This window comes from Eleginops maclovinus, chromosome 10, assembly GCF_036324505.1.
Source record: "Eleginops maclovinus isolate JMC-PN-2008 ecotype Puerto Natales chromosome 10, JC_Emac_rtc_rv5, whole genome shotgun sequence".
NCBI classification, from domain to species: domain Eukaryota; kingdom Metazoa; phylum Chordata; class Actinopteri; order Perciformes; family Eleginopidae; genus Eleginops; species Eleginops maclovinus.
Window position 1 is genome coordinate 723,596 of NC_086358.1, and position 69,866 is coordinate 793,461.

At 43.3% G+C, this 69,866-nt stretch overlaps 7 protein-coding genes across 12 annotated transcripts; 4 read left to right on the forward strand and 3 right to left on the reverse strand.

Annotated features, from left to right (window-relative positions):
- Positions 1-9,073: 9,073 nt before the first annotated feature.
- LOC134871048 (transmembrane protein 100-like) lies at positions 9,074-12,064 on the forward strand. Its single transcript, XM_063893634.1, has 2 exons — positions 9,074-9,113; positions 10,378-12,064. The coding sequence occupies exon 2, from the start codon at positions 10,421-10,423 to the stop codon at positions 10,874-10,876; it is 456 nt and encodes a 151-aa protein (XP_063749704.1). The 5' UTR covers positions 9,074-9,113; positions 10,378-10,420; the 3' UTR covers positions 10,877-12,064.
- Positions 12,065-13,021: 957 nt separating this feature from the next.
- On the forward strand, positions 13,022-13,986 carry LOC134871081 (MAP7 domain-containing protein 1-like). The gene is made up of 3 exons (XM_063893674.1): positions 13,022-13,076; positions 13,172-13,656; positions 13,765-13,986. The coding sequence occupies exons 1-3, from the start codon at positions 13,022-13,024 to the stop codon at positions 13,984-13,986; spliced, it is 762 nt and encodes a 253-aa protein (XP_063749744.1).
- A 3,638-nt stretch (positions 13,987-17,624) lies between these two features.
- On the forward strand, positions 17,625-22,500 carry si:ch73-256g18.2 (small integral membrane protein 36). 2 transcript variants are annotated; one of them, XM_063893959.1, is made up of 2 exons: positions 17,625-18,207; positions 21,626-22,500. In XM_063893959.1, the coding sequence occupies exon 1, from the start codon at positions 17,766-17,768 to the stop codon at positions 18,090-18,092; it is 327 nt and encodes a 108-aa protein (XP_063750029.1). In that variant the 5' UTR covers positions 17,625-17,765; the 3' UTR covers positions 18,093-18,207; positions 21,626-22,500. The 2 variants fall into 2 exon arrangements, with proteins under 2 accessions (XP_063750029.1, XP_063750028.1); XM_063893958.1 differs by having other exon boundaries at positions 17,625-18,169.
- Positions 22,501-25,114: 2,614 nt separating this feature from the next.
- Positions 25,115-35,359, reverse strand: hlfb (HLF transcription factor, PAR bZIP family member b). The gene is made up of 3 exons (XM_063893675.1): positions 34,997-35,359; positions 31,247-31,564; positions 25,115-25,206 (listed from the first exon to the last, which is right to left on the reverse strand). The coding sequence occupies exons 1-3, from the start codon at positions 35,118-35,120 to the stop codon at positions 25,115-25,117; spliced, it is 534 nt and encodes a 177-aa protein (XP_063749745.1). The 5' UTR covers positions 35,121-35,359.
- Positions 35,360-41,522: 6,163 nt separating this feature from the next.
- stxbp4 (syntaxin binding protein 4) lies at positions 41,523-59,064 on the reverse strand. 4 transcript variants are annotated; one of them, XM_063892623.1, is made up of 21 exons: positions 58,842-59,064; positions 56,833-56,906; positions 56,326-56,421; positions 56,184-56,253; positions 55,457-55,531; positions 52,945-53,030; positions 51,960-52,110; positions 51,760-51,892; positions 51,492-51,598; positions 51,186-51,402; positions 50,992-51,058; positions 49,121-49,185; positions 48,399-48,495; positions 47,721-47,821; positions 47,167-47,256; positions 46,998-47,063; positions 44,581-44,763; positions 44,075-44,191; positions 43,901-43,950; positions 42,761-42,897; positions 41,523-42,652 (listed from the first exon to the last, which is right to left on the reverse strand). In XM_063892623.1, the coding sequence occupies exons 1-21, from the start codon at positions 58,856-58,858 to the stop codon at positions 42,639-42,641; spliced, it is 2,013 nt and encodes a 670-aa protein (XP_063748693.1). In that variant the 5' UTR covers positions 58,859-59,064; the 3' UTR covers positions 41,523-42,638. The 4 variants fall into 4 exon arrangements, with proteins under 4 accessions (XP_063748693.1, XP_063748692.1, XP_063748691.1 ...); XM_063892622.1 differs by lacking the exon at positions 43,901-43,950 and adding an exon at positions 57,077-57,227 and having other exon boundaries at positions 58,842-59,021; XM_063892621.1 differs by lacking the exon at positions 43,901-43,950.
- Positions 59,065-60,584: 1,520 nt separating this feature from the next.
- Positions 60,585-63,228, forward strand: hcar1-3 (hydroxycarboxylic acid receptor 1-3). Its single transcript, XM_063894135.1, has 4 exons — positions 60,585-60,644; positions 61,228-61,814; positions 62,057-62,371; positions 62,452-63,228. Exons 2-4 carry the CDS (start codon positions 61,413-61,415, stop codon positions 62,821-62,823), a joined length of 1,089 nt encoding a protein of 362 aa, XP_063750205.1. The 5' UTR covers positions 60,585-60,644; positions 61,228-61,412; the 3' UTR covers positions 62,824-63,228.
- A 2,002-nt stretch (positions 63,229-65,230) lies between these two features.
- Positions 65,231-68,884, reverse strand: LOC134871039 (nascent polypeptide-associated complex subunit alpha, muscle-specific form-like). 2 transcript variants are annotated; one of them, XR_010166629.1, is made up of 11 exons: positions 68,756-68,884; positions 68,318-68,379; positions 67,613-67,747; positions 66,991-67,434; positions 66,809-66,898; positions 66,627-66,722; positions 66,421-66,528; positions 66,270-66,350; positions 66,097-66,198; positions 65,473-66,018; positions 65,231-65,283 (listed from the first exon to the last, which is right to left on the reverse strand). XR_010166629.1 is itself a non-coding variant. In XM_063893625.1 (10 exons), exons 1-10 carry the CDS (start codon positions 68,845-68,847, stop codon positions 65,537-65,539), a joined length of 1,692 nt encoding a protein of 563 aa, XP_063749695.1. In that variant the 5' UTR covers positions 68,848-68,884; the 3' UTR covers positions 65,290-65,536. The 2 variants fall into 2 exon arrangements, 1 of the variants encoding a protein (XP_063749695.1); XM_063893625.1 differs by lacking the exon at positions 65,231-65,283 and having other exon boundaries at positions 65,290-66,018.
- Between the last annotated feature and the right edge of the window lie 982 nt (positions 68,885-69,866).

The window sequence follows — 69,866 nt, forward strand, 5'->3', positions numbered from 1 at the left end:
GTTCACTTCTGCAGCACTAGAGGTCAGGATGTGTTTCTTAAACCCTGCAGAAAAACTGAGTTATTACTGACCGAGAAGGACAGCAGACTGTAGAAACTAAAGGCTCCACATAAACAGCAGCTCCTCCAAATATAACCCTTAAATCAGACTGTAGTTCACCTGCAGTACATCCAGCAGCTACCCTGCAGTATACAAAGCATTCAAACTAGCTGCACCTTTACCAGCTCTGAGAACACTTTAATGATCAATCATTATAAAACACATCAGAGATATTATTCTGAAATGGACCAATCAGACAATGACTACTTTTACTGTCGCTACTTTAAGTACATTTAGAGGAGAGTACTTTCTACTTTCACTGGAGGAACATTTAGAATACTTTTACTGTGACAGAGTATTCCTACACTCTGGTACTTCTACTTTACTCAAGTACAAGATCTGAGTACTTCTACTTTACTCAAGTACAAGACCTGAGTACTTCTACTTTACTCAAGTACAAGATCTGAGTACTTCTACTTTACTCAAGTACAAGACCTGAGTACTTCTACTTTACTCAAGTGCAAGACCTGAGTACTTCTACTTTACTCAAGAACAAGACCTGAGTACTTCTACTTTACTCAAGTACAAGACCTGAGTACTTCTACTTTACTCAAGTACAAGATCTGAGTACTTCTACTTTACTCAAGTACAAGACCTGAGTACTTCTACTTTACTCAAGTACAAGACCTGAGTACTTCTACTTTACTCAAGTACAAGATCTGAGTACTTCTACTTTACTCAAGTACAAGACCTGAGTACTTCTACTTTACTCAAGTACAAGACCTGAGTACTTCTACTTTACTCAAGAACAAGACCTGAGTACTTCTACTTTACTCAAGTACAAGATCTGAGTACTTCTACTTTACTCAAGTACAAGACCTGAGTACTTCTACTTTACTCAAGTACAAGACCTGAGTACTTCTACTTTACTCAAGTACAAGACCTGAGTACTTCTACTTTACTCAAGTACAAGACCTGAGTACTTCTACTTTACTCAAGTACAAGACCTGAGTACTTCTACTTTACTCAAGTACAAGACCTGAGTACTTCTACTTTACTCAAGTACAAGATCTGAGTACTTCTACTTTACTCAAGTACAAGACCTGAGTACTTCTACTTTACTCAAGTACAAGACCTGAGTACTTCTACTTTACTCAAGTACAAGATCTGAGTACTTCTACTTTACTCAAGTACAAGACCTGAGTACTTCTACTTTACTCAAGTACAAGACCTGAGTACTTCTACTTTACTCAAGTACAAGACCTGAGTACTTCTACTTTACTCAAGTACAAGACCTGAGTACTTCTACTTTACTCAAGTACAAGACCTGAGTACTTCTACTTTACTCAAGTACAAGACCTGAGTACTTCTACTTTACTCAAGTACAAGACCTGAGTACTTCTACTTTACTCAAGTACAAGATCTGAGTACTTCTACTTTACTCAAGTACAAGACCTGAGTACTTCTACTTTACTCAAGTACAAGACCTGAGTACTTCTACTTTACTCAAGTACAAGATCTGAGTACTTCTACTTTACTCAAGTACAAGATCTGAGTACTTCTACTTTACTCAAGTACAAGATCTGAGTACTTCTACTTTACTCAAGTACAAGATCTGAGTACTTCTACTTTACTCAAGTACAAGATCTGAGTACTTCTACTTTACTCAAGTACAAGACCTGAGTACTTCTACTTTACTCAAGTACAAGACCTGAGTACTTCTACTTTACTCAAGTACAAGATCTGAGTACTTCTACTTTACTCAAGTACAAGATCTGAGTACTTCTACTTTACTCAAGTACAAGACCTGAGTACTTCTACTTTACTCAAGTACAAGATCTGAGTACTTCTACTTTACTCAAGTACAAGATCTGAGTACTTCTACTTTACTCAAGTACAAGACCTGAGTACTTCTACTTTACTCAAGTACAAGACCTGAGTACTTCTACTTTACTCAAGTACAAGACCTGAGTACTTCTACTTTACTCAAGTACAAGACCTGAGTACTTCTACTTTACTCAAGTACAAGACCTGAGTACTTCTACTTTACTCAAGTACAAGACCTGAGTACTTCTACTTTACTCAAGTACAAGACCTGAGTACTTCTACTTTACTCAAGTACAAGATCTGAGTACTTCTACTTTACTCAAGTACAAGACCTGAGTACTTCTACTTTACTCAAGTACAAGATCTGAGTACTTCTACTTTACTCAAGTACAAGACCTGAGTACTTCTACTTTACTCAAGTACAAGACCTGAGTACTTCTACTTTAACTCAAGTACAAGACCTGAGTACTTCTACTTTACTCAAGTACAAGACCTGAGTACTTCTACTTTACTCTAGTACAAGATCTGAGTACTTCTACTTTACTAAAGTACAAGACCTGAGTACTTCTACTTTACTCAAGTACAAGATCTGAGTACTTCTACTTTACTCAAGTACAAGACCTGAGTACTTCTACTTTACTCAAGTACAAGACCTGAGTACTTCTACTTTACTCTAGTACAAGATCTGAGTACTTCTACTTTACTCAAGTACAAGACCTGAGTACTTCTACTTTACTCAAGTACAAGACCTGAGTACTTCTACTTTACTCAAGTACAAGACCTGAGTACTTCTACATTACTCAAGTACAAGACCTGAGTACTTCTACTTTACTCAAGTACAAGACCTGAGTACTTCTACTTTACTCAAGTACAAGATCTGAGTACTTCTACTTTACTCAAGTACAAGATCTGAGTACTTCTACTTTACTCAAGTACAAGATCTGAGTACTTCTACTTTACTCAAGTACAAGATCTGAGTACTTCTACTTTACTCAAGTACAAGATCTGAGTACTTCTACTTTACTCAAGTACAAGTACAAGATCTGAGTACTTCTACTTTACTCAAGTACAAGATCTGAGTACTTCTACTTTACTCAAGTACAAGATCTGAGTACTTCTACTTTACTCAAGTACAAGACCTGAGTACTTCTACTTTACTCAAGTACAAGACCTGAGTACTTCTACTTTACTCAAGTACAAGACCTGAGTACTTCTACTTTACTCAAGTACAAGATCTGAGTACTTCTACTTTACTCAAGTACAAGATCTGAGTACTTCTACTTTACTCAAGTACAAGATCTGAGTACTTCTACTTTACTCAAGTACAAGACCTGAGTACTTCTACTTTACTCAAGTACAAGACCTGAGTACTTCTACTTTACTCAAGTACAAGATCTGAGTACTTCTACTTTACTCAAGTACAAGATCTGAGTACTTGTACTTTACTCAAGTACAAGACCTGAGTACTTCTACTTTACTCAAGTACAAGACCTGAGTACTTCTACTTTACTCAAGTACAAGACCTGAGTACTTCTACTTTACTCAAGTACAAGATCTGAGTACTTGTACTTTACTCAAGTACAAGATCTGAGTACTTCTACTTTACTCAAGTACAAGACCTGAGTACTTCTACTTTTACTGGAGGAACATTTAGAATGCAGGACCCCCCCACCCAGTGTGACCCGTGCTCTCTCCCTCCTCTCTCTCTTTCTCTCTCGCCCTCCTCTCCCTCCTCTCTCTCTCTTTCTCTCTCCCCTTCTCTCTCTCTTTCGTTCTCCCTCTCTCGCCCTCCTCTCCCTCCTCTCTCTCCCTTCTCTCTCTCTTTCTTTCTCCCTCTCTCTTTCTCTCTCTCCCTCTCTCTCCCTTCTCTCTCTCTTTCTTTCTCTCTCTCCCTCCTCTCTCTCTCCCTCTCTCTCCCTCCTCTCTCCCTTCTCTCTCTCCTCTCCCTCTCTCTCTCTCCCTCCTCTCTCTCTCCCTTCTCTCTCTCTTTCTTTCTCCCTCTCTCTTTCTCTCTCTCCCTCTCTCTTTCTTTCTCCCTCTCTCTTTCTCTCTCTCCCTCTCTCTCCCTTCTCTCTCTCCTCTCCCTCTCTCTTTCTCTCTCTCCCTCTCTCTCTTTCTCTCTCCCCCTCTCTCTCTCTCCCTCTCTCTCCCTTCTCCCTCTCTCTTTCTCTCTCTCTCTCCCTCTCTCTCCCTCCTCTCTCCCTTCTCTCTCTCCTCTCTCTCTCTCCCTCTCTCCCTTCTCTCTCTCCTCTCCCTCTCTCTTTCTCTCTCTCCCTCTCTCTCTTTCTCTCTCTCCCTCTCTCTCCCTCTCTCTCTTTCTCTCTCCCCTCTCTCTCCTTTCTCTCTCTCCTCTCCCCTCTCTCTTTCTCTCTCCCCCTCTCTCTCCTTTTCTCTCTTCCTGTGTTTCCTCTGATCTATAAATGAAAGGTGATGCTGACAGAAGCACTTCCCGTATTCCTCCTCACTTCCTCCTCTCTGCAGACGTTCACCTGCTTTCAAACTTCTTCACTTTTCCTCTCGTCCATCTTCAGATCTGACCTGATTGTTTGGAAGGTGAAATCTGACTTCATGAATACTAAAGATAACTGCATTATTTTATGCATCATTTGTGCCATAGAAGAACTTTTATGTCCGCTTTAGTTCAGCTCTTCAGAATTCTTGGATCTAAATGCATCTTATTATATTCCCTGACATTTTCCACATCTTTTTCCCCTGAAATTACAGATTTTTCAAGAACAATTTTCAGGCATTCTTTCATATTTTAACGACACTTTTAAAACATTTTTCTGATATTTTAATAATTATTTTGTTTATTATCTTTCCATATATTTCATAAAGCTTCAGTAAGAATATTCTCCAATAGTGTATATCTATGTTCACCCAGTGAGAGATTCATTTCTGGCAAAACCATTTTCAAAAATATTTCAAAAATAATTATTATAATATTAGTTTTGAAATATTTAATGAAATATAAATCTTTGTTCAGTCAGTTTATTTTAATTTAGGCATTTCCCTTCATCTGTGACTCCGTTCCTCCCGTAGTTTGCGCACCGTGCAAAGCTGCAGAAACCTCCGAGTCATGTTTTCCACCGAGCAACGAGTCGGACAAACACCACGTAACATCAGAGATACACCTGCACCGACAGGAAGCTGCAGGGACATCTGCTGCAGACAGGAAGCCCACACATCCAGAGCAAATACCTCTCAGCATCCCGACCCAGAGAACCGTCCGGAAGGAAGAGATTACCTCTCCGTCCCTGGACGGTGGGGTGGAAAATCTCTCTGCATGCTTTCACTGACCCAGATCCTCGATCCCGTTTGAGCCGATGCAGAGTTAAGAGTCTTTGTCTCTGCAGCGTGATGCCCTCCGGTTCCAGAGGTGTCTGTGTGTTACCTGAGGCGCCGTGCAGAACATATCCTGCTTAGATCCATCTCAACATCTTAAACATGATGGAGCATGCATGCTTTCCACTGCAGAGGGTTAGGGATATCCTTCATCACATTGAACGTTTGCTAAGACTTCTTTAACTTACGTTGCATAAAGTAAAACCAAGTTGACAACACATGAAAGCTCCCCGTTGTGGATCCTGAAGTGATTTGCAGGACTCTGAGAAGGATCTTAAATAACAACTAGAAAACTATTTATCGCTATGCAGCGGACAGCTTAGACTTCCTTCTTACAAACCTTTGTTTTACACGTGCAATGAAGTCCTTACGTCTCACAAAGTGAGATGAATACGTGGTGACAGAGCACTATTACTGCCCCATGATGTCTGCAGGGGATTGTTTTTGCATGATCTGGATTCAAACCTTCTCAAAAGTATAAAAGCAGGATAGAAAATTCAAAGCTAAGGTTTCTCTACCTCTTGTCACCATGCGTTGTGCTTTCTAAAGGTTGCATTATGTGAGGTGGTGAGGATGCACGCGCAGGAGCCTATAACGGCCGCAGGATCCTGTAACGGCCGCAGGAACCTGTAACGGCCGCAGGATCCTGTAACGGCTGCAGGATCCTGGAACGGCTGCAGGAACCTGGAACGGCCGCAGGAACCTGTAACGGCTGCAGGAAACCTGTAACGGCCGCAGGAGCCTGGAACGGCCGCAGGAACCTGTAACGGCCGCAGGAGCCTGGAACGGCCGCAGGATCCTGGAACGGCCGCAGGAACCTGTAACGGCCGCAGGAACCTGTAACGGCTGCAGGAAACCTGTAACGGCCGCAGGAGCCTGGAACGGCCGCAGGAACCTGTAACGGCCGCAGGAGCCTGGAACGGCCGCAGGATCCTGGAACGGCCGCAGGAACCTGTAACGGCTGCAGGAACCTGTAACGGCCGCAGGAACCTGTAACGGCCGCAGGAGCCTGGAACGGCCGCAGGATCCTGGAACGGCCGCAGGAACCTGTAACGGCCGCAGGATCCTGGAACGGCCGCAGGAACCTGTAACGGCCGCAGGAGCCTGGAACGGCCGCATGATCCTGGAACGGCCGCAGGAACCTGTAACGGCTGCAGGAACCTGGAACGGCCGCAGGAGCCTGTAACGGCCGCAGGAACCTGTAACAGCTGCAGGATCCTGTAACAGCTGCAGGATCCTGGAACGGCCGCAGGAGCCTGTAACGGCCGCAGGAACCTGGAACGGCCGCAGGAGCCTGTAACGGCCGCAGGAACCTGTAACGGCCGCAGGAACCTGTAACAGCCGCAGGAACCTGTAACAGCTGCAGGATCCTGGAACGGCCGCAGGAGCCTGTAACGGCCGCAGGAACCTGTAACGGCCGCAGGATCCTGGAACGGCCGCAGGAGCCTGTAACGGCCGCAGGAACCAGTGACGGCCGCAGGAACATGTAACGGCTGCAGGAGATGGTTGCTGCAGGATCCTGGCTCATGCATTCCTTTGCAGCAGAAAGCTCCGGCTGATACTTCATTATGTTTAATGATTGCAAAGACTCCTTCACTTTTCCTCTCCACACATCAGTGGTTTCTGGTCTCTCTCTCACCACGTTTCGGGCACTGGCTCCTCTCCCAGGCCCTTCAGGGTGACCCCCTCTCCGGGTAAAAGGGATCCAACAGGGCCCGCTGACCCTCGCTGACCCTCAGAGGATCATCTGCAAAAACAAGAGTCAGAAAACACAGCCAGATGTGCAGCTGGAGGAGACATCTAAATCACATTAAAGTAAATCTGAACTTGAATCCTCTTAAAGTCTGTGGAGCGTTCCTCAAAGCAAGAACTTCATTTAATGTCATATTTCTTCTGTAGTTCAGGATATATTTTCAAACAGTTGCATCAAACATCTGAAACTATAAGGAAAAAGCCCAGACTTTCATGGGGATATATCGTGTATCCTTCAAAACAAAAGGCTTATAAAGTCTGAAAATCAAGAGATAAAAAGATGGATCTGCACAAAATAATCAAGACCTTTAAAGTACGCCTTAAACAGAGCTTAGCGTGAGATGTAATTAGAAGGTGAAATAAAAGCAAGTAATTCAGGAAAAGACGACGTTTCTGAAGAATGAGCACAGACAGAGGAGCACTCGTACACTTTGTGGAGGTTTAGGGTTAATGCACGTTAAAGAACGAATGGATCTCAAGAGATTCCTCCAACTAATAACACGATGCACAACGACCTGAGGTATTTAAAAGGACTTCCTAAAGACAAAGGTTTGGATGAATTCAAAGAACTCCAAAGGGTAAACCTACTGTTAACGTACATGTGGAAGGACGCGCCATGCAGCCGGCCACAGACGAGTGTGGAAGTTGTTGTTCAAACTTTGGCCTGAAATAAACCTGCACCTGCACCGAGTCTGCAGAGACAGGAAGCTCATCCAGGACAGATCACATGATCTGCACATTCAGAGCTCCAACACTCAGGACTCTGACCTTTTTAAAGTCATGCAAATATCTGGGGAGTGATGCACGACTTTGCATCAAGCATTAAGTGGTTTTCTGAAGAGCAAAATATTTAGTCGAAAAGTTCCTTTTTATTTGGTCTTTTCTTTCGGTTGTGCAAAAATGGTTGTAAATGAATTGTGTGATTTGTAGTTGATACATTTATTCTCCAGAGGGACAGTTTGTCTGAATTAAGGACAGGGTTTGATTGCATGACAAGAACCACTGTGAACTCTACATTACATAAGCCTACATCTGTCCCAGAGACTTGTCCCCTGCACTAAGCCTTGAGGACCACCGGGTCTCTCTGCAGGCTTTACAGGACCGCGGGGATCGGGAGGATGAATGAAAGCTCCGCTGTCTCTCAGCTGATTCCTCCCAGATGTTGGAGTCTGCAGGTCGGATCTCTCTGCGGGGAAACCAGAGCCTGCAGAGAAGCAGAGTTCAAGTTTTACGGCTTCCAACGGGGGCTCGCAGCTGCAGAGAGAACTCACTTCCCCCTGAAGAGAGCAGAGGAAGAGCTAAGTCCTCTTTGTACTTCAATAAAGCTGGATGGTGACACATGTAAATACTGGAGAGACAGACTGTGGGTCTTTGCAGAATCATTGGCCTAAAATCTCAACAACTTTTGGGGCGTTTCACATCTCAGGAGATTTCTGCAGAAACTAGATTCTTCTCCAAGGCCATGACTTCATTTCCTCCACCAAGGAGCTTGTGGTTTTGGTTCAGATTGTCCGTTTGTCTTCCTTCATTTCACAAAAACACTTTCAGAGCTGATCCAAACCAAGGAGCAGGAATATAACTTTATGTGTGAGCACGGTCTGAGGATCCTTCCAGTATTCTCCCATTCATTTAGATCGTAAGTAAGGTCATTATTATCCCGATGGCTTGTTTATTCCAATGGCAAATTAGTCTTAAAATGTCCAAATATGTTCAGACTTTCAGGAACATTTCCTTGAATCTATTTGGAAACATTTCTCCGACGCCTGATCTTATTTTCCTGGTTACATTTCTGCATTTTACTCTTTGTCTTTCTCAAATGTGGGATGCAAACCATGAAGGATCAGTTTGTACTAAAGAAAACTCACTGTCTTCCCCACGGAATAAAACCCAGCGCCTTAAATCCACAAATCATTCATTTATGAACCCTTAAACCCCGTCCTGCAGGTTGGCTTTAAGGGTTACAGTGAGGTTATTTTAAAGACATGAGGGTGTTGGTACCGGCTGAAGGGAGGAAAGAGTTAAACCTTTTCTTGTTAGTCAGGAGGAGGAGGTTCAGGGGGGGGGGGGGGAGTCCAGGTTTTTTCTATTGATAGCCTTATTTCCCCATTCATCCTGCAGAGAGACGACCTGGAGCTCAGAGAATGGAGACAGTGAGTTACTCTTTATCTCCAGAGAGAAATCACTGCGGCTGATAGAGAAGCCCGAAATATAATTTCGGGCTGCTCTAATTTATAGCTCTGTTTGAGGAGGGGGGGGGGGGGGGCAGCATGAATTTTCTAGATTCATACTGGCCATGAATCTAGAAAATGTTCAATTGAATTGAATACATCGGATTTAGAGAGTGAGTGGTGTGTGTGTGTGTGTGTGTGTGTGTGTGTGTGTGTGTGTGTGTGTGTGTGTGTGTGTGTGTGTGTGTGTGTGTGAGTGTGTGTGTGTGTGTGAGTGTGTGTGAGTGTGTGTGTGTGCGTGCGTGCAGTGGTTGTGTGTTAGAGGAGAGCTTTTAAAGTGTTAAAGTTTTGCACAGATTTGAGATGTCCTGCAGAAACCAGTTTCCAGATCAACGGTCAGAAAGACGTTTTTCATTTCATCGCCTGAAGCTGTTTTTACCCTCTGTGTGTGTGAGAGCGTTCGGGGTCATCGTCTGTCCTCTTAATGTAAATATCAACTTACTGTGAATCCTCTGGACCTATTTTCTGGAAAAAGTACAGATACTTGTGATGCATTTTAAAATATCTCCAGAGTTTTAAACCTTTTCACTTTGCTTTAATACCAGACACACATTTCCACATGTTCTGTTCATTTAAGTTATTTTTAGAGGTGTGGAGTCATTAATTTGGAGTCATTTATTTGGAGTCATTTATTTGGAGTCATTAATTTGGAGTCATTTATTTGGAGTCATTAATTTGGAGTCATTAATTTGGAGTCATTAATTTGGAGTCATTAATTTGGAGTCATTAATTTGGAGTCATTAATTTGGAGTCATTAATTTGGAGTCATTAATTTGGAGTCATTTATTTTGAGTCATTAATTTGGAGTCATTAATTTGGAGTCATTTATTTGGAGTCATTTATTTTGAGTCATTAATTTGGAGTCATTAATTTGGAGTCATTTATTTTGAGTCATTAATTTGGAGTCATTAATTTGGAGTCATTAATTTGGAGTCATTAATTTGGAGTCATTAATTTGGAGTCATTTATTTGGAGTCATTAATTTGGAGTCATTAATTTGGAGTCATTAATTTGGAGTCATTAATTTGGAGTCATTTGTATTTCTTGTGCTGGAAATCAGGGGGTGAAATATTTTCCTTAATTGTGCTTCTGTAAAATAATAATTCAAGGTTTCAAGGTGATTAATGATCCTTTGCATGTCATTTCAACAGCTGATTTAAAATGCTGTTGTTGTTTCTGTCTACAGCTAGCTGTTCTGTGATTGGCTGATCTCTGAAGCCAGTATAAAGATGGCCCACCTCTTCCTCGCCAGTAAGATCGCCATGCCGGACGACGTCAACAGCAAAGGCAGCGCCAAGATCCCCGGGATCGCCGTGAGGTCGCCGGCTCCTCCAGAGAAGCTGAACCGGGACCAGTCCAGGGTCGTGCTGCTGACCCGCGTCCCGCACGTCAACGAGGTCCAGCTGACGGCGGCCACCGGCGGCGCCGAGATGTCCTGCTACCGCTGCACCGTGCCCTTCGGTGTGGTCGTGCTGATCGCCGGCATCGTGGTCACAGCCGTGGCGTACACCTTCAACTCCCACGGGTCCAACATCTCGGTGCTGGGTTTGGTGCTGCTGTCCACCGGGCTGTTCCTGCTCGGGTCCAGCGCCCTCTGCTGGAGGCTGAGAGGTGGGAAGAAGACGGAAAAGCGCCGGGAGAGCCAGACCGCCCTGATGGCGAGTCAGGGGTACTGCGTGGCCTGAGCCGAGTCACGCTGAGGGTTCTGGAACGGGTCAACTTTGCATTTCCTAAAGAGACGATGAGACTGTGCTCGCTGCAGGCGGCGAAAACCCCACAGCGTGCAGGCGGAGGTCCTTTGTTCCCATGGCCCAACAACCAGATCATATTGACCGAAACAGAAGCACTTGTCTCCAATTATTCCGTCAGACATTTGGAACAAGGTCTGTTTATTTTTGGATAAGTTGCTTTGACTTTTGGTCCATTTTTTTCCTGATGAAGACTTCAGACTTCATGCTGGCTAATGTTGTGATGGCCATCCGTTTGTCCAACAGTTAGTGAGCCTGAATGCCAAATACTGTACAGAAAAAACATCAAACAGAGGCACCTTAAACTACACCATCAAACCTTTGGAACAATGTCTGTTTATTTTTGGGATAACGGGCTGTTGGAGAATGCTGCCTTTGGTCCAGTGTTTTGCGTTTCACACAAAAAGCAAAGCACAATATTTTGCCACAGGAATGAATGTAGACTCTACACTTGTCCAACAGTTAGGTAACACACATCGTCCAGAAAACACCGGAAGCAAACAGAAGCACAAATGGTAATTATGAACGCTAATGATGTCACCGGACGTTTGGAACAATGGAAAGAAATAGCTTTTTATAGAGGAATGGATTCAGGAGCAGAACATAAAGACATTTGTTGGCTTGGAAGAACTGGACGATGGACAGGAGACGGATTTCTTAAAGCCGAGACGATGAAGTGATAACAGATTCTTCAGATCTTTCATTGAATCGACGAACCTATTCATTATTATGGGAAAGAGACATTCATTGAGAGCATCAGACTGCGCTCAATGCTATGCTGCTAGTCAGCGTTTAACACGGTACTCCATTGGTTCTGTTTCTTCACGCTCCGGTGTAGATAAGACGTTTAAATATCCTTCTCTGACTCTGCCAACATGTTATGGTTGTCATGTGATATGCTTGTATGTTTTAACTGATGCACTAAGATCCAAAGTGATGAAGAAGGGTTTCATCCTCCGATTCTATTCTATCTAACAACCAAACGTTCTGTCCGTCTCTAAGAGCTCTCATGAAGCCCTTTGTATTTATTCGTCGTATTAAACTGAATCTTTAAAAACCAACGAGGGTCTCTGATTCTCCTCAGAGGGGTTTGTTCTCAGTCTGCAGTCAGTGTGTTTATATTTAGTTGTGTTTATGTTGCCTAGCATCTCTCACACACACACACACACACACACACACACACACACATACACACACACACCGATGAAGTCACTGGGAGGCTGTGTTGACGGGGGACCGTTACACGTGTCGTCACTTCTGAGCGCTAACTTTATCTCTCCTGAAGTGAAGCATCCTGGGAATGTGAGGGGGGGGGCTGGGGGTTCAGGGTGACATCACCTGCATGCATCTTCAGGCTGCTGCACACAGTAAAGATCGGGGGGGTAGGGTACAAAGAAAAACTGAATGGTAAAGGACAGGACGAAACGCTTGAAAAAAAACCGACTTTTCGGCCCTGAAAATCCTGAGGGATCTTATTTTATAAATAATGAATCATTAATATTATTAACCAAAAAAGGTGAAAATTCTCTGGGATTAAATGATTATATTTACAACAAAAAAGAAACAAATTTACATTTATTTCCAAAAGTAATATTTGAAATTACAGATGTACATTTACAAGAAGTTTCTGTGAAAAAAACACAATTCTGTGTGATTTCTGACCTGTTTCTGAGCTCCTTGCAGCCCTGATAGTGACCGTACATCGCTCAGGCCTGAAGAACTGCTGTTTCTCTTTCTTTGTTGCATCTAAAATAGTATCTCATAATGTGTATAGTTCATTATCTAATAAAGGTGAATGACTCATTAATAAACCTGAACACTATTTCAAAGTTGCATCTTTTTATAAAAGATCATGCAGAAAACTAATTCTTCAAAACCTGCAGTAATTGGACATCAACATCCAGCGGGGAAGCACCGAGCCTCCCTTCCTGTAATGGGGGGGGGGGGGGCCCACAGTGGCAGTGAATCCCCCTTCCTCCCCCCTTCACCTCGCCCAGCCTGGCACGCAACGAGGCGGCATGATGAGACGGATCAGCTGAGAGCAGGAAGCCGTTCTCTGTTCCTGCAAACCAAACGGAGGTAATGATCCCCCCCCAGCGTGAGAGTGCTCTGCACAAACGCCCCCCCCAGGTCAGAGGTCAGAGAGAGAGAGACAGACCCTCAGAGGGAACTGATCTGCTGCAGCTCGTTAGAAACAGACTGGGATTCTGCAGCAGGTGGGTTACCTGTCAGCAGACGAGCTGAGGAGGCGGAGCAACGAGCTGAAGAGGCGGAGCAACAAGCTGAGGAGGCGGAGCAACGAGCTGAAGAGGCGTAGCAACAAGCTGAGGAGGCAGAGCAACGAGCTGATGAGGCGGAGTAACGAACTGAGGAGGCGGAGCAACGAACTGAGGAGGCGGAGCAACGAGCTGAGGAGGCGGAGCAACAAGCTGAGGAGGCGGAGCAACGAGCTGAGGAGGCGTAGCAACGAGCTGATGAGGCTGAGCAAAGAGGCTGAGGAGGCGGAGCAACAAGCTGAGGCTGAGGAGGCGGAGCAACGAGCTGAGGAGGCAGAGCAACGAGCTGATGAGGCGGAGCAACGAGCAGAGGAGGCGGAGCAACAAGCTGAGGAGGCAGAGCAACGAGCTGAGGAGGCAGAGCAACGAGCTGATGAGGCGGAACAACAGAGCAACAAACTGAGGAGGCAGAGCAACGAGCTGATGAGGCGGAACAACAGAGCAACAAACTGAGGAGGCAGAGCAACGAGCTGAGGAGGCAGAGCAACGAGCTGAGGAGGCAGAGCAACGAGCTGATGAGGCGGAACAACAGAGCAACAAACTGAGGAGGCAGAGCAACGAGCAGAGGAGGCGGAGCAACAAGCTGAGGAGGCAGAGCAACGAGCTGATGAGGCTGAGCAACGAGCTGATGAGGCGGAACAACAGAGCAACAAACTGAGGAGGCAGAGCAACGAGCTGATGAGGCTGAGCAACGAGCTGAGGAGGCGGAGTAGCGAGCTGATGAAGCGGAGCAACGAGCTGAGGAGGCGGAGTAGCGAGCTGATGAAGTAGAGCAACGAGCTGATGAGGCGGAGCAACGAGCTGAGGAGGCGGAGCAACAAGACTCCTGTTGATCCAAGGCAAAAGGGTTTGGTCGAAGTTCGTTTGCACCTGTCGGCCACCGTAGCTTCAGAATCCGGTTTCCTAAACAATATCCTCTGGTGGAGCTATAAATGCTTTAGATTATTTAATAGTTACACATTTATCTTCTGCTGCTGGGAAAGATGTAGCCTGGTAATACCAGCCTGTCTGACTTCGCTTCTCTCCGGCATACAGTCTGGATCAGCGCCATTGGTCTTGGATTACTGTAATGGGCGGAGACTTGTCTGAAGTTTAACATCATTGGAGTTCCCTTCACCAATCACTAACGTTTGGTAAGGACGTATGTTCTGAGGCTCTGACCTGACGCTTCCTACTTCCGCTTTCACAGTAGTAAACAAATCGCTACCTGCGAGCGTGGCTGTCAAAATGGCTGTCAACGACAAGTGTCGATGTTGTCAATGTGACCCAAGGATTCAGGGGACAGTTCGTAACCGGAAACAGTTATTTGAAAAAAAGGAAGAATTCCTTCAGGAGTTGAAACAACCGAGCGGATAGCTAGTGGCGTCTCTTCCTCCGTCGCCATTGTAGAACTACAGACTAAACTTCAATTCAAACTCGGCAACAACTTCGACGTAATCGCTCCCAACCCCGCCCCCTGTTCGCTGATTGGACCGATAGAATTCTGAGTTCCGGTAATCGTACGTAATGAGTTCTTGCCCAGTCTCACTTACAGGAGCAAAATGGAATTGGGCGGGAGTACGTAGGCTGGTATAGCCAGGCTAGGAAAGATGGAGTGATAGAATGGTTTCAGCCTCAGCAACAATGAATCCTGTGGCCCCTGAAGGCATCATTAATCCAGGAGTGGCACTTCCTGTTCTCTGTGAAAAACACTTTTTCCCCTCCAACTTTCTCTGCTCCCTTTCCTTTCATTGCGCCGCAGCTGATGGATTGAGAGCCGTATTGAAATGAAAGGGAGTGACAGGAAGTCCACATTGTGTTTCAGAAGAAAGGCAGAAGCTGTGATAGTGAGAGAGAGTGAGAGAGAGAGAGGGAGAGAGAGAGAGAGAGCTAGAAACACTGAAGGCTTCACTTCCTGCAGGGCGGCATGGATACTGAGACCCCTCTCAGATTCACCCCGTGGATCCTGGAGGGGTTGCAGGTTGGGAATCCGAGGTTTTAGCGTGCTTAATGCTTTAATGCTTTTTCTGCAAGTAGACTCAACGCACGTCTCCTCCGAAAGAAACACGAAGAAGTTGAGATCAAGACGCCAGGATCCGTGTTTGTTTTTGCAGGTTGCTTCATCTTTTTTCCAAAGTATTGTTTCTAGGCAAACACCCGATGAGTAACCGTAGCTGAAGTCAAACCCTGAACTGGTACGGCAAATAATGAGTTTTAATCACAGTAACACGTTCTGGTCCCAGAGCTCCACAGACCTCTCAGCTCCTCTGAACCATTGAAGGAGAAGAAGGAGTCGGCTGTTTCCATCCACAGCTTTTTAAACTCAAGGCATCAGCAGGAAGCAGAACCCTTCACACATGGAGAACTATTACAGAATATGCCTGAAACTCTGTCCGATCGGGACCTTAGGGAGTCCTTTTAGAGTGTCAGGGTCTGAGGGTGGAGAGACAGTCCTCTGACAGACGGGTCAGCCACCTTTCTGTTTCACAATCAAAACTGTGCCTTTTTTACAAGATCAGAGAGACACTGCTGCAGAGAGGCGTGTTTAAAGCCACCTGACTCTGCACGTCCACCTTCAGTGAATCCTCGCTTCTCCTCCTGCTGTCAGACCGTCTCACAGTGCAGGAGGTCAGGAGGTCAGGAGGTCCTGAGGTCAGGAAGTCCTGAGGTCAGGAGGTCAGGAGGTAAGGAGGTCTGGAGGTCTGGAGGTCAGGAGGTCCTGAGGTCAGGAGGTCAGGAGGTCTGGAGGTCAGGAGGTCAGGAGGTAAGGAGGTCTGGAAGTCTCATTTCCTCTAATTTCTCCGGCTGTTATTTTTACCCCTCCTCGTCTTCCCCTCTGAGCTCATCATCATCATCATCATCATCATCATCATCATCATCATCATCATCATCATCATCATCAGAAGTGAGGATTCCTCTAAAAATATTTCCTGATTCTGTTATTCTACAAGATCCCTGAAAAGGCTGGATCTCCTCTTTCCAGTTTCTCTCTTCTATTTCTGGTTATGCCCCCCGATGAACGCTTCCTACATTTTAGTCAAATTGAGAAAAAAAGTCAGAATTATGTTTTTCTCGAGGACTGAAGACACATGATATAATGTAGTATTTTCAGAATAAAGGCGCAATACTTTCAGAATAAAGTTGCAGTATTTTCAGAATAAGGGCGTAATACTTTCAGAATAAAAATTCTAGTATTTTCAGAATAAAGGCGTAATACTTTCAGAATAAAACTGCAGTATTTTCAGAATAAGGGCGTAATACTTTCAGAATAAAAATTCTAGTATTTTCAGAATAAAGGCGTAATACTTTCAGAATAAAGTTGCAGTATTTTCAGAATAAAGGCGTAATACTTTCAGAATAAAGTTGCAGTATTTTCAGAATAAAGGCGCACATTTATCTGTTTTTGTGAATCAAACAATGCTGTTTATAGGTTCTGCATCAGTGATATTTAACCCTCTAACAGGAGGCTGCAGTTACATGAGTTTGCACAAACAGGAGAAGAAATTGATGAGAATAAACAGAGAAACTATCAAACAGCAGCAGTCTTAACAAGCTAAACCACTCATCAGTGTGTGATAGCCCTCCTCACCCCTCCTCGCCCCACCTCATCCTGAAACCCCCGGCTGAACCTCCATACAGCGGAGCATATGGTGCTGCAGATTACAGAGTTCCTCCTTCACTCTTTCTAATGAGATCCACTCTCTCTGAGCAGAAGAGGATTGTGTTTCCTCCCAGGAGAAAACGCTGGATAATCCGGACCTGAAGTCAGACTGCTTTACAGCTGGCTGATGTCAGGGGTCAGAGGTCAAGCATTGATGTCTGTTTGTCTGGAGCAGCGAGGGACGTCTTTTATTAAAGGCTTCCTCTGCACGGCTCAGCTGTGAAACTCTGAGGCTGCAGGTTACTCAGATGTGTTCGAGAAACGGATCAGGAAATATGTCAATCATTTTTAAATATTTGGAGAAAAAGTTGCAGTATTTTCAGAATAAAGTTGCAGTATTTAATTTAAGTTGCAGTATTTTCAGAATAAAGTTGCAGTATTTTCAGAATAAAGTTGCAGTATTTTCAGAATGAACATCAGGGTTAAGGCTGGTTCTTTTGCTTCTGTCTCTGTTTAGTCTTGTGTTGCTCTGTCTCTCTCTGAGTCACAGTGTGTCGCTGAGGATCCATTAATGATTAGTGCTGCACCAATAACTGTTCTGATTATATTCATCTTTAAACCACTGTTCTGTGACCTTAACAAATAATCTCTCAGAGTTGTTTAACTGTTACTACATGAATCCCCAAAGAGACCCTTCCTCCATTTTACTGAGAGTCATGTTTGGATAGTTGGTCAAATCAAAATGGTAGCTTAAGTTATTAAAACTGAGCAGCTCTAGTCATTGGCTGCTGGACCCCTGGTTGGAGGAGCAGCGGGATTAGAGCTGAAAGCCGGCGCTGCCTCGGCTCATCCTCATTTCATCTTTTGCTCTTTCCCTCTGCAGCAGCTGCCTCTGTGCTGCTCCTCTGAACTCCTCTTCGGATATTTATATTCCTTCCTGCTGATCTAGGGCAAGATATGAAGCGGCGCCATGGGTTTTATGGAATTCTACCTGGAGATTGACCCGGTGACCCTGAACCTCATCATCCTGGTGGCCAGCTATGTCATCCTGCTGCTCGTCTTCCTCATCTCCTGCATCCTGTACGACTGCCGGGGGAAGGACCCCACCAAGGAGTACGCTCCGGACAACACGCCGCCGCCGCCCAGTCAGTCGCCCATCCGCCTGGTCGTCATGCAGAACTCGCCGGCCTCGTCGCGCTACGAGCCCAACAACACCGTGGCGAGTCACAGCGAGCTGCAGACGCCCGACCTGAGCCGGGAGCGGGCCGAGCGCGAGAAGAGGAGCACTCTGGTCTGAAGGAGGCCGCTCTCTGGACTCTCAACTCTCACTTTTACTTTTCCGATCAAGAGCTGCTGAGCGAGGGTATGCAGGAGGTAAGAGACCAGCAGGAGGAACTGAAACACACTGTGAGGTAGAGCATGACCCCAACCCTAAAAACACAAGAGAATAAGCCTCAACATTCCCTCTCCAATTCAGTCATTTCTATCTCAAAATACATTTTTGCCACAATGGAGTTTTCCAGATTTGAGGGTCCGTATCTTGAACCCAGTGAGGATAACGCTGGGTTCTGCACTGAAATCAAACAGGGCAAAACTTAGTTGGAAAAAATATGTGAAGCAAATTTTGTGGCAGCGTTCAGCCAGAAAACAATCGAGCCAAACGACTGAATGAAGGACTTTTGTAATGATTGTGGTTAACGGTTTGTCTGTCAGCCTTGTTGGTGTTTAAACTCTTTAATAGAACTACGGCGTTGATCTACACGTAGATGGAAATGTAGATATCTTTAGTTCAGGAACGTGAAGAGTCATCCGTAGTTTGCAGAAACACACATTTGGTTCTTGATTACTTATGTCCTTTAAATAATATCAACTGTGATTTCAATGAGCAAAAACCTGATCAAATGTATTAAAGATGGGACCTCCAGAACATTGTGTGTGTAGTCCGGAGGCTTCAAAACAAGAACCAAACTACGAAGATGAACACCAAATAAAAGATATAGAAATCTGAATTCAGACATAAAGGGATTAGCATTTCTCCGCTAGCTCGTCCTGATGTGAACATCTGTGTGTGTCCTGATGTTACAGCTCCTTTTCTGTGTCAAGGGCATCCGTTGATCCCGTCGTACATGCAGGACATGTCGGGCCGAGCCCCCCCGCTGTAATCCATTAAGCAAATGCATGGAAATCAATGATTACTGATATGTGTCTGAAAGCACGCAGCGAGGCCGTGCAACGTCTGAGCAGCTCGTTCTGTCGTTATCAGATTAACCAAAGCTCCGTCGACAGCAAAGGGAAACCAGAATCATTCTTAAATTAACGCGTTCTGCCTGAGCTTTGTTCTCTTGAGGCACAAACTGTTGCTGTGTTTTGCAGAACTGTCAATAAATCCTGAAGTGTCTGTAAATACTGAACTCAAACTGATACGGAGATAACTTGCTTTCACTCAATCTTCCAAAAATCATGCGTTCCCAGCCCAGTGGTTTAGTCAGTGAGGCTTGGACTGGGAATCGTAGGGTCCCCAAACAGACCTAAGATAAGAAGTGTGTGGACTGGTACGTGGAGAGGTCCCAGTTCACCTCCTGGGTTTCCGATTCCTCCGTTTATAATTCTCTAAAATGGTTCCCATACAAGGAAGGAAAGGTCGATTATGTCTTGAGGGATATCCTCCTGGATTACGTCTCAAACACATCTGTCTGCGTAGGGAGGAAGAAGAAAAAGACACCAGACTTCCACCCAAAAGACGGTTTGTGTGTGATACCAGACCTAAAATCACAAACAAACCTTAAGTTACGGCAAGAAAAATCACCTTCTTGCCAAAACATGGTTCCAGTGAAAAGTGTTTCCTTCCCATCAGGCTGTTTTTCTCTTGAAAATGTTGGTTAATATAAAGTTTGCTTTATATTTAAAGGTGAGTGACATTAGAGAAAGGATGTAAACATTTTAAATCTGACTCTAACCACCCTGCTTAATGCCCTGCTCCATTTAATGGAAATATAATTGACGTAGCGTCTGAATGCAAAAGGAAATCAGACGTTATGGATCCAGACAGAATCACCATGACCATGTAAATGTGGTTTGTAGGAGACATGAGTGATCCAGAGGTTTGGAGATTAGCTGTTGATGCTAAATAATGCTAATTAGAATCATAGCGTCAAAGAAGATCTGAAGGAAGCGTCGGGTTAGTTGCTCTGGTAGATTTCTCACTGGATGGTTTTAATCTTTGACCTGTTGGTGTTACTAGATTAAAATCAGAGGACCAACAAAGTCAGAAGGATTTATCTTCGGCAGATTATTATTATCTGAACTAAATGTAGGTTTTAATCTGTACGTTAGTCATTCAGTCGGGATGCTAGCCGTCACTGACAGCTCGGGCACGGAGGAAAAAACATCACTTTAGCAACTTCATCCTTCCAATCAGGCAGCATCCAATCAGATCGCAGGACGGAACAACAGATAGCCAATGTGAGACCGTTAGAGAAAAATATGAACCAAAGTGCGTACAAAACTACAGCCAGTCAACAAAAGCAAATTGCAGGATGAGCTGTCCATCTTTGCCTGAGATTAAAGTTAGTCTAATGAATATCTATAAATGCACAAATCATCATCAGTTGTCACCCCTCCCCCCAGACTATGGACCCCAGATTTAAAGCCCTCCTCCAGCTGCATGATGGTCTGAAACCAGCTTCATAATTCCCCCCCCATGCATCACTGAAATGAAGTGACAACATAAACCCTGAGAGGACAGGAGGAATAACGACTGGCTGCACAGATGCTCATCCCTTTGACGTATGCTCTCACCCCGGAGGCTTTGGGGTTAAGGTTTACAGCCGGCAGATGTTCCCGTTGACGGAGATTTGTCAGATGGTGTCAAAAGAAGCTGATAAAAAACTCAGCTGATGTTTATTTACCGAGAAATACATCCCAGACACCACAGCAAATCTGTTGATCTCATATAGAGAAATGTTTCAGATCCTAACGAGGAGAATTACAGACTGAGGCGGACGGGAAACTCGTTACTTCTTCATCTGATGATGGTGTGATGAACAGCTGCTGCATCACTGAAATCAGTAGGATTTATCCTCTGGAGGATATAGAAATCTGTACCAAAATTCATGCCAATCCGTCTCATAGTCGAGCTATTTCAGTGTCAACCAAAGGTGCCATTGTTTCAAAACCTCCAAAATATCCAGAAAAGCAAAATCCTACTTTTCCTTATTGAGTTTAGTTTGACAGAAGTTGATAACGTAAAAGTTGGATCATCACCAAAGTCAGTAGGATTTATCCTCTAGGGATCATGGATATGTGTACCAAATGTCAGGCCAATCCATCAAATAGCCTAGTTGTTGAGATATTTCAGTCTGGACCAAATTAGTCATTTTTCCCAGAACCCAATAGTTCAAATAGTCCGGTTGGCGTTTATCCCAAAAAACAACAACTCACTTTTGTGTCTTTAGCTTCAAATATCAGTCAAATTAAAAGTCTTTCTTCATGAGCCATGCAAAGCCAAGGAGGAGTCTGGAAAGTAAGAATGGTAACTGAAGTCCAACTCCAGAGAGGATTTTCAGATCAGGATAAAGGTCTGTGAGACTGAAGGGCTGAACGGGACATGTTTCCATAGAATTGGTTTTAGAAGTAATGGACCCTCAGACCACGGTGGAGGACTGATGATGCCTGGACTACCAATGACTCAACATGCCGTTAGAAACAGCTATTAAGAGCTTTATATTCTTTGGGAGAAATATATCTCGTGTTCCAAAGAGGCGCTGAGCTATGCCTCGACATGCAACCAGCTCAAAGTTTTGCTCATGGTTTCTCTTCTCGTTTCTCTAGGGACTCGACCACCACTGCTGGAACAACAACTCCAAGAAGCTGACCTCCACCTGCAGCGACTTCAGCCCGAACCCTCGGAGGGACTCATCCCACCAAACACACCCTACTGGACTCCTGCACACAGCTCAGAGACATTAGCTGGTTTAAGACTAAAACTAACTGGGATTGAGGAGTTGCTAAAGAATAAAAGGTTCACATGACGGAAAACAACAAGCTGGATTAAAGAAGAGAGGACGTTGTGGTCAGCTGGCACCAACATGGACACGTGCTAGGAAAGGACAGCGTGAATAATGTATAAAGAAACATAAATCTGCAAAACAAAGCCGTGTGAGAGAGCCTGTACATCTGTGTCGGGGGGGATAGTGTGTAGACATACTGGGTTCAAATGCAGGAGGTGAGAAGTCATTATGTTTAATCTAGAGTGATTTGTATGTATAGGAGACTCGCAAACAAGCTAACAACTAGCCAGCAAGCTAACGTAAGTGTTGTCACTAGCCCATGCTAACGCTAGCTTCAACAGATTAGCTGATGTACGCTTGGTTGCCCAGGTGTGGTGCAGCTCGTATAGACTGCACTTTCTGTGCACTTTGCCGATAGTTCCCCTCACATCAAAGAGTATTTTCAGATAATCGGCATGAAGCCATAAAATGACCAACACAACAACCCTTCATCGGCACCAAACTCTGAGGATCGTAGTTTAGCTTGATGAAGCTAATTCAACACTTTGTAATTACTAATCAGTCGGACCTATCTGAGAATCTTCCCAGTGCACAGTTCCCAGTAGACAGTTTCCAGTGGACAGTTTCCAGTTCCCAGTTCCCGGTGCACAGTTCCCAGTGCACAGTTTCCGGTGGACAGTTCCCAGTGGACAGTTCCCAGTGCAGTTTCCAGTTCCCAGTTTCCAGTGCACAGTTCCCAGTGCAGTTTCCAGTTCCCAGTTTCCAGTGCACAGTTCCCGGTGCACAGTTCCCAGTGGACAGTTCCCAGTTCCCAGTGGACAGTTCCCAGTAGACAGTTTCCGGTGGACAGTTTCCGGTGGACAGTTCCCAGTGGACAGTTCCCAGTGGACAGTTCCCAGTAGACAGTTCCCAGTGGACAGTTCCCAGTAGACAGTTTCCGGTGGACAGTTTCCGGTGGACAGTTTCCGGTGGACAGTTCCCAGTGGACAGTTCCCAGTAGACAGTTTCCAGTGGACAGTTCCCAGTGGACAGTTCCCAGTGCACAGTTCCCAGTGGACAGTTCCCAGTGCACAGTTTCCGGTGGACAGTTCCCAGTGGACAGTTCCCAGTGCACAGTTTCCGGTGGACAGTTCCCAGTGGACAGTTCCCAGTAGACAGTTTCCGGTGGACAGTTTCCGGTGGACAGTTCCCAGTGGACAGTTCCCAGTGGACAGTTCCCAGTAGACAGTTCCCAGTGGACAGTTCCCAGTAGACAGTTTCCGGTGGACAGTTTCCGGTGGACAGTTTCCGGTGGACAGTTCCCAGTGGACAGTTCCCAGTAGACAGTTTCCAGTGGACAGTTCCCAGTGGACAGTTCCCAGTGCACAGTTCCCAGTGGACAGTTCCCAGTGCACAGTTCCCAGTGGACAGTTTCCAGTGGACAGTTCCCAGTAGACAGTTTCCAGTGGACAGTTTCCAGTGGACAGTTCCCAGTGGACAGTTCCCAGTGGACAGTTTCCAGTGGACAGTTCCCAGTGGACAGTTCCCAGTGCACAGTTTCCGGTGGACAGTTTCCGGTGGACAGTTCCCAGTGGACAGTTCCCAGTGGACAGCAGTGTTTAAAGGTCACATATTATTTGTATAGGCTACTATCCGTGGTGTAAACAGTCGGACGGCTCAGAGGTAAAAACACGAGTCGTAAATCAACACAAGGTTTTTAATCTCTGGTCAAACCCTCGGATACGAGGCTGAAATGGGTTTCCTCTGGGGGGGGGGGGGGGGGGGGGCATCTTTAAGGACTTGTTGTGTGCAGGGAGGGGGAAGTTTGGACCCCAAGGCCGACTCGGATAAGCGGCAGCTCCGTCGATGTGCTGTATTTAAAGTGTGTGTTATTTTCTTGTTTTGGGAAAGTAGGAGAGCTCAGTTTTGAAAAGATATTCCAAATGTACAGAAATAATGCGTTATTGTTTCAGGCACTTCAGGCCTCAGGAAAAAGCCCTGATTCAAATGAAACTGATTTGTATTTTTGTTATACTTCCTTCACACATCACAGGGTTATTTGAGAGAGGAACTATATGTGTTTGGTGATGCTACAAACCTCCAGGTCACATAAAATATTGGAAGACGAGTATTTGGCATTTCCTTGTTTTTATCCGCCAATGGTGTAACAGCCTCGTTTGAGTTTGCGTACGGAACAATAAAAGGATTAAAACAATAAGAAAAGGGGATTAAAAAGTGCACAGCTTCATTTGTCTTTGGCTGGAGGGGCATTTAGGGATTTGGGAACACTAGAAATCTGCTGGATCTGGGAACAGCAACACGTTGGGAGAGCTGAACACGTGTTTGATGCCTGAAAGACACGGTGCAGAACAGAGTAATCTCCTTTCTTTGATTTTATTTGTGCACAAAAATGGCAAACTGCTTTAATCTCCCGACCTTCCTGAAGCGACCAAATCCCCCCCGGCCAAAAAGACTCTCGTTATGTACGTCAAAGCATCGCCGCCGCTCATTGGCTCGTCCGACAGATGAGTGTTTGGACGACTCGTGCCACCGGGGAAAAATCCCCTTACATAAAAAACAGCTAGCTAAGCACCCGACCAATGGCTGTCCTCGTCCATAATATGAATTGCACAAATATCCCCCCCCCCCCCCATATTCCATGTTAGTGGATTACATGGTGCAGGGTATTAGGAGCATGCATTATGTGTTTGTTTTTGCCCTGTGCTGCTTTTTTGTCCGCGGGGAGCGTTACGTAAAGCTGCAGCTCGTCAACAGATGTGTTCCTGTTCAGACAGCGGCACGCAGCGAGCCTAGAGGAACCCGTCTGATGTCCGTCCGTGACGTCAGAGCAGTCCAGACTCCAGGGAAACAACGACTGAATCAAAGTGCTTCAGATGAACCAGTTTACATCAGATTGCATGCATTAATGAAAACACACACAAAAAAGTTAATCTGCAACAGTTTGACTCAAGCCTCTTCCATCAGGAGAAACTCTGCAGCTTCAGAAAGGATGCAGATATAGAAACTCAAATCAGAACTCATGCAGAAACATCTGCAGCAGCTCTTCAACTCATGCAGAAACATCTGCAGCAGCTCTTCAACACATGCAGAAACATCTGCAGCAGCTCTTCAACACATGCAGAAACATCTGCAGCAGCTCTTCAACTCATGCAGAAACATCTGCAGCAGCTCTTCAACACATGCAGAAACATCTGCAGCAGCTCTTCAACACCTGCAGAAACATCTGCAGCAGCTCTTCAACACCTGCAGAAACATCTGCAGCAGCTCTTCAACACAGTTTGAGGGGAACACAGCTTTAGGGAACACAGTTTCAGAGGAACACAGCTTTAGGGAACACAGCTTTAGAGGAACACAGTTTCAGGGGAACACAGTTTGAGGGGAACACAGCTTTAGGGAACACAGCTTTAGGGAACACAGTTTGAGGGGAACACAGCTTTAGGGAACACAGTTTGAGGGGAACACAGCTTTAGGGAACACAGTTTCAGAGGAACACAGCTTTAGGGAACACAGTTTCAGGGGAACACAACTTTAGGGAACACAGCTTTAGGGAACAATTTCAGGGGAACACAGTTTCAGGGGAACACAGCTTCAGGGAACACAGCTTTAGGGAACACAGTTTCAGGGGAACATAGCTTTAGGGAACAATTTCAGGGGAACACAGCTTTAGGGAACACAGTTTCAGGGGAACACAGTTTCAGGGAAACACAGCTTTAGGGAACACAGTTTCAGGGGAACACAGCTTCAGGGGAACACAGCTTTAGGGAACACAGCTTTAGGGAACACAGTTTGAGGGGAACACAGTTTCAGGGGAACACAGTTTCAGGGGAACATAGCTTTAGGGAACAATTTCAGGGGAACACAGCTTTAGGGAACACAGTTTCAGGGGAACACAGCTTTAGGGAACAATTTCAGGGGAACACAGCTTTAGGGAACACAGTTTCAGGGGAACACGGCTTTAGGGAACACAGTTTCAGGGGAACACAGCTTTAGGGAACAATTTCAGGGGAACACAGCTTTAGGGAACACAGTTTCAGGGGGACACAGCTTTAGGGAACACAGTTTCAGGGGAACACAGCTTTAGGGAACAATTTCAGGGGAACACAGCTTTAGGGAACACAGTTTCAGGGGAACATAGCTTTAGGGAACACAGTTTCAGAGGAACACAGCTTTAGGGAACACAGTTTCAGGGGAACACAGCTTTAGGGAACACCGTTTCAGGGGAACACAGTTTCAGGGGAACACAGCTTTAGGGAACACAGTTTGAGGGGAACACAGCTTTAGGGAACACAGTTTCAGAGGAACACAGCTTCAGGGAACACAGTTTCAGGGGAACACAGCTTGAGGGAACACAGTTTCAGGGGATCACAGCTTTCCAGTTAACCTCTGTGTGTGTGTGTGTGTGTGTGTGTGTGTGTGTGTGTGTGTGTGTGTGTGTGTGTGTGTGTGTAAGCTGAGGGTTTAATGAGTTAACGAGCTGCAGGTGTGTTTAACGAGGCGCAGGTGTGCAATCAGAGGAGAGAAACTTCTACATCTAGTGGAGGAACCAGAAGTACTTCCCTCACCCGCTGAGCATCACCTGAGACTTTCAAACCCTGATTCATTTGCTCCTATATACGTTTCAAACATCCAAAGTACCGACAGTGGAAAATGTCCCAGATGAAACCCATGACTGTCACACGTTAATAAAACTCGGTTTTGGAACTGTTTCCCACAGCAAAGTAAAGTCTCAGTGGTTTTACTCTTCAATGTTTAAGAATCATTAAAGAGTTTTTCTCTCTGAAATAAATACATGAATATCCTCCCGATGCGGTCGTGTTGATTTGTGCTGCTCTCTGCTGGAGGCTGTGTAAATGATGGTCTGGAAAATGAACCCTTTAATCACAACAATTAAACCTCTAAGGTTATCCTCAACAGTTCTTCAGTCAATAAATAAATACCTTTTTGTTATTTTAGAAACTTTTAATGTAAATGTTTTTATTTAAATAGCGTTTGTTCTGGTCTCATTCCATATTGTTATTTATTTGATCTCATTGAATTGGTTTACTGGCTTTTCATTTGAGCCTGTCTGATATTTCTTATTGATGTCTTTTAAATGATATTTATTTGTGACTTAAATTACGTTTTGCTAATGTCAGGTTATTTATGAATAATAACAAATACAAAAAAACTTTTGTTCACAAAAATAACAAATCCGATAAAATAAACGTTAAATATTTGTGTACTTATTGCTTTAAATGTTTATTGTTGATCATGAGACCTTATATATATATATATCAGATTAACATATAAACTATACAAAGTCAGATTCAGTGACACATTTCTTCAAAATGTTAAATATTTTTTAACAGTTTTACACAAATACAAAAAGACAAACTGAATTTTTAACCTTTTATTTATTTATTATTATTATTTTGATCATAAGAAATACAGTCAGGGAGACACAAACACAAACAGCTGCAGAGAGATGAAGCAGGGGAAACATTAATAAAATAAGTGCTTTAAGTTCACATTCATCCAGGCCGTCGCAGAGGTCCCCGATCCCCCATTAATCCACCCCTTCATTTCTCTCTGGAGATATCTGAGACCTGGAATATTCTGATGGAAAAGACACCTTTAAAACTAAACAGCGTGAGGATACTCTGAGGTATTTCCTACAGTAATGCCCATTTCCGAATAAATTCATATAATATTTATAAATCTTTTAAAAAGACAGGAAATATCGACGTAGGAAAACAGGCTGTACAAAAACTATGTATAGCATTAAATATATGTTATATTAATATATCCTTTATTTACTTTTGCTCTGTAGTAAAGAAGTGATTTGAAGACGTTTCAAATATACATTCATGTCTCACTCGGTGGGAAAGTTCAAATTTCTATTGCAAACATTTCATTTCTAAAGTGAATAAACAATCCAAACATGTTCGATGCAACGTCTGAGCTTTCAGAAACAGTCAGGATAAAACTGATATGTGGGAAACAAACGGGAAAACTTGGGTTTAATTTACTAACTTATTTTAATGTTGTTTTATATTTATTTGTCCAACTGTAGGACAGAAATTAAATGTACAAAATAAACATGAATTTAAATGTTGCATCTGAACAAAAGTATTCATTTTTGATTGAATCTAAATATTAAAAATAAACCTTTCACTTTTTTTATTACTTTCAAAAACAACCGCAGTGAAACCTACGTTATTTGACGTAAATGTTCAATTCAAATGTTGGATAATTGATCAACATTTGAATTGGTAAAAAACACGTTATTTTTTGTTAAATAATTTAAAAAAAGTAATAAAAATAAAAATTATTTTAAATTTATATATTTTTATTTTTGTTATATATATTATTTATAAGTATATTTTTTTTTTTATTTATTTATATATTTTAAATATATTAATTTTTAAATTTTATTGTAAGATAAATTTATAATATATTATAAATAATATAAAATTTTTTTATTTTTATTTTTATATATATTTAATTATCAAATTAATTTTAATATTTAATAATAAATTATATAAATAATTTTTAAATAATTATGATTTTAATATAAAATATATTTAATATATTTTAAATTCCAAATTTATAATTAGTTTTGAATTTTTATTGATTTTTTGTTATTTGTATTTGTGTTGTGTAGTATTGTGTATTTATTTATAATATATTTTTAAGTGTTGTATATTTTTTAAATCTTATAGTAAATTTTTTTAAATTTTGTGTGAAATATTTAATTTTAATTATTTTTAAATTTTTTTTTTATTAAAATTTTTATAATTATTATTATAAATTAAAAAGGTATAAAAATAATTATATTATTTATATATTTATATATATATATATAAAATAAATATTTTTATATATATATAATTATAATTATATATAAATTATATAATTTATATAAATTAAATAATATTAAATATTATTAATATAATAATAAATATATATATATAAATTATATAATTTAAAATAATAAATATATAAAATAATTTATAATATAAATAAAAATATTAATATAATATATTATATTTTATTATAAATATTTAATAAATTAAATATAATATATAAATTATAATATATAAATAATATAATAATAAATACAAATAATATAATAAATAACAAAAATAAATAATTCAATATATAATAAAATAAACTCTATACATAAAAAATACATAAAAAAATTTAGTATTAATTTTTAAACAAAATTAATAATCATATAATATATATTATAAAATAATTAAAATAAATTACCTAAATAACTTTAAATTTAATATAAAAATATATATTAATTAAATTAATTTATATTAATTAATAATTTTAAAATTATAAAATTTATATTTATAAAAATAAATTTATTTTAATATATTTATATTATTTAATATTAATATTATAATATATTATATATTATATTAAAATATATTATATTTATATAATATATATATTATTATATAATATAATATTTTATATATATATTTTTTTATATTTTAAATATATTTTAAAATATAATTTATAATAATTTAATAATATTTTGGGGTTTAAAAACTCTTTAAATATATTAAATTTTTATTTTTTAATAATTAGATATTTATAATCTTAATAATAAAATATTATTATTATAAAATTTAAAAATATTTGAAATTATATAAAATTTTATAATATAATTTTAAAAAATTAAAAAATTTTCATAAAAAATAAATTTTTAAATTAAATAAGAATAATATATAAATAAATATAATTTAATAAATTAAATTTATAAAATAATTAATATTTAATATTATAATAAATATTAAAATTTTTAAAAATTTTTTATTTAAATTTTAAAAAATATTTAAAAATAAATAATAATTATATAATTTAAATATATAATTTAAAAAAAATTCTAATAATAAATTAATTACAATATATTAAATATAATTAATAATATTTAATAAAATATATTATTTTTGTTTAATATATTTAAAATTTTAAAAATATGTAATATATTATATGAAATTTTAAAATATTTAAAAAATAAGTTTTTAAATAATATGATAATTAATATTATTTTTTAATATTTTAATTATTAAATTTTTTTAATTTTATTATATTTTTTATAATATTATTTATATTTTTTAATTTTTTTTAGTTTAAAATTTTTAATTTATTTATTAATAAATTTTGTTTTTAATATTTTAATAATTTTTTATTTAATAAAATTTATTAAATATTTATAATTTAGATAATATTAATAATTATATTTCATTTTTAAAAATAAAATTTTTAAATATTAATTAATTTTTTATTTTTTAATATAACTATAATTAAAAAAACTTTTTTTAAATATTATAAATTCCCAATATATTAAATTATTATTTTATTATTAAATATTATTAATTAAATTAAAAATTTAAATTTTTAAAAATATTTATAATATATTAAAAATTTATTTTAAATTAATAAGCCCTAAATTTAAAATTTATTATTATTAAATTAATTTTTTAATATTATAGTAAAATTTTTTAATAAAAATTTAATAATTTTTTATAAAAAATAAATATCTAACAAACCAAAATTTTTAATAAAATAAAAATATACACTTAAGTACATTAATAAATTGATTTTTTATAATTATTTTTTTCATATTTTATTATGTAATAAAGAATAATTAATTTTTTTATAAATTTTTTATTATTTATAATTTAAAAAAATATTTTTTTTATTAATATTAACTTTTTAATTTTTTTTTTAATTTTATTATATAATAAATTTTTTTTTTATTTTAATAATTATAAATTTTTTTTATAAATTTTAATTAATTTATATATTTTTTTTAAAATTTAAAATAATATTTAATTTTAAAAAAATTTTTTTTAAAAATTTTTTTAAAAAAATAAAAAAAATTTTTTTTAAATAAATTTTTTTTATAAATTTTTTTATTTTTAATAAAAATTAAAAAATTTTTTTTAAAAAAAAAAAAAATTTTTTTTTTTTTTTTTTAATAATGTCTGCAGAGCCGTGTGGGAATCAAACACTTCAGATTATAATATCATTAATCACAGATTAGAGCTAAATTTAGACTCAGAGCAGCAGATTACTGCACACACACACACACACACACACACACACACACACACACACACACACACACACACACACACACACACACACACACACACACACACACACACACACACACACACACACACACACACACACACACACACACACACACACACACACACACACACACACACACACACACACAAATCTAAACTAAAATAACTCTTTAAATATTGATAGCGTGTTCAACCCGTGTTGGGGCTGAAACATAGGGGAGTATGGGATGCTGCAATGATCTGTTTGGTATTTCAGCCAATCAGAGACAGGCTCTGGATATATCTGAGACCTGGAGTATAGTGATGAAGAAGAGGATGATGGGGGAGCTTTGAGGAGTGTCTGTTACCTGGTGTGGTGACTCGTTGGTGTGTGGAGATGGAGGCCTGGTTTCTGAGGTCCATCACAGCTGATGTGGGCGGGGCTTTGGTCAGGGTTGGCGGATGACGTTGTGGAGGCTGGTTCTGGTTCTGGTGCTGGTGCTGGTGGTGCTGGGAGTGGATGCCGTTCTCAGTCAGGAACTCCTCCAGGTCCATGTACTCGAGCTGGAAGCCGTCCCCCTCGTAGGGCAGCGTCTTGTCCCACAGCGTGGGGCCGAGGAAGGCCGACTGGGGAGGGCGGCGCTCCTCCTCCAGGGTCTTCTCCTTCTCCACATCCTGACTGAATGCTGAGCACAGGGACACTTCAGAGACCAGGACCAGGTCTTTAGAGAGGACAGAGCCAGGCTAGCAGTTTCCCTCCATTTACAGTCTTCATGCTAAGCTAACAATTTATATATACACCTGAACATCAGCGGGAGAGGACTCTTTAAAGTAGAGACTCTACATACTGATATACACCTGATCATCAGCAGGAGAGGACTCTTTAAAGTAGAGACTCTACATACTGATATACACCTGAACATCAGCAGGAGAGGACTCTTTAAAGTAGAGACTCTACATACTGATATACACCTGAACATCAGCAGGAGAGGACTCTTTAAAGTAGAGACTCTACATACTGATATACACCTGAACATCAGCAGGAGAGGACTCTTTAAAGTAGAGACTCTACATACTGATATACACCTGAACATCAGCAGGAGAGGACTCTTTAAAGTAGAGACACTACATACTGATATACACCTGATCATCAGCAGGAGAGGACTCTTTAAAGTAGAGACTCTACATACTGATATACACCTGATCATCAGCAGGAGAGGACTCTTTAAAGTAGAGACACTACATACTGATATACACCTGATCATCAGCAGGAGAGGACTCTTTAAAGTAGAGACTCTACATACTGATATACACCTGATCATCAGCAGGAGAGGACTCTTTAAAGTAGAGACACTACATACTGATATACACCTGATCATCAGCAGGAGAGGACTCTTTAAAGTAGAGACTCTACATACTGATATATACACCTGAACATCAGCAGGGAGAGGACTCTTTAAAGTAGAGACTCTACATACTGATATACACCTGATCATCAGCAGGAGAGGACTCTTTAAAGTAGAGACTCTACATACTGATATACACCTGATCATCAGCAGGAGAGGACTCTTTAAAGTAGAGACACTACATACTGATATACACCTGAACATCAGCAGGAGAGGACTCTTTAAAGTAGAGACTCTACATACTGATATACACCTGATCATCAGCAGGAGAGGACTCTTTAAAGTAGAGACACTACATACTGATATACACCTGAACATCAGCAGGAGAGGACTCTTTAAAGTAGAGACTCTACATACTGATATACACCTGAACATCAGCAGGAGAGGACTCTTTAAAGTAGAGACTCTACATACTGATATACACCTGAACATCAGCAGGAGAGGACTCTTTAAAGTAGAGACACTACATACTGATATACACCTGAACATCAGCAGGAGAGGACTCTTTAAAGTAGAGACTCTACATACTGATATACACCTGAACATCAGCAGGAGAGGACTCTTTAAAGTAGAGACTCTACATACTGATATACACCTGAACATCAGCAGGAGAGGACTCTTTAAAGTAGAGACACTACATACTGATATACACCTGAACATCAGCAGGAGAGGACTCTTTAAAGTAGAGACTCTACATACTGATTTACACCTGAACATCAGCAGGAGAGGACTCTTTAAGGTAGAGACACTACATACTGATATACACCTGAACATCAGCAGGAGAGGACTCTTTAAAGTAGAGACACTACATACTGATATACACCTGAACATCAGCAGGAGAGGACTCTTTAAAGTAGAGACACTACATACTGATATACACCTGAACATCAGCAGGACAGGACTCTTTAAAGTAGAGACTCTACATACTGATATACACCTGAACATCAGCAGGAGAGGACTCTTTAAAGTAGAGACTACATACTGATATACACCTGAACATCAGCAGGAGAGGACTCTTTAAAGTAGAGACACTACATACTGATATACACCTGAACATCAGCAGGAGAGGACTCTTTAAAGTAGAGACTCTACATACTGATATACACCTGAACATCAGCAGGAGAGGACTCTTTAAAGTAGAGACTCTGCCTACTGATATACACCTGAACATCAGCAGGAGAGGACTCTTTAAAGTAGAGACTCTACATACTGATATACACCTGAACATCAGCAGGAGAGGACTCTTTAAAGTAGAGACTCTACATACTGATATACACCTGAACATCAGCAGGAGAGGACTCTTTAAAGTAGAGACACTACATACTGATATACACCTGAACATCAGCAGGAGAGGACTCTTTAAAGTAGAGACTCTACATACTGATATACACCTGAACATCAGCAGGAGAGGACTCTTTAAAGTAGAGACACTACATACTGATATACACCTGAACATCAGCAGGACAGGACTCTTTAAAGTAGAGACTCTACATACTGATATACACCTGAACATCAGCAGGAGAGGACTCTTTAAAGTAGAGACTACATACTGATATACACCTGAACATCAGCAGGAGAGGACTCTTTAAAGTAGAGACACTACATACTGATATACACCTGAACATCAGCAGGAGAGGACTCTTTAAAGTAGAGACTCTACATACTGATATACACCTGAACATCAGCAGGAGAGGACTCTTTAAAGTAGAGACTCTACATACTGATATACACCTGAACATCAGCAGGAGAGGACTCTTTAAAGTAGAGACTCTACATACTGATATACACCTGAACATCAGCGGAGAGGACTCTTTAAAGTAGAGACTCTACATACTGATATACACCTGAACATCAGCGGAGAGGACTCTTTAAAGTAGAGACACTACATACTGATATACACCTGAACATCAGCAGGAGAGGACTCTTTAAAATAGAGACACTACATACTGATATACACCTGAACATCAGCAGGAGAGGACTCTTTAAAGTAGAGACACTACATACTGATATACACCTGAACATCAGCAGGAGAGGACTCTTTAAAGTAGAGACACTACATACTGATATACACCTGAACATCAGCAGGAGAGGACTCTTTAAAGTAGAGACTCTACATACTGATATACACCTGAACATCAGCAGGAGAGGACTCTTTAAAGTAGAGACGCTACATACTGATATACACCTGAACATCAGCAGGAGAGGACTCTTTAAAGTAGAGACACTACATACTGATATACACCTGAACATCAGCAGGAGAGGACTCTTTAAAGTAGAGACACTACATACTGATATACACCTGAACATCAGCAGGAGAGGACTCTTTAAAGTAGAGACTCTACATACTGATATACACCTGAACATCAGCAGGAGAGGACTCTTTAAAGTAGAGACACTACATACTGATATACACCTGAACATCAGCAGGAGAGGACTCTTTAAAGTAGAGACTCTACATACTGATATACACCTGAACATCAGCAGGAGAGCACTCTTTAAAGTAGAGACACTACATACTGATATACACCTGAACATCAGCAGGAGAGGACTCTTTAAAGTAGAGACACTACATACTGATATACACCTGAACATCAGCAGGAGAGGACTCTTTAAAGTAGAGACTCTACACTACATACACCTGCACATCAGCATACCTCTGGATTCTACAGTATTTACTGACAGAATAACCCGGGATCTGAACGCAGACCTTACCTTCCTGCCTCCCCGGCCGCACTGGGCTCTCCAGCAGGGACTTCAGTACTCCTCTCGGGGCTGCAGGAGCCCGGAACCCTGCCGACAGCTGCCGGGACATTTCCTCCATCAAGACTCCTTGCATCGGGAGCCGGTGCAACAACAAGAACAACAAAAGAAAGAAATAAAAACGGAGCAGAGTGTGGATCAGCTGCTGAGGGAGCGGAAGTCTTCAGCTCACATGAACAAAATACAAAATAAAAGCCCTGAGGATGAGCGCGTGTTTCAGAGCACGAGCAGCAAGCCATGTCTGAGAGCGAGGACTGACGTCAGAGAGAGAGACAAACACCCCCCACCTCCCGCTCCCCCAGCCACCTGTAGTGCGTGCTTCTCTGTGAATATCACCTGCTTCAGGTTGCTTTGATGTTGGTTCAGGGTCTTTCTTCAGCATGTGTTGCACAGAATTATTCCCGACACTTTAAACTGATTTACTGCACATCATTTATTTTTCTGTCACTTTTTTTTTTGTACATATTTTGCTGTATTTTCATTTTCCTTACAAACATTTTTTATATTTTAATAATAAAAATACATTTAATAATAATTTATGTCTTTGCCCTTTTTAAATAAATAGAAATAAATAAGTGATGATGTTTACCTTTGGACCTGATTCTGATGACTGTCAACAAAAGACCATTTGAGAGACCAAAAAGCAAAGTAGAGATCTGAAGAAAGGAAAAGAGGAGGGGACATAAGGAAGAGAGGAAGGAAGGAGGAAGGAAGGAAGGAGGAAGGAAGGAAGGAAGGAAACAAAAGGGAATTTTCATATAAATAAAAATAAAAATCATTTAAAGTTTGTTTTTATTAATTCATTTTCAAAGATATTTAACAGCAGTTGCTTTGTTTTCTAAGGTTACACACACACACACACACACACACACACACACACACACACACACACACACACACACACACACACACACACACACACACACACACACACACACAGAGGATTGCTGGGTCACATGATTGGTCCGGCCTGACCTACTTACAGCCAATGAGAAGCCTCCGTTTCTCCCCCCTGCAGCAACATGTGAGAGGAAAACACACCTAGAGGGGAGGAGACAGGAGGTGGGGAGAGAGGAGAGGAAAATAGAGAGGAAAGAGGAAGGAGAGGAAGTGATGACAAAGGAGTGGAAAAGAAAAGTAGAGATTAGAAGAAAGGAAAAGAGGAGAGGAGATAAGAAAGAAAAGAAGGGAAGGAAAGGAGAAGTATAGAGGAGAGAAAATGAGATGAGGGAAGGAACTAAGAGAGGAGGTGAGGAGAGAGGAAAGGACAACGGAGGAGAGGAAAGGAAAAAAAGGAAAACAGAGAGGAAAGGAGAAAGGAGAGGAAGTGAGGAGAAAGGAAACAGGATAGAAGGAGAGGAAACAAAAACAGAATGGAGAAGAGGATATAAGTCTAGGTAACAAAAGAGGAAAGGAGATATGGGAAGGAAACAAGAGAGGAGGAGAAAGGAAAGGACAAAGGAGGAGAGGACGGAGAAAAAAGGAAAATATAGAGAAAAGGAGGAAGGAGAGGACGTGAGGAGAAAGGAAACAAGATAGTAAGAGAGGAGACAAGAAAGGAGGAGATGATAGGAGTCAAGGTAACAACAGTGGAAAGGTGTAGTTGGAAAGCAAAGTACAGAAGATAAGGAAAGGACACAGAAGAGGAGACATGGAGAGGAAACAAGAGAGGAGACAAGGAGAGGAAACAAGAGAGGAGACAAGGAGAGGAAACAAGAGAGGAGACAAGGAGAGGAAACAAGAGCGGAGACAAGGAGAGGAAACAAGAGAGGAGACAAGGAGACAAGGAGAGGAAACAAGAGAGGAGACAAGGAGAGGAAACAAGAGCGGAGACAAAGAGAGGAAACAAGAGCGGAGACAAGGAGAGGAAACAAGAGAGGAGACAAGGAGAGGAAACAAGAGAGGAGACAAGGAGAGGAAACAAGAAAGGAGACGAAACTCATCTGTAAACACACCAACAAAAGGACTATTAAATAAACCTAACAAAGTGTGTTTGTTGTTGTTGTTGTTGTTGTTGTTGTTGTTGTTGTTGTTGTGCTGGCGGTCAGAGTCTCGGTCACACTGAGGGTTTTACACCTCAAACAACAGCCAGTAAACTGAGGTCTCTGAAAGCGTGTGTGTGTGTGTGTGTGTGTGTGTGTGTGTGTGTGTGTGTGTGTGTGTGTCACAGATATTTATAGCTATACTTGGAAGCGAGAAGGAAATCAATACAGAAGCCCGAGGTAGTAGGAATATCAGCCAATTACACTTCCTGTGTGCGCACACACACACACACACACACACACACACACACACACACACACACACACACACACACACACACACACACACACACACACACACACACACACACACAATGTTTTTTCTTCTGTTTTCCATACTTTTATTTTCTTTACGTTTTTATCTTCGTTTTTTCCTGATCTAAGTTCCCTTCAATGTTTATGTTTCTTGTTCATTTTTTAATGTCTTTAAACAACTTTTTAATATTTTTCTGAATTTATGTCTGTTTTACATTTTATTTGAAGCCTTTTATATTTTTTTATTAAAAGTGTTTTTACTCTTTTTACCGTTTTAATAAATGTATGTACAATAAGTGTGAGGCGGTTATTTCTCTTGATAGATAAATGTCTTTGATTGTTTTGTGTTCAGCTCTCCCGTGTGTGGGCTACAGGGCTGGAAGTAGGGGTGCTGAGGGTGCTGCAGCACCCCCTGGTGAAGGACTATTGCAACACTGCAACACTGCAGCACTGCAACACTGCACTGACTGCAACACTGCAACACTGCAACACTGCAACACTGCAGCACTGCAACACTGCAACACTGCAGCACTGCAACACTGCAACACTGCAGCACTGCAACACTGCAGCACTGCAGCACTGCACTGCAACACTGCAGCACTGCAACACTGCAACACTGCAGCACTGCACTGACGGAGTAAATTAATAACTTTTATTTAAAAATAAAAACATAAATGTTCTACTTTTACATAATCGTGATATTTTTGTTTCCTGTTTCATTAATAAAAATGTTATGTTCACAAATATGGCTTGTGAGGTGGTTAGCTTTAGATAGAGCTCATTTAAGTAGCCTATTGTGAGTTGTAGCATAGTATTGAATCTAGCTCATGTTTTGCTCCGTTGCGCTGCGTTTGGTGTGACGCCATCGTCACCGGGTGACGTCACTCAGCACCCCCAACTCTGAATGGCTTCCAGCGTCACTGGTGGGCTAGAAACGAGTTATTTACTAAAACTGCAGAAACTCCTGTCATGAATGAAGTTGTGTTTGAGTAAAGCAGCTGCACACTGAATCCTTGAATTGCTTTCTTTATTTGCCCTTCAGTCCCTCTTCTCGGACAGCGGGAGCGTCCCGTCACATCTCGGTCTCAATGGACGACCCGCTCCGTCGCTCCGTCGCTGCCTCGGGGGCCTGCGGGGGGACGGGGGGCCCCGGCGCCCCACTGCTGCTGCCGGGGGCTACCGGGAGGCTCCAGGACGTGGACTGGGTCATGTGACTGTGAGGGTCAGACGCAGGCAGTCAGTCAGGACTCCACAGGTGTGAGAAAACAAGCATGTTGTCGAACTCCAAATAAAAATAATATCACAAGAGGGATTTCATGGACCACTTATTCATTTTAGAAAATACCCAGAGACAAAAAGAGAAACACTTCTGAAAATGTGTTAAAGTCCAGGTCCAGTGGGGGCAAGGGGGAGAGGAGGGAGGGAGGGGAGAGCCTCCTGACAGTCTGGGGGAAGAAACTGTCTTTGAGTCGGGTGGAGCTCGAGGGAGAGGAGGCAGTGGGAGGGATGGTAGGGATGTGAGGGGTCACCCACAATGCTGAGTGCTCTGTGGGTGAGGCGGGGGTTGTCGGGGGTCCAGGAGAGATGTAGGGTGTTGTGTGTGTGTGTGTGTGTGTGTCTTACTTGATGTAGTATTTGGCTCCGTCTTTAGTGAAGGCTTCCTCCCAGCCGTACGGAAGAGCTGTAAAATAAAGCGGCTGTCAATCAGTGGTCTTTAGAGGGGTTGGGAGACCTTTGACTTCGGAGTGAGTCATGCTAGCAGTTTCCCTCCGTTTCCATTCTTTATGCTAAGCTAAGCTAACCACATCTGGATGTCAACACACAGACATGGCATTGACTTCCATCTCAGAAAGAACAGAGTTTATTTTACTTCATTCAACCAATAATCCAAAACCACATGGAGAGATCCCATTGGACCAGGGAGATGGTGCCTTCAGGGTCCAACACGACGATGTGTTTCTGGAGCAAAGACCCTTGAGGTGGGGATCTCAGTAAAGGGTGTCAGAGGGTCAGGTGAGGGGAAGATAATGAGAGGGTCAGCTGTTGGTTCAACATGAAACTCTATCCAGGAACCTCAGGCAGACTCTGAGGGGGAGGAGGGGATTAAAGAGGCCCTGTGCTGGTGTTCCCTCTCCTGTGGTTCTATGGGTGTTAGTGCATGTCAATGGTCTGAAGAGGCTGAACTCCTTGTGTTCACGCCTCCATTGGACTCATTTTTTAACTTCTGGAACACAGTAACATCACTGTGGAACACTCGCGCTCCCATTGGCTAGTACTGGAACACATTGTACGTGATAGGCTAAGGAGCAGGACAACACTAAGTGGTTGACCAATCACAACAGAGCATAACAGCTTCCCAATATTTTTCATATTTTATGTAACGTCCTGCAGGTACAGAGCCAGAGGTGCTTAACACACTGCGTGATACACACTCTGATTCACTGAGCTGCATTAATATCTCTCTCTCTCACACACACACACACACACACACACACACACACACACACACACACACACACACACACACACACACACACACACACACACACACACACACACACACACACACACACACACACACACACACACACACGCCGGCTCTCAGCTGGAGTTTCCGTTCTGTCGTCCTGATTTAGCCTCATGGTTTCACCTCAGTCGCTCCTAAATATTAAAACATTTGCTCCTCATAATGCAGAGACCCTTTCTCACCACCGCGGCACATCCTCACACACAATATTTCAGCACAGTTTAATATAATTACTAAGTAAAAGCAGTTCAACATGTTTGAAAGTTGCAGCCAATCATTTAATAAAAGGGCTTTTACATTTTAGTTGGTACTTTTCTCTATGAAGCTTATTTTAATGCATCTCTGTTCATATGAGGGCTCTATACCTAACCAGTTGAATTCACAAGTAATCCATCTATAAATGCTCTGTAGCCAAATCATATTCCGACTGCTTTTCTAATTTATCTTGAAGCTACAAATGAAGATGAATCTGTCTTCAGTTGTGTTTTTACCTGCAGCAGAAACAGAGTGGATCTGTCTCTGAACGTGCAGCGGTCAGATATCTCTGCAGCTTTCCTCCACTTTCTAAACTAATGAGAGATGACTCATTCAATGAGAAACTCAGAGGCTTTTATTGTGAAGGATCAATCAGCAGGAAGCAGGTTGGAGAGGTATTATACCAGACTAATGGTAGTAACCATGTAGTTAACCAAAATAACAATAATTATTATTTATTTATTTGTTATTTACTTATCATTACTCAATTTGTAATCATTATTTATTTGACTTCTCCCTTCTAATAATGTCTTATTTATTATTTCAATTACAATGATTTATTTTTACTCTGTTCCTTATTTTTGCCACCCAGTTATATAATGATGATCATTTATGTATATTTAATTCCTACCTTTTTAAAACCATGGAAGTATTTTATAATTACGTTTCAACTTTTACAATTAATATGTACCTGTTCTTTACCATCTCACACACACACACACACACACACACACACACACACACACACACACACACACACACACACACACACACACACACACACACACACACACACACACACACACACACACACACACACACACACACACACACACACACACACACACACACACACACACACACACACACACACTTCGGAGCCGTTATTCTGCTCGCCGTGATGTCTTTCAGTGTGTTGTGTTGTCCCAAACATCAGAGATCATTCCTGCCCTTAATCTGTCAGCTGTCAATCAACACATAAAAGGCCCCAAGAACCTGAAACAAAAACCAGACGTTTTAATGCTGCTGATCTGCAGGAACGACTCTCTCTGCACACTGGATCCACTCAGCATGTTGCAATGGTTGCAATGGTTGCAATGGTTGCAGACACTAAGAGTACATTTCTGCACAAACCTCCCTCTTTAATATATTGAAACAACAACTTTGCACACTTTCAGTTCTGTAATCATCACGTGACAAGACGTTGGTATTGGAGCGTTCAAGGAGGCATCCAAACTCCGGTTCACTTTAAACTTGTTTACTTTCTTGTAACGGTTTGTATTCCGTTACACCCGTCCCCCTGCAGCTTTAGCCTGTGAGTAAATCCAGAATTAAAGAGTAGATAATACACAGTTTGAGCCTCAAATGGCAGCTCCTCTTGACAAAGAAGAACTCAGACTGTTGTTTCAGAATATTTACTCAGATAAAGACAGAAGACAAACAGCAGAATCCAAACATGATGCAAGCATGCAAGCGTCCAATCAGGCTGGACCGTCCTTTAGTCCCTGCTGCTGTCAGACTCCCGTAGGAGTATCGAGGCTCCCTTAGAGTTCCTGTCCGTCCCTCAGGACCTTGTTTCTGGAGGTTCACTTATACTTTTGGGATTCCTCCTCTTTGTAATAATGCTTCTAGTCTTTGATTTGTGGTCTAATCTAAACGGAGGCGCATCCAGAGACTCAAAGAGACAGCTAACCACAGAGAGGCAGACAGCTACAGGTCCTATTTCTAACAGTAAATGCAGACCATAAGTGAAGTTTGATATCGCGTGTTAAAGGAAGGTTTGGTTGATGCTAACGAGACGGAGGCTGGGGGAAATCTAGAGGACCTCACCAACGCTCGGGGAGCTTTGTCTGCGATCCAAACGTTTTGGCACCAGCTGTAATTGCTAAAATAAAAGCTGCTCACACCGACCTGTTGTTCCCCTGGAAGATATGCAACAACCCCTAAACACAGAAGGTTTCATCTGCATGTCTCTTCCAAATACGCGGCTCTGGAGTTGGCAGACCTTTTTGGATGTTTGGATTGATGGTCCAACGGATTCACGATTTCAGTTTTATTTTAAATGTATGTGGTCCTCGTGTCTTGTCTTGTTTTAGCTCGGTCAAACAGAAGCACAGTGAGTGAGTCGTCTGTATTAAAACACAGTTCATTGAACCAGAGGTTAGCAGAGGTAAGACCTGCTGATCCAGGTGGATCCGAGCCTGGAGGTAAACTCGCACTGCGTCTCAAACTGGCCAATGTGCAAAAAGTCAAACTTCAATAAAGTCCACTTCCTTACGGTGTGACCCGTAGACCTACGGCAAGTCTCTCAAAAGATGAGGTTTCACGCTATGCTTCAGAACACTGCAGCTCTAAAGCTAGAGGAACTGCTGCTGGACTCAGGACAGAGAGCGTGGGGAACTGTTTGGACAGAGGGTCATGCAGAGGAGCCGGAGTCCAGAGCTACAGGAGCTGAGGGTCTGAGGAGGTGAGGGGGGCTGTCGTCCTGCAGACGTCCTGCAGAGAGACGAATCCTCTAGAAGGTCAGCACTGAAACGGGGAGGACAGTTAGCCTCAGCAGCAGGTTCACTTCAGGTCCATCCGGGGGGGTTCATGCAGGGAGGAGGGCATGCTGGGGGCGGCGAGCAGATCACTTACAGTCCACCTCCAGGAGGGCCCGCACCGTCCGGGCCAGCTCCTTGGCCTCCTGAGCCAGCGTCAGCGCCGTCCAGGGGGTCTTCCTGTAGCGGGGGGCCATGCCTTGAGACGCCGCGCTGACCTTTACGTCCCCGGAGCTGCAGGATAAGAGACGGACAGGTGAGGACAGGTGAGAGACTACACACAGCTACAGGACGAGAGACAGACATGTGAGGGACTACAGGATGAGAGCCGGACAGGTGAGAGCAGGACGAGAGACGGACAGGTGAGAGACTACACACAGCTACAGGACGAGAGACAGACAGGTGAGGGACTACAGGATGATAGACGGACAGGTGAGAGCAGGATGAGAGCCGGACAGGTGAGAGCAGGACGAGAGACGGACAGGTGAGAGACTACACACAGCTACAGGACGAGAGACAGACAGGTGAGGGACTACAGGATGAGAGACGGACAGGTGAGAGCAGGACGAGAGACGGACAGGTGAGAGACTACACACAGCTACAGGACGAGAGACAGACAGGTGAGAGCAGGACGAGAGACAGACAGGTGAGAGACTACACACAGCTACAGGACGAGAGACAGACAGGTGAGAGCAGGACGAGAGACAGACAGGTGAGAGACTACACACAGCTACAGGACGAGAGACAGACAGGTGAGGGACATACAGCTGCAGGTGTTATCGTGAAATGTCCTGTCTGTCTTCTTCTGCTGTTCCCTTGAGTGATAATAGTGACAATAACTGCACTCTGCAGGAGGCCACTAACGAAAGCTAACCGTGCCCCACCTGGGCCGAAGTGGGCCAAGCTGGACCACCAGATGTGTGTGTGTGTGTGTGTGTGTGTGTGACCCAGACACCACTGTTGGAGTCACATAATGAGAGATCCTGCAGAGAGCAGAGCCCATTAGCCCAGTTCAGACACAGACACACACACACACACACACACACACACACACACACACACACACACACACACACACACACACACACACACACACACACACACACACACACACACACACACACACACACACACACACACACACACACACACACACACACACACACACACACACACACACACACACACACACACACACACACACACACACACACACACACACACACACACACACTACCTGCAGCTCTTTATTGGTGCATGACTCTCCAGCAGGAACTCTTGAACGTTCTGTAGAAAAACAAAATGCTTGTGACAGGGACTTTTGTTATTAACTGAAAATATATCTCAAACACACACACACACACACACACACACACACAGATAATTAAAGATTGAAGGTTTGACTCTCAACCTCGACGAAGCTCAGCAGTTTCCCCGTGGACAGCTCGAAGCCCTTCTTGGTCGCTTCGCTCTTCCGTAGTTGACACTCGAGGACGGCCACTTTCTTCTTCAGATCCTCTGCGTCGTCCTGGGATTTACAAAAAACATTTATTCTGTAATGCATGACCTCTCTGTTCTCCCATCCCATAACAGCATTAGAAATAAATGAGTACGTGCATTTCATATTTGGACACGGTCACAAAAGCCTGAGTCAGCATTTGGTTTTTAGCCGACTCATTATATGACAGCACAGCGTCTTTCTCTCCGCAGATCTGCTGACCTGCAGGTTGCTGGACAGATTTCTACAACAATAACCTTACTTAAGGAAGGAGACGTTACTGAAAGACACCGAGCAAAGACCCTGACCCAGATTCACTGATGATGATGTAATGTCTGTAATACGAATCCCAAAGACAGTTTTGTCCCGTCTGTCACCTTATCTGTTGGACCTATCCCAGTAACCCAGTGGTCTGTCACCTTATTGGTCGGGATCCCCGGCTGCTCCGCCCTCAGAGTCTTGAGCTCTGCGATCTCGGCCTCCAGAAGATGGATCACCTCCTCGTAGTCCATCTCCATCCCCCTCGCCTGCTTCTGCGCCGCCTCCGCTAGCTGGACCCGAGTCCGGAGGGCCCGACTCTCCTCCGACATGAGCTTCACTTCCTGTGGAGAAACATCCAGCGTCACAGCATGGACCAACACAGAGCGGTTTGGGGAGACGCTGCCTTCAGGGACCACCACAGAAGCGTCTCCCTGGTGCAATGGGATTTCTTTTGGATTATTGCAGAAAATAATCTGTGCGATGAAGTTACGACAGAAAGAGACACCAGAGTTACCGGTTAACTGGGAACAGCCTCTCCCAGTACTATAGGCTCCTGTACACCAGTCACTCTAACCCTCAGCCATGAAACAAACACTGCAGACAGTAAAGTGATCCTCAGCGGTAGCAAAGGGTTACTGTACACATAAAGTGAGCTGGTGGTTTTGTGCTGAAGGACAATGACTCAGCATTATTACAACAATGAAGACACATTCAGAATATACAGATTCTACAATTCAGGAAAATATCTCACATTATGAAAAAAGGCTAAATCTGAGAAAAATCACATGACTCCACGTCACCACCGCTAAGCTAAAGGAGGCTAATGTTGGGCTATAAAGGAACTACAGCACGGTCACATGACTTCACGTCACCACCGCTAAGCTAAAGGAGGCTAATGTTGGGCTATAAAGGAACTACAGCACGGTCACATGACTTCACGTCACCACCGCTAAGCTAAAGGTGGCTAATGTTGGGCTATAAAGGAACTACAGCACGGTCACATGACTTCACGTCACCACCGCTAAGCTAAAGGAGGCTAATGTTGGGCTATAAAGGAACTACAGCACGGTCACATGACTTCACGTCACCACCGCTAAGCTAAAGAACGCTAATGTTGGGCTATAAAGGAACTACAGCACGGTCACATGACTTCACGTCACCACCGCTAAGCTAAAGGTGGCTAATGTTGGGCTATAAAGGAACTACAGCACGGTCACATGACTTCACGTCACCACCGCTAAGCTAAAGGAGGCTAATGTTGGGCTATAAAGGAACTACAGCACGGTCACATGACTTCACGTCACCACCGCTAAGCTAAAGAACGCTAATGTTGGGCTATAAAGGAACTACAGCACGGTCACATGACTTCACGTCACCACCGCTAAGCTAAAGGAGGCTAATGTTGGGCTATAAAGGAACTACAGCACGGTCACATGACTTCACGTCACCACCGCTAAGCTAAAGGAGGCTAATGTTGGGCTATAAAGGAACTACAGCACGGTCACATGACTTCACGTCTCCACCGCTAAGCTAAAGGCGGCTAATGTTGGGCTATAAAGGAACTACAGCACGGTCACATGACTTCACGTCTCCACCGCTAAGCTAAAGGAGGCTAATGTTGGGCTATAAAGGAACTACAGCGCGGTCACATGACTTCACGTCTCCACCGCTAAGCTAAAGGCGGCTAATGTTGGGCTATAAAGGAACTACAGCACGGTCACATGACTTCACGTCTCCACCGCTAAGCTAAAGGAGGCTAATGTTGGGCTATAAAGGAACTACAGCGCGGTCACATGACTTCACGTCACCACTGCTAAGCTAAAGGAGGCTAATGTTGGGCTATAAAGAAACTACAGCACGGTCACATGACTCCACGTCACCACCGCTAAGCTATAGGAGGCTAATGTTGGGCTTCATGATAGAATCGGAGGATGAAACCCTCTTATTGTCCCATACATGCACACAGCAGAGCACACAGTGAAATTGGTCCTCTGCATTTAACCCATCGTAGTACTGGGAGCAGTGGGCAGCTATTGTGCAGCGCCCGGGGAGCAATGGGGAGGGGGGATTGGAGGTCTCCGGTGCCTTGCTCAAGGGCACCACAGCAGGGCCTAGGAGGTGAACTGGGACCTCTCCAAGTAGCAGTCCACTTTGATGTTTAGTCGTTTCATTTAAACACTTGTAAGCAGCCTCCGTTTTTAAATAAACCAGTGGGGTATTTAAAACCTCTTCAGACCTTTTTCAGGATAAGAACCAAAAACACATTCAGAAAACCCTCCACCTCCAGACCAGGGGACCGGAAGTGAGGAAACGCAGGACATGGAACTCAGAATTTTAAATGTAAGCCAGCGAAGGGAGCGAGTGTTTGCTGCTGCTGAGTCTAAACCCAGATATCGATCTCTTTATGCAACAGGATGAGAGTTGGGAGGAGGCGGGAGTGGGAGGGAGCTCTGAGTCACAACAAACACAGAAAGATCTCACACACTCCTGCAGGAGGTGTGTGTGCAGCCTCACCTGCTCCAGAAGCCCACACACTGTTTAAACTCCACAGGTTCAGATTTATTTTCAGGCTCACCTGTTTAACTTTACTGAGCTCCTCCTCTGTCTGATGGTGGACCCTCTGAGACTCCCCCAGCTGCTCCTGATGGGGGGGGGGGGGGGAGTCAAAGGGAAGTGTGCAAAGAAGTAAATGGGAAAACATATACATTCCCATATACGTGTGTGTGTGTGTGTGTGTGTGTTACCTGCAGCCTCTTGATTTCCCTCAGAGCCTCGATGTGTTCCTTCCTCAGCCTCTCCATCTCTTCCAGATCCTCCGAGTCCGACCTAGATGTCTACACACACACACACACACACACACACACACACACACACACACACACACACACACACACACACACACACACACACACACACACACACACACTTCATTTAATCAATAAGTTATTTTATATATTTTCTCAGGCAGTGAGAGTTGCTTTTCAAAATAAGAGCATAAAGAGTATTGTCTTTCTGACTGCTTTTCAGAATAAGAGCATGCAGAGTGGTTTCTCTCAGGCTGTGATTGATAATCTGAGACCCTGTGACCCGGCAGAGGATACATCTCTGCGTGCTTCTGACGGACGCTTCACCCAGCAACAGATCGATGAGGGTCGATGTGAAACAGCTCACAGTGGGTCACTATCTGCTGAACACACTAGATACTACTACCTTTATGAAATGCTTAAATATTCCCCCAATTCTCATGAAGTTTTTTAGTTTTTCTGCATCATTTCTTTATTCTGCAGCGATCTCGTACCCGTGAATTTGGCGACTCCAACAGAGCAGACAGATCTTCAGACGAGAAGCTTGAGTCCTCCAGCTGAGACCTGAACAGATCCCGCACCTGACTCTCAAAGTCTGCACACACACAAACACAAGTTTCACAAATATGTAGAGGTCTTATTGCACGGGTTTTAAGCCAAAACATATTACGCACAGCAAACACAGATGCAGAAGCAACCACAAATAGACAGAATCCAGCCAAGAACAACTGCAAAAGGCATGTGAGGCAACGCAAAACTAGCGCAGAGAAAGAGTCCAACCAGAAAGATCCAAACATTTCAAATAAGCAGAGAAACAACCAAGAAGAAAATCCAAAACTGGACCTAAAACATACAAACGCACTGCAAAAGAACCAAGAGAGACTAAATCTGATGCAGAACAAAATGAGACAAACTAAGAAACAGAACAGAAAAAGATGCTAAATGTCTGCAAAGGGACAGAAAATGACCAAACCGTGATGCTAGGAAACTCAGATTTCAGACAAAACGACTAAAAGACAATGAAGTTCCAAAGATATGCAAAACATCCTAAAAGAGGGGGGGGGGCTCGACACATCTCACAGGAGCAGGAGAGGAGGTAAATGGGTAAATATAGATCTGTAAAGGGTAAACTTAAGGGGGATTTAAGGGTCACTTTAAGGGGGAAGTGTTACCTGTGAAGGCCACGGTTCCTCCAGCGTCCGCCCTCAGTCTGCAGAGGAGGATCTGCTGCTGAGAGACTGAGAGCTGCAGACCCAACACACACAGAGCCTGCTCTCATGCACACACACACACACACACACACACACGCACACACACACATCAATACACAGCGGTGGCATCGACCACATGCATGCTGTCACTCTCCAATAAAATCCTCTGAATTTCTGCTCCAAGGGTGGAATTAAATAATGTTGTTTAATATATTTATAGACAAATATATAAAGTAAATATGATATTATATGTACAGACTCAGACACAGACACTCAGACACTCAGACACTAAGACACTCAGACACTCAGACACTCAGACACTCAGACACTCAGACACTCAGACACTCAGACACTCAGACCAGGAAGAATCAAATATATCATTCAATTACAAACAGAACAATCAGCAGGTTTGGAGGAAGAGTTTTCAGAGGACAGAAAAAACCGAGGCCTGAGGCAGAGGGTGACCTCGGAGTGCTGCTGACATCACCCAGCAGCCAATATAACAACAACAACAACAACAACAACAACAACAAACAATAATAATAATAATAATGTAAAAACATATAAAATAATACAAAACTATATATTAATAATTCAAATAAATAATAAAATCTTTTGTATTTTTTAGAGTTGTATTTCTTTAGATGCCAAAGAATACTCAAAATAAAGAAGTCATCTCAGACCTGCTCCAGCTTGTCCACTTTGAGGCGCCGGTTTGTTCTGAGCGGAAGCTTCCTGTGAGGAGGCTCTGCAACACAAACATTATTATTAAAAACCCAAAACAGCAAATATCTTCTTCATGTACAAATAAAAAGTCCACACACCTTCCTCTCCAAACACCACCTTACGGGTGGTGTTTGGTTGAGCTGTTTCCATTCCCCTGTCGCTGAAAATAATTGGTGTTATTGTTACAGATGATATTATAACTGAATGTCTTTTATATTGTATTTTTAGGAAATTATGAAATGATTCTTAATTTTCTTTCAGGTATTTCTTTATGATCTACTGACAGTGGCACAATCTCAGTGTTAGTATTATTTGATCTCAGCGCTGCATTCCACACTGTTGACCACAACATATTACTAGACCGACTAGAAAACTGGTCGGGACTTTGGGCAGCAGTTCTAAATTGGTTTGAATCCGACCTAAAGGACAGGAAACACTTGGTCTCTATAGGCAGCGACACATCAGAGCTGACAATTATGACATGTGGGGTTCCTCAAGGCTCCATCTTGGGGCCTCTTCTCTTTAACATCTACATGCTTCCACTGGCTCAGATAATGAAAAGCAACAAAACAAGTTACCATAGCTCTGCAGACGATACACACATTTACATTACCATTTCACCAGGAGACTATGCTCCAATTCAAACACAGTAAGAGCACTGAACCAATCAATGACTGGATGAGTCAGAACTTTCTCCAATTAAACAGACAAAACTGAGGTCATTGTTTTTGCAGCGAAGGAGGAACGCCAGAAAGTCAGTTCTGAGCTTCAGTCAGCAATGTTCAGAATAACCGCTAACGCCACAAACCCAGGTGTAGTCCCGGACTCTGACCTGAACTTCAACAGTCACATTAAAACAGTCCCTGAGTCCGCCTGCTATCACCTGAAGAACAGATCTAGGATTAAAGGACTGATGTCACAGCAGGATCTGGAAAAACGTGTCCATGCTTTCATCTTCAGTAGACTGGACTACTGTAACGGTGTCTCTACAGGTCTCTAAAACATCTGTTAGGAAGCTGCAGCTGAGTCCTCACTAACACTGAGAGAGGGGACCACATCAGTCCAGGTCTGAGGTCTTTACTCTGAGAGAGGGGATCATATCAGTCCAGGTCTGAGGTCTTTACACTGAGAGAGGGGACCACATCAGTCCAGGTCTGAGGTCTTTACTCTGAGAGAGGGGACCACATCAGTCCAGGTCTGAGGTCTTTACACTGAGAGAGGGGACCACATCAGTCCAGTTCTGAGGTCTTTACACTGAGAGAGGGGACCAAATCAATCCAGGTCCCCGGAGTTAGAACTAAACACGGAGAAGCAGCGTTCAGTTACCATGCTCCAAGTATCTGGAACAATCTCCCAGAACCCTGCAGGTCCGCTGCTGCTCTTACTGCTTCTACATCCAGGCTGGAAACACTTCTTTTTGCCGCTGCTTTTAGAGAGCTGTCTGACCTCACACTGCACTGAGACTTTACTGCGGTTGAGTTTATCTCATCACCTTTGCTCTTAAATGACTGTTTTTGAAAGCCTTCTGTAACGTGTTTCTGCTGCACCAGTTTTTAACGCTCTTAATGTCTTTCCTGTTTGTAAAGCACTTTGAATGGCCGTGTGTTGAAAGGTGCTATATAAATACACTTGCCTTGCTGTTTTTGGATATTGTTGATTAGCTCTCTCCGTTTGAATCTGCTATTATCAATGTTATTATTTTAATTGGTTTAAAAATGTATTTATTATTATTGTTGTTATTGTTATTGTTATTGTTGTTGTTGTTGTTATTATTATTATTATGCAAGTACATTCATTTGTAAGTGATTAAATAATGATAAGTAAATACCAGGGTTTGTCTCTGTGCTGCTGTCGCTCTCTGGCGTCGCCTCGGCTCTCACTGCAGGAACTCTCACCTACACACATTAACAAAGAGTGTGTGTGAGTGAGTGTGTGTGTGTGTGTGTGTGTGTGTGTGTGTGTGTGTGTGTGTGTGTGTGTGTGTGTTCCCAAACCTCCACCATTAACCCCGGTGTGCCTCACCTGAGTGACGCTGACGGCCGGCAGAATCTCGCAGGCCGGGTGTCTGCTGGAGGTGATCCTGGAGCCCGGGGCCCCTGAGGCTCCCAGCAGCGAGGCCCTCTGCTGGGGTACGGATCCTCCCGCCGACCCCTGCTGGGAGACGGGGCTGTGGAGTCCAGAGGACGAGTCGGAGGAGGAGTGGCGCCGGATGAAGGCGATCTCCACCGTGGGGTCTGGTCTGAACCACGGGACAGGGGGGTCCGTTTGGGCTCTATTTTAGAAGCTGCTCTGTGTTTGATTTGAGTTAAAGTATGAAGTGTTTTCTACCTGAGTTTGGTCCGGGTCAGGACGCTCCTCGCCTCCTCGTACGTGACTCCGATCAGAGACTCTTTGTTGATGGAGACCAGCTGATCCCCGGCCTGCAGACGCCCGTCCTGAACACCGTGGTACATGTTGGACGTAGAGATGGAGATCTTTCCAAATAATATTCATCAACAAAGCTAAAATCTAAATGAAATGCTATTTCTGAATTATTTGAATGAATGGATTTAGATACGTTATGAAGTGCTAAATAAAAAAACAAGAAATAGCTAACCTTGTGGGCGTCTCCTCCAGGAACCACTTCCTGGATGAACACCATTGGTCCATCGACACGGTTAGCTCCGCCCCTGATGACGAGCCCCAAGCCTGTTCCCTTGGAAACGCAGATCAGCTGGATCCCACTGTCACTGCAAGGAGAGTCAATAACAATGAACAAAAGATGGGGAAGTTTGTGGAAATGAAGCTGCTTCCTACCTGAAGGCGTGCGGGGGGTTGTGCACGTTGTGGAGGGGCAGCGTGGTGCTGTGTGGGGGGGCCGTGACCCCCTCTTTAGGACTCAGCAGCTGAGGACTCTCCGACCGGGAGGAAGAGGAGGAGGAGGCCGTGTCCGTCAGCCTCCCTGACACTAACGAAGAAGAGGAAACAGAGAGTGAAGGATGATGGGAAAGAGGGTCAGAGGCCCCTTTAAGGACATCACTGAATATAAAGGCTTGGTGAGTTTGTCCTGTGTTCCTGTCTGCGGGGGCTCATTTGAATCCTTGCAGGGACACTTCGGGAGGGTTTCATAAAGACACGATTACTGGGATTATTGATTTAGAGGGGGTTCATTATTTTGCAAAGGGGAGCAGTTCTGTAAAGTCAGAGGACACATACAAAGAGCTTTCAAAATTCAAATTCAAAATGAGGTTTAAAACTTCACGACAATTTCAGAAGAAATGAGGAGAATTTAAAAAGCAGACGACATGTTTGTAAGGACGTGTTGACACAGTTCAGACTCTGGGGACACAAAGGGCCATTTTTTGCAAAGTAAGCACAATCACGTATAGACTCAGTCTTAAAGTATTAGCCTATCCGCTGACAGAGAAGAGGAACAGCTGATCCTCAGAATTTAGAAGAAAAAGTGATCATTTTAATAAATTAATTTAAAATAATCAGAAATGTTAAAAGTGGATATTTGAAAATTGAAGTTGGAAAAGAAAATCAAAAGGAAAAGATTTGGGAGACAAAAAGAAGATGAGTATTGCCACATGAAGAAGGAGTCAGAATAATGAGGAGAGAGAGAGACGTTTGCAAAAGTCTAATTTATTTGGAAAAAGTGAAAATGAAAAAAAAGCATTTCTGCAGAACAGAGGACATTTTGTACAGTATTCACTTCTTCTGCTTTATACGTTAGTCTTTGTGTGTGTGTGTGTGTGTGTGTGTGTGTGTGTGTGTGTGTGTGTGTGTGTGTGTGTGTTACCTGTGGCGGTCTGTGTGGGAGACATGGGTCCTGAAGAGGAGATATTATTGGATCCGTATTTTTCCATCAGCTCTCCAAACTCCCTCCTGACAGAAACCCAGAAACAGAACAAATAAATGAAAATCATTTTGGGAAATTCACAAAGAATCATTAAACCCTGAACTGGAGAGAAAGCGTTTGAATCATAATGTGAAAATACCTCGTACATGTTGTGCATCAAACCAACAGCAAAGTATACATGTTTCTGGCCTGTACTTCACCTGGTTTGATGTTAGGCTTTGTTTACATAGTTATTTAGGATTATGAATATATATTATTAATATATATATACTATTAAAATATATATATATTAATAATATATATATATTTATATATATTAATAATATATATATATATATATATTATTAATATATATATATATATATATATATTAATAATATATATATATATATATATATTAATAATATATATTATTAATATATATTATTAATAATATATATTAATAATATATATTATTAAAATATATATTATTAATAATATATATTTTAATAATATATATTATTAATAATATATATTATTAAAATATATATTATTAATAATATATATTTTAATAATATATATATTGTTAAAATTGTAAATATAAATAAATTCTTCTTGAACTCTGACTCTACCTGCAGAGTAAACACTGCTTTCTTTTCCATGGTGATTCCATGAAGCACATGTCTGAGTGTCTGTCTCCCCCTCCTGGCTGCAGAGGGAACATCATTATTTACTCACGAGACCCTATTCTTCTTCTGTGGTGTTCCTCTGCTGTAGGTGCATGTCAATGGTCTGTAAAGCGTAAAATACCTGTGTTCCCTCCAGAGGGGGTTCCTCTCCGTCACACTCCCCATAGTGACATCACTATGGAACACTCCCGCTCCTATTGGCTATCGCTCCAACACATTCTATTTGATAGGCTAAGGGGCGGGACCTCTCTAAGCTGGTTGACCAATCAGAACAGAGGCGGCCAGCTGACCAGTCACAGCAGCCTGGGCTCTGGTTTCAGACAGAGGGTGAAAAGAGGTGCTGCAGCACAGGCAGTCTGAGAGAAATACAGAGCTTTCTGAACATTAGAGCATGGAGACATGTCCCCGCTCCGTCGTTACACTCTGCGCTGTTTCCTTCAGTTGTTGTCCTCGCAGCGGCGGCGGTAAATCCTCGCAGCAGCTGCACATTAATATCGTAATTTACTCAGAATTTATTTGAGAGTGTGAAACAAAAACAACAGTAGAGGTCGAGCTGCGAGGTGAAAACCTGACGTGTCGACACAAAGCTGCTTACACACACACACACACACACACACACACACACACACACACACACACACACACACACACACACACACACACACACACACACACACAGGTTATATAATGATATTATAAACCGCTGTGAGCTGGGAAATCATCCTCTGCACTGAATCACATCTGCTCATTTCATACATTTCCCTTTATTTTTCCACATTTCAGGTACTGCATGTTCCTGCATTTCTCCGATACATTCCCACAGTCAGACAGGAACCATTGTATTCCCCAAAGCGCCTTGATGTTAATTCCTTTTCCTACATTTTTAAACATCTGAGAGATTTACTGCTATTTTTATTTTTATTTTTTAATCTTCTAAATGTTCCACAAATGTCCCAATTACAAAATAGATTTGAGATATCATACTGTACATTTTCCTAGATGCTGTATTCCCTACAGTCAGAGAAAGGAGGAGGAACACTGGACATACTGAGGGTAGGATGCATTTGTGGGGTCATGTTGCTGACCCTCGGTCGACGTCAGAGAGCAGTGTGTGTGCAGTCTGTGGATTGTCCTGCAGAGGTAAAGTGTGCTCCTGCTGTGTGTGTGTGTGTGTGTGTGTGTGTGTGTGTGTGTGTGTGTGTGTGTGTGTGTGTGTGTGTGTGTGTGTGTGTGTGTGTGTGTGTCCTGGACGGACAGCAGCGTCCTGATTGTGTCACAGTGTGTCTCTGTTTGAAAAACCCCGGCGACAGCAGCCTGTCGGCTCCGCTCAGATCAGAGTCTGAAACACAGAGCGATGAAAACACCGACACGCCTCGGGTCAACAGGAGACGCTGCGGGAGAGCAACCTGTTCCTGCTGCTGGGTCGTCAGCTGGTGTTCGGACGACCGAAGGGAAGAGGAATAATCAGAGAACGTTTCCTGAAAGCTGACCTTCAACACACTGAAGGAATCCATGCTTTAATGTTCAGAAAGATCTTCGTTTTGCATCTCTTTTCACCCTCTGTCTGAAACCAGAGCCCAGTCTGCTCTGATTGGTTAGCTGGCCGTTGATTAGAGCTGTCCCGCCCCCTTAGCCTATCACGTACAATGTGTTGGAGCGCTAACCAATAGGAGTGGAGTGTTGACGTTCCTTTTTCAGTTTGGTGAAACTTGCACTTTTCTCTGCCTGATTGCCAAAGTAAATCAAAACCCTTTCTCAATCCCCCCCGAGTGTTTCTGTCTCACCTGGACTCCTCGTCTCTGGCGATCAGCAGCGTCATGTGATTGGAGAGCGACGCCATCCTCAGGTTCTCCACCGCCCTATCAGAGGCCAGACAGGAAGAGGACGTCGTTAATACAGAAGTTAATGAGGTGAGGTCCTCACAGAGTCGCCGTGGGAGCGTCATGTTTAGGGGACACAATGTAACAGAGACACGGTCCTGCTAAATTCTACAATATGCGCTGTATATCAATTCAAGTCCGACCACATGGAGAGCTCTTGCAGCCATAGTCATTTCCTGATTGAAACCATGAGTCACATGACCTGAGCCGACCAATAAGAAAACAGCGTCTGCTGTTACAGCACACTGCCACTAGGTGGTGCCAGACGCCATGAGAGGGCCATGATGACCTCACACCTGAAATAACGCCAACTCCCTCTCACTGATGCCTGTGTGTTTTACTCAGGATGTTTTCAGGATGTTGGCGAGCTGGAGAAAGATACGACCAACTGCAACCTTCGGGTCGTGCAAAATGATCTTCCAAATTCCCAAACACCACATGGTATCATTCAAACAGCATCAAAGAAATATCTGTCACCTGTGTTGATGACCCTTTATAATAAGGATTCAAACATTAAGCACTGACAAATAAAACGGAAGAGGCAGGAGTCCTAAAGGGCATCCTCTGGGACCATGAGTGTTCACACTGAATCCCTCGGACTCAGAGGTGGTTTCAGACTCGGTGCACTCACCTCTCATTGGTCACGCCCATCAGACTGATGTTATTGACGTCAACAATCAGGTCACCGGACCTCAAGCGCCCTGGAACAGAGAGGGAGGGAGGACATAATGATTAGGATAATATTAGTATAAATAATAACACCCCTCCTTTACCATCCTGAGCGGCGAGCCCCCCGGCGACGACTCTCTTCACGTAGATCCCGAACTCTTCTCCGGTCAGATCTCTGTACCCCCCGATGATCTTCACACCTGAGCAGAGATGCACAGGTTATCTTCCTACATTATCCTACACCTTCTTACATTTTCCTATTTCTTAAATGTTCTTACATTTATTTAATATTTCTACATTTGCAATTTCTCATTTTATTTCCCTACTTTTTATAAGATTTGGAAACATTTTCCAGCATGATACATACATGTTTTGTTAGCGACTAAGAATGACTCTCTCTTTTCTTTGCTTGACTTGAAAAGTAAAGACTATTTGTTAACGTGGTACTTTTTAATACAAGTTGCATAAGTGTACTAAGATTAAACAAACCAAGCCAAACCTGAAAAGATGTCTAAACGTATTCTGTCTACACTTCAGCCTAAAGACGTTCCTGCGCACGTTAAGAACCATTAGTCTGCAGCAGAGGTCTCAGAGGTCAGTTTGAGGCTCACCGAGTCCCTTCTTGCAGTTGCAAAACTCCAGCCGCTGAACAGCTCTGTTGGTGCCGTGCGGGCCCATGATGGTCCTGACAACACGCAGAGAACACAAAGGCAGAATCAGAAACCTTCCTCCTCCTCTTCCTCAATTTCTAATCCCAGGATGCTCTGATTGTCCTCCCACCCAGACCGATGGAGTGTGCCCTCTCTTGAACAGCCCAAACAAACAGTGATTACAAATAAATGAAAGGAGCATTACGGAGGTAATCCGGCTGCTGTCTGCTGGTCCGGTCTCTGCAGACTGACACTGTGTTTCTGCTCAGACGTCACTGAGTCAGACAGGCTGGACCTCGCAGGGCCGGAAACACCCCCCCATACCCCCCACCACACCTATGAACACAAATACGTTTCTACGGAAGGAAAAGGGAAATTAATTGAGGTGTATTTCTCAGGAAAGTGTTTTTAGGATTACTCCTTCATTAGTTTTTTGTCTGAGACAGGTTGAGGAAAAAGGTGTGGGGGAGTTATTGTCTTTTACTGATAAAAAATCTCTCCAGCTCGTGTTAACCTCAGACCTTTTTCAGAATAACAGCAAAAAACACATCCAGAAAACCATTGACTTCTTTCCGAAAGCCTTAAATATTGCTCCCAAAGTCAAGAAACACTTAGTATCAGGTTTCTCATCAGTTTCAACTTAAGATAGAAACTCCTTCTGGAGGAACACAGGTATTCTGGCCTCTGCAGACCATTGACATGCACTAACGCCTTCAGAACTGCAGGAGAGGGAACACCACGTCTTCAAAGGGTGCACGAGGGGTTAATGACCCAGATTTTGGAAGTGGGTCACTGGACACAAACTGAAGGTGACCCAACAGCAGCTGAGGCCTGTAAGCACATAATGAGATTACCCCGGGTCCAAAACCCTTCACCTCATCCTCACACCTGTCCACAGCGCACCTGAGACACCTGACCGCCCCTGGCACACTCCTCAGGGCCTCTGTGGGGGGTTCATTAATGCATCAAAATCAATTTACACACAAATAAACTCAGAGACACAGGGGAGCGATCAAACTGATCACAAAATCCTGCGTTGTGTTGTAGCTGAAAACAGAACGTCCTCAACGCTTCACCTTTCCTCCAGCAGACAGATCTAACGAGCGTCCAGGCGGAGGGAACGGACAACCCAAACGCCCCAAACCGAACTGTGAGAGACTTCCTGTCTGGGAGGGCAGCAGATGTTTTCACAGATCCCAAACAGACAGATTATCTGCGCAGGCTGCGGCAGCTCACGCCACCAGACTCAAAATTCATTCTGGTGAAGTTGGATTAAGGTATGGAGAGGCAGGAGTTTAAAAATAGCAAAGAAACATAGAAAACTCCCCTCCAGAATACTGTGCTGCATGCACCAGTTTGCAGACTGTTAGAGCCCTGGAATAATTCCTTTCCTTTGTTGAATGTTCGGTATCGGACTTTAAAGCAGCCGCTAACATGCGTGATGTACAGATGTGCACATGCATGAGGACTTGTGTGCATCAGAACAAAAAGCCCCATAAAAGATGATTACTGCACCGTTTGTACTCTGTTTAACCACACACGGATCAGCACGCATATTAAGTTACGGTAAGTTGAATCCCCCTGAGAAGCACTGGTCAAATAATACACTCTTCTAAACATGTTGGTATGTCCCTTTACAGCAGCTGTTAACATGCATGATGTACAGATGTGCACATGCATGAATGTTATGACCATCACGTTAAGGTTGCAGTACAGAAAACACGCACAAAGAAGGTAACAGCATCTTTCAGCCAGCTCACTCCGACCAATGTGCATGTTAGTGTAACAGGATAACCCTGGAGGAGCTGATGGCAGAACAATAATACACGTTGGGATGTCCCTTTCACATGCATGACTGAGCACATACTGAGCACATGCACGAGGCGTCTGCAGAAAACAAAAGCCCCCCCGCAGCTCCTTCAGGAGTCCTATTCTGAAAATAAAAGAGAGACAAAGGAGGAGGAGCTTACCAGGAGAGCAGAGACATGGAGTCCCTCAGAGTCCTCTGGGAGAAATGGCATCTCACGAATGAAAACACACACACACACTTTGTGTCAGGGCTGCACGTGTGTGTCGATGTGTGGGGGTGTGTGTGTGTGTGTGTGTGAAGGGAGAGAGAGAAAGAGGAGGTTCATCCGAGGACGGAGGGATAGAAATCCGCCTTCACGGGAAGAGACACACGCTTACCTTTACTCACTAATCCCTGCTGACACACACACACACACACACACACACACACACACACACACACACACACACACACACACACACACACACACACACACACACACACACACACACACACACACACACACACACACACACACACACACACACACACACACACACACAGGATTAGAGCAGTGAAAACATCAGAAGGAGATCAGAGAGTCCCACATGTGCCCTCCTGGATCTGCAGGTGTTTTCTTTAAAGTGGTTTCACGTTGTGTTTATGTGATGAGATGTTACTGGGGAAGGTTTGGGAGGATATGGCAGCAGGATCATCAGCTTTGTAAATGTATGTATTTGAAATAGGATGGGTTAAAATTACAACTCAGTCTAAGTATTCAGTGACAGTACGTACAGAGAAAGCTAAAGAACAAATTGGTATTACGAATAGTAAAATATATAGAATGTCCTTAATTCATAAAAAACAGGAACTCCAAACAGCTTAAGTACAATGTAGAAAAAAACCTCTAAATACATTTTAAAAATGCAAAAACTAACCAGTAATTTCATCAAAACAACTAAATAAATGTCAAGAATATTGTGAAAAATTAAAGACAAAAGATTTCCTTTTATATTTAAATCTGGTAGAGATCGCTTGTTTATCTCAGTCCATGCTCCTTATTTCCCCATGATAGCACACACAAGCATCACATGGACGTCACTTACACCGTAAAGGTGCCACAGAAAGCCTGCCTGGTATTTGAAATGGTTCTCTGATTGTTGTAATCCGCCCGTTGTACCGCTGTGGTATGCATATTCATGATTTGCACCTGAAGGAGGATTCAATGGTGTTTGGCGGCAGTGGCTTAGTCTGCAGGGGTTGGACTTGGGTCCAAAGGGTCGCCGGTTCACGTCCCGATTGGACCAGAGAAATGGAGTGAGCTGGTAGATGGACAGGTGCCAGGTCTCCTCCTAAGGCACTGCCGAGGTGCCCTTGAGCAAGGCACCGAACCCCGAAACTGCTCGCCGGCGCCGGGTACCTGGCAGCCTCCCTGCTCTGCCACCTCTCCTGCATGCGTGTGGTTGTGTCTGTGCGTGTATATCATCTGTGTGTGCTGTGTGTGAACACTACAGGGTGGGGAAAGACCTTCCCCTGTGAGGGATCAATAAAGTACATCTTCTTCTTCTGGTTCACGGTATGTCCGTTCAATGTACCGAACTCTCCTTACTCAACTATGCCAAGGTAAATACAGTTTTCCATTCTATGGCACCTTTACGTTTGATTGAACGGTTTGATTTTGGAAAAGACGTTTAATTAAAAATACTCCAATCATCCAATCATCCAATCATCTTCTCCATCAGATGACTCGTATCGTGTTTCAGAGACGGTGGAAAACACCAGCAGGCAGAAGCGTCACACTTTAGCAACAGCAGTAATCCTGAGGTTTCTAAACTTCCTGTAGAGTTTGTACATTTGGTCCTGAGAGGAAACGCTTGTTGACCCTGCAGCGACGAGTCAGTCTGACGTAGCGGTGATGAAACATGGGACATAAAAACACCGACTCATAACGAGCTGGTTCTGATTGAACCCTTCACAACACAGGGTGAGTTCTGCTTATTACTATAACACACACCATCCTCTTAATATTATAGTACTATTTCACTTATATATGTGTGTGTGTGTGTGTGTGTGTGTGTGTGTGTGTGTGTGTGTAGGATGGTTTCTTTAATATTTTTATTACAATTTTGAAGAAAATAAATCTTAAAATAAGTTAATAAAAAAGAAATGTAATTAATACAAAATCAATAAAATACCTCTAATTAAAAACAGGAAAAATAAAGAGTCTTTCTTTGAACTTTAAGATATATATTTATTTATGATTTGAAAAGCTTTGAGATCTTAATCTAATTGAATTAACATAAACAATAATATTCTGAGATGTTCAAGTGCAGTTGAATACAAATATGATATCAAATAAATATAGAATATAAATAATGTCATTAAAATATAGAGAAATAAAAATAATACAATTTCAAATCTTCAAAATGTGCTTTAAAATAATGTCTAATGATAATAAACCCCTATATGTTGCATCAGACTCCCCATGATTCCTCTGACCTTAGAGGAAGTGCAGTTATGTACCAACGTTGAAAAGTAGACTCTGTTTTTCCTCATTTTTAACACAGGTCAGAGAAAAGGAGAAGGTGAAAAGGGGAATTGGCTAATTTCCTGAATCACGACACGTTCCTGTGTGAGTTCATCTGGATAATACCCTGTGTGTCAACCCGGGTGTGTCATCGAGAAGCAGCTAAAAATAATCTGATTCTGGGTGGTTCTACTGGGAATTAGAGTAAAGATAGGATTAGCCAAGATGCTAACGGAGCTAAACGTTACCACGATGTTGAACTTCACGACCGCGGCCCCCCACGGTGGTGGAGGCGGCTGCCCTCCAGTCGGCATCCAGCTCGAGGGTCTGATCCTGCCTCCGGTCCTCACCATCGACGTCATCCTGGGGCTTCTGGGTAACTTAGTCGCCCTGTGGATCTTCTGCTTTAAACTGAAGGCGTGGAACCCCAACACGCTGTTCCTCTTCAACCTCGTCATCGCCGACTTCTTGGCGCTGGTCAGTCTGCCGCTGAGGATCGACGCCCTGCTCCGCGGACACTGGGTGTTCGGAGACGGGTTATGCCGGATCAACCTCTTCCTGATGTTCTCCAACCGCTCGGCCAGCATTGCACTGATGACCGTGGTAGCCATCTACCGCTACTTCAAGGTGAGCAATACGCGTCTAACCCTACTTCAAAGTGAGGGAAAGGAACTACCGCTACTTCAAGGTGAGCAAAACAAACGCGTCTACCGCTACCTCAAAGTGAGGGAAGGTCGCTGAAGATGCTATAAAGGTGGCGCCCGTGGTCTGACACAGGGAACCCTTCCTGTCTCAAAGAGGGTTTAGTTTAGGATAAGACTTACAGAGTTTATAAAAAGTCTTGACAGAGTTCCGCTCTCCCCCTGCAGGTGGTCCACCCCCACCACCGGTTCAACAACATGACGAAGCGTCAGGCTGTGTTGGTGTCGCTGCTGGTCTGGTTGCTGGTCATCGGCCCCCGGGTTCCCATGCTGGCCTACAACCACATCAAGGGCCGCGGCGAGCGCACCCAGTGCTTCTTCTTCACTTCCTACAAGGAGGCGTCCCGCGCCCTCATCGTCCTGGTGGGGATGCACCGTGTCCTGACGGTGCTGGAGTTCATCCTGCCGGCCGCCATGCTGCTCTTCTGCTCCTTCCGGATACACAGCTTCCTGCGGGGCCGCCAGATGGGGAACCCGGAGAAGGTTTTTATTTTACTGAGAGAGATTCAGCACGTTGAGCTCCCGGTGTATGAAAGGTTAAATACATCTTTGTTGTTGTTCAGGTGCGAAAGGCGATGCGGGTGTGCGTGGCCATCGTGGTGGTCTTCACGGTGTGTTTCCTGCCCACCACCGTCACCACCATTGGGATCTGGGCGATCCGCTCCTTCCGGCCCTGGGACTGCGCCTCCTTCTACACTTTCACCCAGCTCAACATCGTGTCTCTGGGGATGAACTTCCTGAATTCTGCGCTGGACCCGGTGGTCTACGTGTTCTCCAGCTCCATGTTCAGGAAGGCGCTGTGCAGATCGCTGCCCACAGCCCTGCGCTGCGGGGGGGAAGCCGGGGACGATGCACCGTCCTCTTCGGGAACTCAGAGCACCACCCAGCAGGAGCTGAAGTCCATCAGGGCCGACGGAGGGAGTGGAGCAGTGTAGAGCTCCATCATCGAGGAGAGAGGTGCAGGAATGGGTCCTAGAAAGTCATGAGTCAGCATTTCATCACTTCCTGTCCCCTGGTGTGGAGGTCAATGGTTTTGCGAATTGTTTTTTGGTGTTGAAAACCAGAAATCTGTGTGTGTGTGTGTGTGTGTGTGTGTGTGTGTGTGTGTGTGTGTGTGTGATGATTTAAATATTTTCTGGTATTTTCAGATTTTTGTGAATGTGTGTGGGACATTTTTCATGAATTGTTTTGGAGGTAAAGTCTGTTCCAAGAACTAAAAAGATATAAACAAATACAATAAAACAAACTTACTTGAGGTTAAATATGCATGAATACAGATTAATAGCAGGATGTTTTGTGCAGTTATAACAGAAATGTGTATTAAAGCAAATTAAAACCTGCTGCTGTTTTACCCTGAGGATGGACACTGACGCCATCGTGTGGACGGATCAGAAACTACACCTGCACTTTATTTAGGTCCTACATGTCTTATTTTTTTCATGGATATCAGATAAAGGAAACATGTTAAAGTACAAATTAGAATAGATTTACTTTATTGATCCTAAATCTGGAGAAGGTTTGGTTTACGGCATGGCACAGGAGGTATAAATAAACAGAGTATAATGAGAGAGTGATCTCTAGATCAGCTGTCTCAAACTTCTTTGTCATGTCAGACTTTTGGGTTAAGAGGCCCCAAACCCTGGCCCCGCCCCTTTGTGTAGATAGATATAATAATTATAAATACTATGATAACTATAATTATCACTATTATGATTAGTATCCTCATTATTAGACTCTAATAATTACAGGTCTATGTGCCCATAGATATATATAACCCTACAAAAGTGCTTTGGCTGAACATAACTACCAAAAATAGCAATGCTAAATAACCCGAACTGATTTTCATGAACATTCCCCACAGACATCAGAATGGTTTTATTTTGGCTGAACAAACTGAGCCTAGGATAGGACTGATTTTACAGTCACAATTAAACGCTCTCTCATTAACGTTCTTGGCCATGTGTAGCTGTGGGCTGCAACAACAGCACAACCAAGGGGATGACATTAATAATGATCAGTTATCCATAACTCAATAATTATACAACAGCACAAACAAGGGGATGACATTAATAATGATCAGTTATCCATAACTCAATAATTATACAACAGCACAAACAAGCGAGTGAAATAAACGGTACCCAGAAGTTAGCAACTAAGCTAGCACTAGCATCCGGCCCCGCTAACGAGCTAGAGACAGCCATCACAGATCCGTGTTGTCTACTTACTACACACAAACACATTCGCATTGCACAAATGAAGCTCACCTTTGTGTAGTTACGCACAGCACTGACCAGCAGCACAGTAAAGGAGATGTTGAGGGAAAGCGCTGTGTCACCCGCCGCCACAAACCACAACAGGAAGTACAACATTTCACCGGCTGCTCCGATGACGTCATTCAACAACTCAAATCAGGAAAGACAATGACATCATCACCACACACACTCATGATGTCAGTGTGTGGGCTTTCTAACAGTTCACATTATAGAGTCTTGAAGCAAGAAATTCAGTCGGGGGGGGGGGGCATCATTTCACTGTTTCACCGGCTCTGTGGACCGGCGCCGGTCCGCGGCCCATAGTTTGAGAAACGCTGTTCTAGATAATATCAGAAAACACTGTCATACACCAGACTACTGACCATAAAATATAAACATAGGATACGGTCTCCAAGTCATCTATATTTTGGTTCACAGTTCAGTTCCGGTTTTAGCCACCAGGAGGCAGCAGAACTACAAACACGATATTATAATACATAGAGAGAGAGAGTGTGTGTGTGTGTGTGTGAGATCAACGCCTGCAGACACAAGATCATCAAAAGTGGAGAGGCTCATCAGCAGAGTACACACACACGTCTGTTTCGTGGCTCGTCGGGGCGTTGAAGTGCAGACATTATGTTTTATAACTTTTCACAGAAGGTTATTTCCCTAAACAATGTCCCATTTTTCGGGACATTTATACGTGTTGTTCAGACATTTCTAAACATGTCTATCTTCCTGCATGACGCAGTGTGTTATAATGTTGAGTGATTACCGCTGCAGCTCCATGTTTCCTGCAGATCCAGCAGACTGTGTGTGCGTGTGTTGTTGCTGCTCAGAAGAGGCTCTTCAGAGGACAGATGTCCACTCAGTAATCAGTGTGTGAGGACGAAGAGAACAATTTAAAGATGAGAGCAGCGAGACTCATATTTTAATATTTTCTCAGTTTCCAGTCTTTGGTCAGACGGTTACAGTCACGTTTTTAAATATACCCCGGCAGTTTTCCCGCCTGTGAGGTGGAGTTAATGGTCACCAATGCACAGTGCCAGTAAACAGCTTAGACTGACAAAGAAGCCAAAACTTCGTTATGGTCTGAAACAATGGTTTTTATTCATACGTTTCCAGGAAACTGTCAGAGTTCGCCTGCAAGAAAAAGTCAAAGGTTAGTCATGAATCAATAAAATGGTGTTTCTGTGTTGGTCCCTGAAGGCAGCATCTCTCTGGACCAATGGGATTCCTCCGTGTGTTTTTGGATTATAGCAGTAAATAATCTCTGTGCTTTACATGCAGCGAGTCATTTATTCTGTATTTATTGTGCAACTAAAGAGTTACCTCTTCATCTCTCCAGCGTTAAAGTCCCCGTGCATGTGGAGCTTAAACGGGTGTGCGGTGTACCTCAGAAGACCTTGGTTCCTGCAATGGAAAGACTCCCCGGTGCCGTCCGCCTCCTCGGTGCTTCAAAGTCCCGGGATTCAAACTTTGGGGAGTAACTGGTGTGGGATAGGACTTCCTTTTGCCGCCAGTAGCCGCTCCTGGACTGGACGATGTAGGACGAAGGCAGCGGAGGGGATATGTTGCTCGCCGGCGTCTCTGTGTTCGGTTCCCAGAGGCCGGGACCCTGGATCTGTGGCCTCCAGTTGTTGGGTTTGATGAGCGAGGTGCCGACCCAGGAAAACCCGACGGCTGGGTCACGATACGGGTCGTAGGGTGGTTCGTCAGCGCCCCCTACAGGCTGCTTAACAAACGTTTGGCCATTGGAGCTGGATGGTGAAGAATCAGCACCGAACAAGACGCCCAAAGCAGGACCGCCTTTAGGATCCGGTCCACCAACCGTCCAGCTGGTAGCCGAGCTCGGGATCGCTCTGCTTTCTGTCACAACTAAACACAGAAGCAGCATTTAGATATTACAGTTTACACATCCGGACCTACCAACCAGAAACAGCTTAGAAGACTTACCGTCGTTTGTCACTGGGTAGCCTGCGTTGGAGTATTGAGTAGCACCACTATAGGGATCAGGTCCATCATGAAATCCTGAGGCCGGGGTGTTACTTTCTGCAACTGGAGACAGATTTAGGCAAAAAGTCAATGAGATGTCTAGCTTCCAAACTAACAATTGTTGGGAAATGCACCGTCTTTGTTTGCAGAGTCCATGTGTCCGAAAGGAAAACCTCCATAATCATAGGACATCACTGGGTTACTACCAGTCTGACCTGAAACCAGAGACAGATTTAGGCAAAGTGCAGAGGAGACAAAGGAAAACTAATAGGTTAGAAGACTTACTGTCTTTTGTCACTGGGTTAGGGTTAGCAAAACCAGTAGGTTGTCCACCTCTGGGATCAAGTCCTTCATCAAGTCTACCGGTGGACGCTGGGTTACTACCAGTCTGACCTGGAACCAGACACAGCTTTAGGCAACATGTCCAGCAGTTTATGGAGTATATAGTTCATTTAAAGCTTCTGAACTAGTCCAAAAGTTAAAAGACTGACCACCGGTTGTCGGGGCTGCGTTGGTGTAACGAGTGGCACCGTCATAGGGTCCATCTACAAACCCACCAACCAGAGCTGTGTTTCCACCAGTCCGACCTGGAAAAAGAAGGCAAAATGTCCAAGTTTTTAGGGAATGAAGTTCATTTTATGCTTCTAAACCAGTAAAGAATTTAAAGACTTGCCTTCTTCTGTCGGGTCTGCGTTTGTGTAACGAGTGGCACCGTCAGAGGGAACGGGTCCATCAACAAATCCAGCTGCAGTACCATCTGCAACTACAGACGGGTTTCCAAATGTACAGCAGTTTATGGAGAACATAGTTATATCAAAGCTTCAGAACCAATTCAAAGGTCATTGGAAGACTTACTGCCGCTTTCCACAGACTCAATGATGCCGAAAGGAAAGGATCCAGGACCCAAGTGGTACCCTCCAGGAGCCCCGATGTACGGAACAGGTCCTTCACCAAAGTCCAACATTGGAAGCTGGTTCCAGGCAGCAGGAGAAACGCTGTGGACCAGGCGGGACGTCGCCACACCGGCACCCTCATCGGAGGTCCCGGCGGGACCAGGTTCAGAGGGAGGCTGATCCCAGACGATGGGAACCTTAAATCCAGGAGGGGGAGCAGTGGGGCTGCCGGACCCTTCATCCTGGGACTGGACTGCAGCAGCACTGGAGGGTTGGTTTGAATCCCAAGTCTCGATGAACTTGTTCGGCTCGTAACTGGGTGGAGCCGCACTGGGAGCTCCACCACCAGAGGGGGGCTCAGATCCTCCACTGGAGCCCCACGCCTCAGTGGGGGGGTATACGTAGTCTGTAGGGACAGATGTAAGGTCCAAGAAATCATTGAGTGCAGAAGAACTTTGGATCATTTGCAATTCAAAGGCATCGTTTGTGTTTTGCACAAGAAATGATATTCAACATTCTGCCCGTCCAAAACTGAAACGTTTAAAAATCAAACAGGTTGTTCTTTATTTGTTAAAGTGCCCCACCGGACGGGGACTGGTTTCCAGTTTGGCTGCTGTCCTCTGGGGGGGCAGTTCCATACTGCAGGTTCAGAGGAGGGCCTCCAAAGCGAGGGCTGGATCTTCCAGAGCCCCAGGCAGCCGTGTAGGGGTATACGTAGTCTGCAGGGACAGATTTCAGGTCCATTATACACTTCGGTGCAGAATTACTTTGGATCATTTGCAATTCAACACAAACACGTCTTACGCACAACAAACTTTGGAGGGGGTAGCTTCTTCAACACAACATTACGTAGCAGAAGAACGGCACAATAAATATAAAAGTGCACTGTACTTGAAAAGCTTTGAACCAAATTGATTATAAAACACGGCTTTTTTTATTTAACATTTGCTTCTTCAAGTTTTTGTTTAACTTCTGATCTGAACTTGTGATTCTTGATTCTTCCACTCATTCCTTTTTTAACTTCTAGTACCATGTGTAGGGTCGCCGGTTCAAGTCCCAATCAGACCAAATACACAGAGTCTGTGTGTTTTTCTGCTACGGGATCAGCAAAGGTGTTTCTTAATCTTAATGCACAAAAGCTGATTCTTCTGCCCGTCTGAAACTTGTTTAAGGAGTTAAAACAGTGCTGCTCTTTGTCATTTTGTTTCAAGGTCTTGCAGATTGAACAGTAGTCACAACTTCTGTTTTGTCCAAGTCTGAAGCGATCTGTGTTTAGTCAGAAGACTCACCTCTGCTTGTTGCAGGAAACCCCTCCCCAGGGGCAGACAGCAGCAGGCAGAGCCAAAGAGTCCTGCACACAGACATGAACCCTCAGAAGCAGCTCAAAGTGATCAGACTCATCTTCTTCTTCTTCTTTTACGGCGGGTAGCACCTCGCTTTTAATGGGCATTACCACACCTACTATACTGGAGTGAGGACCACAGATCATTGGAGAAAAACAGTGAGCTACAAAGAAGTAAATAAATCAGAAAGCTACATCCTCTTCATCAACCCAGTCTTTTTCCAGTGTTCAAATTAAGGTTTAAAGTTGTCTCGCAGATTTAACAGTCCCACCCCACATTTCTTAACTTCTGCTTCAGTTTCTCTCTGTGTTTCATACAGCTGGCAGCGACAGATATCTCCATCCAGGCCACATTCACACGCTCCTGATGGATGTTTGTCCTCACCTGAGAGACGTTGTGAGGTCCATGTTTCCTGCAGCAGAAGCAGAGGCTGTGATCTGATGAAGCTCCTCAGGCTCTGCTCTGATTAAACTCATTAGAAACACCTGGAGACTCTCAGTCCTGCAGCCTGTTACCCCCCCTGCCTGCTCTACCATACTGCCAAACATTACTTATCCCGATGCATGGTTTGTGTGATGTGGAAAACACCAAGCTATCCTCATTCTGCAGCATGCTTCTCTTATTCTGACCCACAATCCTTTGCCCTGTGAGCGAGAGGGGGAAAGTTCATTAATGTGCTTTGGTTAATTGAAGTACTATACATGTTTCTTAGTGTGCAGTGTGCACCAAAAATAAAACCAATAAAGCATCTTTTAGAGTTTTAACTGCGACTTGCAACTGCAGATGGAGTTGTGGAAGGTGTGAAGTGAGCTTCATGTTGATTATATTTTATTTGACTGAAATAAATGCCGACAAACTGAGAAAGAAACGTGCAATACAAAATCTAGTTTGTATGTACATGTTCTGGCCATGTTGGACATACAATGAGGCGTAGGGAAGCACAGTCCTAACAAAAGTCCACGCTTTGAGTTCAGTGTGCTGTACACAAAATGGGGGGGGGGCAATTACCTTGTAGTGCATCTGGAGCAGACACAAAGACAGTGTTGTTCCAGGCTGAAGAGTGAAGAGGCTCCAACACAACCCCCCCTCTTCTCCTGCAGATGAAAGTGTGTGTGTGTGCGTGTGTGTGTGTGTGTGTATGTGTGTGTGATGATGTGCTTCCTGACCTTTGACCTCCCTGAAGCCATGGATCCACAAGAGAAACAATATTTCTATTCCTGAACGTCACCCAGAGCTCCGGTCCCAGCTGTGTGCGTCTCTCTTTAGTCTCCCCTGGTCTCCAGCTGTTTGCGTCTCTCTTTAGTGTCCCCTGGTCTCCAGCTGTGTGCTTCTCTCTTTAGTGTCCCCTGGTCTCCAGCTGTGTGCGTCTCTCTTTAGTCTCCCCTGGTCTCCAGCTGTGTGCGTCTCTCTTTAGTCTCCCCTGGTCTCCAGCTGTTTGCGTCTCTCTTTAGTGTCCCCTGGTCTCCAGCTGTGTGCGTCTCTCTTTAGTGTCCCC

Excerpts from the sequence above, each read along its gene's own strand:
- LOC134871048 (XM_063893634.1), top strand. The coding sequence starts at position 10,421 with ATGGCCCACCTCTTCCTCGCCAGTAAGATCGCCATGCCGGACGACGTC.
- LOC134871081 (XM_063893674.1), top strand. The coding sequence starts at position 13,022 with ATGATCCCCCCCCAGCGTGAGAGTGCTCTGCACAAACGCCCCCCCCAG. Across the intron at positions 13,077-13,171 it reads ACGCCCCCCCCAGGTCAGAG|CAGACGAGCTGAGGAGGCGG; the intron begins GTCAGAGAGAGA and ends GTTACCTGTCAG. Across the intron at positions 13,657-13,764 it reads TGATGAGGCGGAACAACAGA|GCAGAGCAACGAGCAGAGGA; the intron begins GCAACAAACTGA and ends CAAACTGAGGAG.
- si:ch73-256g18.2 (XM_063893959.1), top strand. The coding sequence starts at position 17,766 with ATGGGTTTTATGGAATTCTACCTGGAGATTGACCCGGTGACCCTGAAC.
- hlfb (XM_063893675.1), bottom strand. The coding sequence starts at position 35,120 with ATGCAAGGAGTCTTGATGGAGGAAATGTCCCGGCAGCTGTCGGCAGGG. Across the intron at positions 31,565-34,996 it reads GCGGCCGGGGAGGCAGGAAG|CATTCAGTCAGGATGTGGAG; the intron begins GTAAGGTCTGCG and ends CCCTGTGCTCAG. Across the intron at positions 25,207-31,246 it reads CCAACGAGTCACCACACCAG|CTGTGTTCCCTAAAGCTGTG; the intron begins GTAACAGACACT and ends TGTTCCCTAAAG.
- stxbp4 (XM_063892621.1), bottom strand. Across the intron at positions 51,059-51,185 it reads CGGCCGTCAGCGTCACTCAG|GTGAGAGTTCCTGCAGTGAG; the intron begins GTGAGGCACACC and ends TAATGTGTGTAG. Across the intron at positions 44,764-46,997 it reads AGCTCAGTAAAGTTAAACAG|GAAGTGAAGCTCATGTCGGA; the intron begins GTGAGCCTGAAA and ends GTTTCTCCACAG.
- hcar1-3 (XM_063894135.1), top strand. The coding sequence starts at position 61,413 with ATGCTAACGGAGCTAAACGTTACCACGATGTTGAACTTCACGACCGCG. Across the intron at positions 61,815-62,056 it reads CCATCTACCGCTACTTCAAG|GTGGTCCACCCCCACCACCG; the intron begins GTGAGCAATACG and ends CTCCCCCTGCAG. Across the intron at positions 62,372-62,451 it reads AGATGGGGAACCCGGAGAAG|GTGCGAAAGGCGATGCGGGT; the intron begins GTTTTTATTTTA and ends GTTGTTGTTCAG.
- LOC134871039 (XM_063893625.1), bottom strand. The coding sequence starts at position 68,847 with ATGAGTTTAATCAGAGCAGAGCCTGAGGAGCTTCATCAGATCACAGCC. Across the intron at positions 68,380-68,755 it reads GACCTCACAACGTCTCTCAG|GACTCTTTGGCTCTGCCTGC; the intron begins GTGAGGACAAAC and ends GTCTGTGTGCAG. Across the intron at positions 66,899-66,990 it reads TGAGTCTGTGGAAAGCGGCA|TTGCAGATGGTACTGCAGCT; the intron begins GTAAGTCTTCCA and ends ACCCGTCTGTAG.